Raw genomic sequence first — 60,462 nt, 5'->3', positions numbered from 1 at the left:
TCAGTATGTTTCAGGATAACACTTAAATTAATCTAAATATTTTATTCTAATTTTGTTGGAGTTCATTTTTCGGTATATAACACTTACTTTATTTTTTATTAGTATTTTTAAAAGTTGTAATAATATGATTTGTTTTCCTACTGGCTAATTTAAACTTCACTAATAAGAAAACATAGTTAAGTAATGAGCTAGTCTCAGAAAAAATAATTTTATGCACGATTAGCTCAATTTTTTTAAAAGGACATATTTTAATGTGAACATGTTTTTACTCATCCGCTTCAACATTAATGATGTGTTTCTTCTATTATTTATGAAAAAAAGGGTTTTCTTCATATAAGAGAAAAATTAAAAATGATACTCTAGAAAGAAAAAAATCATAACTCAACTATGTAATATGCCATTATGAAAATCTTTACAATACATATTTTTCAGAAAAACTAAGTGATTTGAAGTCACGTAAATATTGAACATATAAATATAACACCTAAGTATTATATCTGGTTAACATTTAAATATAATTTTACTATATTTATCTGAATATTGTTTATAAAATATTTAAATTGTTTAATAACAATAGTTATCATTACATTTTATATAAAATTAAAAATTTATGTGTTTTCAGAGTCAAGTTCTTTATTGAGTAATTGATGTGGATTATTTTATTTATTTAAAAAATTCAAATTGAAGTATATGTGAATTTTTTCAAAAATAATATTTGAAATATAAAATTATTACATATAAATATAGATTAAAAAAAATCTGAAATACATATAAATTTTATGTGGAATTTTTTAACAACAAATCCTCCTACTTCATGTACGTATACTGTATATATAATAAAATAACATTACTAAAATTTTTAAAAAAATTAAAAAAAAATTAGGAGGCCCAAAGGTGGCTCCGTATCACTTGCTGAACTAATTTGATTATTCATGTTTATATTGATTAATTTGTTTGTTAATTAAGCTTTAAATAATAAAATATTTAGATTTGTTAATGTTCCATCAAAAATCGTAAAAAAAAATACGTAAGGTTAATTATATATATAAAAAAGAAGAATCTTCTGTTATTACGAGAATATTATAAAATCAAATTTCAAAATTTCAATATATCTTTTCCTTAATTATTGCTAAGGCTAGTTATGTAAACTGCTAATTGCATTAATTATCGATTTTTTAATTAGATTATAAATTGACAAATTTACCCCAATTATGTATATACATATTATGTAAATTTATCACTACTCTATTCCAAAATAGTGACAACATTTGAGATGAAAACTTGAACTATAGTTTGGTAATTGGTATATACGCAACGCAACCACAGATGACGTCCCAATCATCTGATGAATTATTTAACTTTTTTTATTATTAGAGTAGACACGAGTTCGCACCACTTGGTGTATCTTTGAGGACAATAAATTACTCCCTCCGTCCACCAAAGATATGCCATAATTTCCTTTTTCGTCTGTTCACAAAAAATATGCTACATCCATTTTTAGTAGTAAGATCCACACCATTCCACTCACATTTAAAGTGAGACCCTTACTCTACTACCAACTTCACTCACATTTTATTAAAATATGTGCCGAAAGTAAAGTGACATATCTTTGGTGGACGGAGGGAGTATTTAACTTTATATACGTATAAAATTGACCCCTCAAAAAAAACTTTATATACGTATAAAACACACAATAAACATTACATAAATAATTGCTTAAATTCTCATTAAAATCGTTTGTCAAACACAGTCTGTTTTGCAGAGGTATAAATTAACAGATTCCGCCTGAGAAGAAAACAGTCGGCGGAGAGATCGGATAAGGAAAGAAAATTCAGCTCAAAATCCGGCGAGAAACCCATGAGTTGGCCGATTAAACTCGCCAACAACTAAGAATTTCTCTTCAAAAATGTCGATGGACAGGCACGGTTCTTCCTTCGTTGCATCTCCCGAAGAAACCAACCTGTACGTTTTCTGAATTGTGTTTCTGAATTTTTAATAACGTGATTTTCCTTTTTTTTAATTATCATCTGTTGTTGTTGGAGTGGAGGTGACGAATTCTACCTAAGTTGCAACTTGAATTGCTAAATGATCATTGTGTGTTTCCGAATATAAGTATTTATCTCATCACGGACTGGTACTTTTGTTGGAGTGAGTGAAAGTATAGACTGGAATTAGTTCGAATTTTATCAGTGTGTTTAATGCCTAATTCAATTATCGTTAAACATATAAAATCTCGACGATTTAAGTCCAATATGAGACAAAATCCGAAGTTCGTGTTTATCTTTCTCGTTCTTCTGCGTACGATGTGCATTGCTTCTTTTTGGCGGTGGTCTGTCGACAGTAACATTTTTGGTTCATGAATTGTCATATTTAGAGTGAAAATGAAAAGGAGTTACAATCCAATATTGGCTTGAGAACATGGCCATAAGAAACCATCTATTGAGCTCCTTTGGGTTTCTAGTGTGGAACTTTTTTTATGGAAACATTTTATTACATGATGTGCAGGTTCCTTGACATACTGCAAGAAGCTCCCTTATGTGGTCACCGGAAGCGAACGAGGATACTTGGAAGTATCTTTTATTGTATTTTATTGGCAAGTTTTTATCTACTGTAACCATGATCATTGAATATCAACATAAGTTGGTGGAAATCTGATTTTCGTTCCATTCTAGGCAGGTTATGCAATTTTTGCTGTGGGAGTTACCTGGATTCTTCAGTCTTTGGAAGAATTAATTGTCTCACTACTCTGTAGCTGCAATGTCATTCTTTTGGCCGTTACAGGTCATTCACGAATGTCTAATCACTTCTATGTTTATATAAGCATGTCATCTCTGAAGTTTTCTGATCAACTCTCATGAATTTGCTTCTCATTGTTGTTTTATTTAATAATAAATGGTTTTATTGTTTTGGAGATGTTTTCATGAATGCTATATAGGACCTACTTCTTGAGAACAGGTGTAGTGAATTCTTTATTGAACTGTTTTATTTGCTAAACATAGCTTCCCAACTTGTACAGGCATTTTTCAACAATATTTGGTTTACCAAGTTCAGAAGATACGCCTACAGGTATTTACTTATCCTTTTCTTGATGAATTAATGCCATCATCCTCATAGCTCTTACAATCAACAAGATACACCTATAGCCCAAAGTTAGATTTTGAAATATGCATTGAATTGCTTTAATCATTCTAAAGCACCAAACTAGAAAGTGAGTTCTGATATGCATCCGTGAAAATAGCAAGCACAGCAGAAAAAGTCTAGCTTAATTATGAATCTTCATGTTTGGGGCTTATTTAGGAATCACAGCAGTACTGGATTTGTGTGTGGCTGTGCTGTGGATGCATAAACTGGTGCATTGGGTGATTTATACTGTTGGCGACAGGAGTTGGAAGTTCTCTTAATTGGAATGTCGAGAAAGTGTTGAAGACTTTGACACATATAATAGATTAAGCAAAATTATTCAAAAAAATGAGTACGAATATATGAAACACAGCATCAATGATGGATGCACAGCAGTAGACAAAGGGTTGTGTTGGAATTATGAGCTTCTGTTTTCATTTGAGTTAGGTTAATGTTTCAACTAACATAAGAAATCCCTATCTCAGCTGTTGATGGTGTTAATGTAAAATAAAATTAAAAATCTTGTTGATTTTGACTTGACCATTTAATGCATTGCTTGGTCTTAAACCATGAAGCCCTGGAGTTACATTTCCACAGCTTTAAATCTTTTTATTTTTTATGTTATTATATTGTTGGATAACATGATATACACTTAACTTTGTAGGGTTATTATGGTTTCAGCCAAAAGTTGAAGCATATAATTCGCCTACCATTTGCTACTATTGCATATGGTATGCATGTTATTTCCTGCTCGTTCTTTCTGTCATTGAGTTCATAATCTGATGCAATCCTCCTGTGGCTGATACATTAGTTATCCAACTGACATAATTTTTTTCTATCTAAATGTTCTTGAAATCCCGATTATATATAATTTCTTTTCCTGATAACGTATAACTTTATCGCTTGTGTGTATAAAAATAGGATATCAGCCACTTATGTGTAAAAGAACTTAATTCAATCCTTTTTGTGTTGGACTCATCGTTTGATAAAATCTCCTACATAAGCAAAACTTGAAGTTCCTTGTCTGCCCTTGCCAGGCTCACCTTCTGGTAATCGCTATCGTTTTTCTATAAGACAGTATCAGAGCCGCACTAGTATCTCTTTGATTCCATGTGTTTATTTCATTTTAGAAAAATTACATCAGGGCTAAAAAAATTGAAACTTTGTGACTTTTTACAAATTATTGTAGAAATTGGACAGTATGGAGTTGCTTTCTTAATTTGTGAAGTTGCTTTATGTTAACTTTCATACACTTCAGTTGATAAGTTAGTTTCCTGTAACTTGCCCATAATAGCAAGTATTTCGGATGCTGTCTGTTTCCTCTTGTATTTCTATATTGCTTTCTCTATTACCCCTCCTTTGGTCATTGCCCCAAGTGGCTATCAACTAACAACTGCATGTCAAAATTATAAGTTATTTATTTCAGAAGAGTTAAGATCTTCTTGATACCGTAAAGGCATTTGATAAGATTGAGATTCTAGAAGTCTCTGAAATCGATCTTAAGGACTCAAGATTTTCTTACTTAAAATGTAGAATGACCATGATCTCAGTGATGAACCATCAATACTCATCCAATATTTTCTACATCATAATTGCTTGGTGTTTGGGAATGAGAGTAAAGTTGATATATGATCACATAATTTATAAATTAAGATTACAAAATAAAAATATAAAGTGACATTTGAAGGAAACTTACTGTTTCACTTTTCTTATTCACTGGACAAATCTTTGAGGGGATTTAGAATACAGAAAAAGCTTGTGTACTGTAGCTAAATGTCATCTGATATTGGATAGAGATATGAAGTTGTTCCTTTTGGTTAAATAGCCCAATTGAATAAATTGACAGTCTCTTAATCTAAATTAAGTAACAACTCTAGACAACCATCAACTAGTTTCTCCATGTTCCACATTTTCTGAATATAGAGTATGGCTCTTGTTTAGAGCCTCTAGCAACTTGTGTTTTGTCTTTGTTGAGGTGCTCAAGCTTCTGTTGAAACTGTAAATGAATTTGAACTCAATCACTATCATGGAGCTATTTTGTGTTGGCTAACTTGTCGAATCATTTGTACCTCTACTCTAAGCTGGCATTTTCTAATAACCTCCTTAATCTTGTGGCAATTCATTAATTATGATTTTCAGCCTAAGATGTAACTCGGCTTTGGTTATACATTCTTTCATTCTGGCATTTCAAAAATATCTATTGACTTAAGAACTAGGGCTGCTTTACTGTTTGTTTGATTTCCCTCATCAAATAATTTTCAGAGCTGAAAATATGGGGCTCTGGTTTTCAATTTGTTTATCCTCATCACAGATTATAATTTTATTCATCCAATTTGCTATGTTTTGAATTCAATAGTACAATGAATAGTAGAAGTTTGACTTTGAAGTCTCAAGTGGTCTCTTGCTAATTCCCTTCTTAATATTTATGCGTATGACTCTGGAGGCACAATAATGAAAAGAAGCAATTAAAACTTCATGGATTTTATTTATCTGATCTCGCAGGAACTGCTGCGATGCTGCTTGTCATGGCCTGGAAGCACCATATAAGTTTTCTATCAATTTCGATGCTACTCAGGTCAAAATACTAAAATACAATACGTGCTCTAGTGATCTAGTTTTGAGAACCCCATATATCACTTTCTATGCTACTCAGTTACTTGCTGAAATAGAACATTAAGTATCATTTCTGTAGAGTTGTTCGCAACCCTAGGCCCTGCATCCAATAAGTGCTCAAGTTCATGTGTTTTGTTATAACATCATTTTTTGGCATCTGCCATTCTACTCGCATTTCTCTTTAAAGGTAAATTATCAAAATGGACGCAGTTTGCAGCTGATTACTGCGTATTTTTTGAATGAGCCATCTTTGACATATTTTAAGCACTGTAAAACATTCCTAAGTATATTGCATATGTAACTTCAGAAATCCTGTGCCGATTTACATCATTTTTTCATGTTCTCTGATATTGGTGATTGTAATAAATCTTAGGCAACTATAGCAAAGCACTGGATGAAGTATGCAAAACAGAGGGAATCAAAACTACTTTTAGTTCATTTTCTTAAAGGAGATGCTGCAGTACTATTTACAGTTGTCTTGGGCCTTGGACTGCACTTATAACAAGCCATTATAGCATTGTTTTCTGTTAAATCAGAGCTATGTTTACATCTATTAGAGCTTGCTTCCTTGTTTGATCTTTTCTTGTGAGATGAGTACAAGGAATAGATGTAGTTCCCCATTTCATGTTTGAAACTGCTTAATCATTTCCTGAGGTGGCTCTTGATTCTTATAACTTTATTCTTTGCCTGTTAACCTCTGCAGGATTATTATGCTGGTTGAAGCAGTATGTGCAGGTTTTTTCATGAGCATTTACATCGGTGAGTTGGTGCCAAATTATGTTATGGAACTTAGCACTACAAATTCTTAGAAAATAGCTCAGAAGGCAAAATACATGAGAGAATATAAACATTATGCTGTGATTTCTTGCATGTGGATTATAATAAGGTTACCTGACAGAATTTAATCATTATATTAAGCGGTAAGCTATTGCTTAAGAGCATTCTGGAAACTGCAGGTTATGTGCACCAGTACAATTCATTGGATTCCCAACCTGATGTTTTGAACTCATTGTACTCTCCACTGCAACAATCAAGTCCTTTAGAAGGATTGAGGTAGTGATATAATCTGCTATATACATCTAATAAATTCTTTTAGCCAGCTAAACTCGACAAAATTTCTTAAACTTTGGTGTGTCATGGTGATGTAGAAGGAGTTAACTAAGTTCAACTTTTTACACCTTCCCCACCCACTACCTTTTGAAAAAGAAAAGTTAAAATAACAATAATTAAGTCCACTTATTTTTCAGACTTTCAAGAGATAACAACATTCTCCTTATTATTATTCCTCTCTGATAGCATGCTTGGGATTCCATTGTGAACAATTCTTCTTTGCCCTATACTTATTTTCCTAGTAAAATATATTTGGAATTTGTGCAAAATGATTATGGACGAGCCTTCACCTATCTGTTCCCCTATAGCTTTTAAAAAATGTGTTCATCTCTTAACTGATCTTATCGTCATTTTAGTGTTCTCTAACCTTCCCAATATACTAGTCTCCATGTATTCCATTTGTTCAAGGTTTCTTTATGAAGGTGTCAACATTTACTTCTTTGATTATCACATGCTCAACACCAAATTATAGGTTGTTCCAGAGTTTTCTTTGGGTATCACATCTTTGAGTGTTTGTCACTCTGTTCTGTTACACTTATACTGTGTCAAAATGATGGTAGTTTGAGAATTTCTTGATACTGGTTTTAAAGCATGTCCTACTTCAAGTAACCATGACTGATGCCACAACTATCTCGCAGGATAATTGATCATCAGTCAATTGCGTTAAGAGAATAAGTTGAGTCACTATCAGTTGGAAGCAAAAAATAGACTCCAGTTCTAGCAGATTTAATATTATGATCAGTAACTTTAGTATGGTCATGTCGATGTATATTATGACATTTTCTTTTGTGATAGGTACCATGATGGGGGGCGGCTGTCAGATCAGCAGATGGCATTGCTGCAGTATCAGAGAGAAAACCTTCACTTTCTCAGCGAGGAGGTAAGTTGTATCAAAAACCGCATCACAAATTCTGCTCCTACTTTCATTTCTGTGGTGTAGAATATATCATGAATTTTGATGGAAAGTTGGCGGTTCATGTTGGCTAGGATGTAAAGTAGGTCTTAATTATATTAATGAAGTAAGGTTTCATGCAAGTCAACACTGCCCAAGTTCATCTATTAATTTCTTCTTGATTGGAGCTTGAAAATGGTGGCATGTTGGCATATACATATTGGGATGTTGTGCGATGTATGATCTTCTTAATTTTTTTTATAGATTCTTAGACTGCAAGAATGTTTGAGCAAATATGAGAGAACTGATGATGGGAGCACACCTCAGGTAATCATAATCCTTCATATGTAGTTCTGCAACTATGGCACATATTATATTCTTTCTGGCTCGAATATTAGAGAATACAGATGCTGATTCTGCTATTCTTTCTGGCCCGAATACATTAGCATCTCATTCTCTTTAGTTATTCCAATGATACATCTCGTAACTGCCAATGATGTTTCTGTATTAATGTGCATCTTAGTGCTGCGCCATTTGATCAAGAACTTCTTCGAGATATAAAACTTATGATAAATTTTGTTGGTCCTTGTAGGTTGATCTGGCGCATTTGTTAGCAACTCGTGATCAAGAACTACGGACACTTTCGGCAGAGGTAATAAAACAACTCTTCTTCATGGCAGGTCTAAGTAGTAGATGAACAATTTTTTTCCTATGGAGTCAGCAATTTTGTTTGACCTGGTTGTAGTAATGCTCTTACCAGTGACTTTTAGTCGGCCGTGTGATAGCCATATATGCAGAAGTAGGATCAAATTATTATGCAGCTTATAAATGAGCTAATTCTGTTTGTGGGCTTTTAGATATAATCTCTATGGAAGTCCGAGCAATAGTTTAAGATCTTATCTTTCTATGTTTTTAGACCTGTAAAAAGATAGGTCTGTACATCACATCTTAATGGCATTGAAATATTACCATGGTGAGCATGATCAGAATGTGTGGTGAGTTAATTATCATAAACAAGTATAATTTATATAGATGAAAGATATAAAATATAGTCCTTATTTGATGGAGTATGAACGTACATTGAGTGATATATGTTCTAAAACAAAGATATAAATAATATTCTAACTAATATTATAGTTTCCATTTCAGATGCAATTCTGGTTTTTGCTAATTATTCATCATTTTAATACATAATTACAGATTATGCTTACTGTTAGGGTTAGTGTCAAAGTGAATTGAATTGAAAGAATTCAGTCTTTAGAGCTTTATTATCCTTCATGTGGATTCTTGTTTCTAGTAACCTAAATTTCTTCCCTTTACATATTCTCAAGGGTCGATATTCATTTATAGAAGCCTGTGACCGCGAATCTTTGTATAAGTCTCTCCTTTCTGTGAATCTTGACAATGGGAGTTCTAGACTTCAGTTTCTCCATATATTATAAGGAGTTTCCTTCCTTGCAGATGAACCAGTTGCAGTCTGAACTTCGACTTGCTCGCTCTCTGATAGCTGAGAGAGACTCAGAGATTCAAGGTGTTCGCAATACTAACAATCAGGTAGATACTGGCCGCAACTTTTTCTGTTTCATAACCGTCAGTACCTAAACCCGGATGGGAAGGAAAATGCCAGGTGTCAAAAGAGTCTTGAAAATGCGTTAAACGATACAACTGATGGGAACATCAAACATGCTATTTTCTAGTCTCCACTTATTAAAAGGTCATCTCAAAATTCCAGCCTATACCCTCCACTCACCTAGTGGCCTTACTGCTCTGAGCCCCTTTTTCTTTTGGCCAACATTATCATCCTCATCGATTGGGCTGCATCAACCTATTCAATTATGCTCCTCCCACTTGTCCATCTAGTGGGAAATATGAACTACTTCACTAAAAAAATCAAATATCTAGAAAGAATTAGATACATAATAATAGTGATTTGCCAGTATAGATAATTCTGATTTCATGTGTCCAGTCATATACGCCATATTCAAAGTCCTTTTGAAATATGCATGTCTCCGAAGTTGTTGTATTAACTTTTGATGCATTATCGATCATGGAACAGTATATCGAGGAGAATGAAAGGCTTAGAGCTATACTGGGGGAGTGGAGCACGAGAGCAGCTAAGGTAGTAACCTTCCTCATGTTTTTGGAAAATACATGTCTCTGTGTTTTGTCGAGTTTCTGATTTTGTGTGGATGAACAAAAGCTGGAGCGTGCGTTGGAGGCTGCAAACCTGTCCAACTTGGAATTGCAGAAGAAACTTTCATCCAAGACTCAGACTACACCCGATCAAGCAGATCAGTGAGTCCACTAATCATACTCTCTCATTGTATCTCGTTTCCCCGTTTGTCGGGTGCATTCACTTGACTCTAGAGTCTTCTAGACTTCCATTCTTTTCTTTTCTTTTCCCCTTGTATAGGAGAGTGTAGACAGAAGATTAAGTTTACTGATTGGGAGTTTGCTCAAAAGAAAGTGTATAGGAATTTGAATTTTAGCAAGCCCTTATTTTGAGTTTACTGAACTTGAGCAAGATGATTTCTGATTCTTTTTATTTTTTAACTTTTGTTTTTGGTTTATTTTTAATCCTTTTTCAATTAAGGACAGTAATGTCTACTTATCCAAAGAAGTGCGTATATTTTTATCTTGTGTAATAATAACAATAAAAGAAATAGGAAATTCTCGTGTCTCAATTATTTTCTTTTCCAATGGAATGAATATATATTGCATCCAAGTCCCGTTAAAACGGTTCTGCCTGATAATTTAGCACCAACAGAATTCTAAATAAAATTTGCAAAACCGTATGAAACAATACCAAAAGCAAAGAGAACCATATAACTGAATCACACAAGCAAATATCCAATACAGTAGAATTACAATGGGGATACATGATTGGTCTCATTAAGGAAGAGACAACCAAACACAAAGTTGTAGAAGTCACTTCCTTTCACTACGCCTCCGTCCCCAAATATGGTTTCAGTATCATATGTGCACGCGCGAGTACAGTCAGGGCAATACGTTACCTTGCAAACCAAGACATTCTTAAGCATGAGCAGACTAATTCAACTATGTCAGCATCCACTCCAGTTATACGGAAAAACACACATCAACACACACACAGAGGAGAAGCAGTTCTAGAAAGTGGTAATGCAGGGAGTCGGAGACCTCAGGGATTTGATTGTTTTGGATAGAACTAACAAAGTTATTGCTAGTGAAAACATGCTAACACCAGAGACTATGAAGATGAATTCTCGTCTTGTGTAGACATTCTACATCTACACAAGTCAAGATGGACCACGTGCTTCACTTTTCAACAGATGAACGCAGGAGTTCCATGATTTCATGTTTTCATATTTCTCTTTTTATTCAATTAAAATATGTCATATTCTTTTCCATAAGTAAAGAAAGTAGGAGCTTATCATACCTCCAGTAATTTAGGCTGATAGTGGCAGTCGAGCATGACATCTACCCCATACATCGCTCTAGATGTTGGACTATGCATTTCTGGATGCACTGCAGCAGCAGCCTCGAAAACAGATCTTATCATCTGTTTAACTCTTAGATGGATATCCAACCATTTTACTGCAAAACATTAATGATAAGCACCATGTGAATGAAGACTCTATCAACCCACTGACAAATAGTACCAACTGAAACATATGGAAATACAGTACCAGTATGTTCTTGTTCAAATTCTTTAACAAACTCCGGTGTGTTCATGTGATTCAATCTTCCCCTGTAATTCTAATGATCGCACAAATTGCAAACATACGATGAGCACATAATTTGCTTCAATTTTCTACATCAAAGAGCAAGTACTACTCAACCAATGATGCACTCTATTTGAATACTGATATCCTTCACAAACTAGGTGATGACATCAAATTACTTGTAAGACATGTTCAGAGATTGCGGAGGCACTATTTAACCCAGGAGGTAAATGGTAGATATAATTACCATAACAGTGAAATGTGTCTCGTATTCAAAGAAACTGTGCTTCTCCAAAGAGTATGTGTTATTTGCCAACCTAACCTGGAAAAAGAGAGAGACATTTTCAAAAACTATAAATTATATATATGTAACAAACCATGATATTCAACACCTTATAGTATCACCTCAACAAAAAAAAAAACAAGAAATGAACATACCCAAAAGACCTCTGAAAGGAATATCTCCAAAGGGTTGACACTGCGCACCAAGACAATGTAACGCAGATCAAACTTTTTCCCTTTGAATAAGGCAGGGTGCTCGATGTACTTCTGACATATTTTTGGGCCAGTCTCCATGAGACGGATAATCGCAGATAAATTATGAGTGACAGTCGTATCAATAGTTCTTGCCATGTTCCATGGTTTTAGGATCCACAAATTGTCAACTCCATCCCTTTCACGTGTATAACAGTCTCCTATAAGTTGAGTAAGGTGTGTTTCAAGATTATATGTTGGCTGGAGCCAGTGAGGAGCACCATGAGCCTATCAAAAGTGGGGGGAGGGGGGTGTTATGCAATTTATTAATTGATTAATGCTTGAAGTTGGAGAATATAGAACCTTCTGAACAGTTTCAGCCAGATGATGTTTCATAACAAGGCAAGCCTCAAAAGGAAATTGATTCATATATTGCTGATCATTCAGTCCAACAGCCTTCTTCATCTCCTCATCAACTTGCAAACTGGTCCATATAATATCTGCGTCCTTTGGTTCACTTACTGTGGAAGGAACAATTGGAAAGAAAATGAGAGTTATAGAAGAAAGAAAGTCAAGTATATATGCAATGAACAGGGAGCAAGTATAGATTATATGACCCAAGTGACTTAAAGTAAGAAAAGATGACGGAGATCATATTTGCATCATGGTTGCAAGAAAACTCTCTCCTAGCATCTCTTGCTCAAACAATTGCCTTGAGCTTAATATAGGAATCCAAAATTTCCAGTGGCAGTTAGCTCAAGGACATACTGATCACAAATTCTGGACGTGTCAGAAATTCCTCCACTTGATGTAAATCAGTGTAAACCTTCAACACACTTCGATCACCATGAAGCAGACTGTTGGTTGCAGATGCCTTTGCTAGCACCGGAGAAAATGTTCTCGAGTTCAATTCTGTGTTGAATTTTTCATACTCCTAGAGAAACAACATTAAATTTTTGAATGAACATTTGCAATTTTGGATGGACCAGACTATAAAACATCACAACCAGAAATCATACTCTAATAAAATAGTTTTGAGGGGTATGGAACCAGGCAGTAAGCCTTGCAGAACGTTGCCGCTCCTCCCCAATGCCAAACAGGTAATCACGAGTGCATTCATCACCTCGTTGTATGATTTTTGTAGGCCAAAGAACTGAGTAACTGAGAATTTTCACTCGATATTAGTAACCTTTCAATGAAATATAGGAGTAAGATTAGGATCCCAAGGGAGAAAACTAATACAGCAGACTATGAAGATGCTCCCAACATAAATAGGGGAATATAAGAAATGGTTTGAAGAAAGAACCTGACAGCTGACTCCAGTTTACCATTGGGCATGTACAGAAAAGGTGAAACTCTGAAATTGGCTTCATCACTGTGCCGCAAAGCTGAACCGAGCTCATCCATCACATACCTGAGAATGATGTCAAATAAAAGCTATGATAAAGCACAACTAAAGACCATAACATTCACAGTTGTGTCCACAAGATTACAAAATTTTCGTAGTTGTTCTGTTTCTCAATAACTATTTCAGTACATCTTTTTTATAAAATAGTTCATTGAATATCACATGGCAGAAAGAGACTAGGATGACTCAACATTAATGGATGTGGATTCCATTTCTACCCAACAATGAACATTTTCAGTTATCGTTGTTTGGCAAAGAGCATGGTTGAGTGAAAGGAAACCATGCCTTTTCCAATCCAAGCAGAATCGCCTTTTCTAACATATAATGGTAGGGGACCTTTTCAGTCATTGTCCAACTTGAAGACAAGAATAAAGTAGCTTCGACAGCTAAAGACATTTTCTAGTTAGGAGGAACTCCACCGATGAAACAAGTTATTATGTTCCAGGCTTCCAGCGCCATAAGGTCCCTCATCAATTTAGTAGTTCTTTGATTATCAATACATGATTGATGTCCTAAATGATCATAACTACATTCTATGGTCTTTCTCCTGAATAGAAGTGAAAGATCCACATTGATTTTAAATGGCTATAATTCTCTTCTAATGGACCAACTAGCATCTCAGCCAATCTGGCAATCAAACTAACATAATAAAGGGATATAGGACATACTTGCTAGTACATAAATGGAATATCTCAATAGCCCCCATATGAAACTCAATAAAGGATTTAAACAATAAGAATCAAGTGAATACCAAACAGAAGTTTCATCAATCTTTTCTTCATCAGCTAGCCGATATGTCATTAGGTACAACCACATAGCACTGATGACACGATCAGTGAGAGATTCTTCAGCATTGAACTCAGGGAGGCGGGGTTTTAACATTGAATCAGCAACGCTCTTCTCAGATTCTAAGATCTTGGAAGTACTAAGACCATTCAACTCAGAGAGAGTGGGGAGAGCTTCAATAATATCAACAGCACTCTCCCCAAGAGGGCCGGGAATATCCACCTATTGTAATGCTTCGGTCAACGTGATTGGCAGTTTGGAACAATTTAAATAGTTTTCATTCAACAAAGTTACCTCCAAAGCAGTTAGCTTGGTAAATCCTCTAAGATGGTTTAGTAGTATGCTGCTTAAGTTCTCATAGAATGTATTTCCACGAAGATTCAAGTATGATAGCATAGGCATTTCAGTTGGAGAAAAGGCCTAAAGAAAAAGACAGTCAGGACAAATTGAACATCAAGTTAGATCAAGAAATAGCTGAAGAAAATAAGGGGGAAGCAGGAAGCTAAAAGTTGAGGAGAGTCATTTGGAGTAAGAAGAATACTATACCTTAGTGATAAGATTTTGGATGCCCCTATTTGAAAGGTCAAGAGATGTAACTCTTTCCAACTGATGATCACTCTCATCAGAACCTCCAGGATTGTCTTTCTCGTATAGTCCTCCACAGAATCCTAAGGCCCACTTGCCATACTTAGGAGTGAACTGGGAATTATAAATTTCCAGCTCACAGCAGCTTCCTAGAATATGAGCTTCCAAGTCATTTGCACTGAAAAAGAAAGTAACTTAGCATCTTCCACGTAGTTTACACTGGGAAGGAAAAGTTTTCACAAAAACCTTCTACGCCTAAGAAAATTCAAGCATATTAGACCTAAATTGATCCTAATCAAGAACATAAAGACTCACCCAGTTTCCAGTGCAGGATTATAGTTCATCCACAGAGCTCTGAGAGATTTAAATTGAGACACCACTTCAAACAAAATCTCAGGATTCTCGAGCTTGTTGCCACGGAGGCTTAGTGCAAGCAAATGCTGGAAACATCAACCAATAGCAAAAATACGATAAAGTCATAAACCAAAGAATCCTCTCAGTTTGGTTTAAGTGCAAGTTATGTCAACTAGTTGAACAACCACCATTGCCATAAACACTACACAGAAACGCAAACAAAAGAATCTGAACCATTCATAAGTAGATAAAAGGAGCAGCGAAAATGGAAAATTTGATATAGTTTCGGCAAGAGTGACTGAGTGTGAATCGTGTTTTTGTTAGATGCCCCCCTTAACTTCTTAGTTACTACTTCTTAAAGGTTGTCACCTCCAGTGTCAGTTAGCCTTAGCCAAAGAGGAGACATACAGGGAATTTAGCCGGTAAATCAAGGGAAACTAGCGTAGCATCGTCCATTTCAAGATCTTCGAGCTCCAACCACCTAACAGAATGAGCGCCTTCTTCTTTAACTCTACAAAACTCTCTCTCAACTACTTCTGCAGCACTCATTTTAGCATCATCTTCATCACCCGTCTCCTCAGCCTCCGAATTCAAATCCAAGTCAACACACATCAACGACGCCATCCTCTCCACCAATCCAGGAACCTCCTGCAACTGCACCATCATAACTCATAAAATCAGAAAAAATAACTTGAGATAAGATTAATCAATAACAACAGAAATCATCCATTGAAACAGCGGTATGTGCCTGTTCAACACATTTCAATAAATTAAACAGATAATAAGATGTGTAACGATTGAGTTCGTAAATACCTGCTTATAAGCATCGGAGAGGCGAAAAGTCCAGGCGTGATCAACCAGAAATACATCGGAATGTTGCCCGACATAGTTCGCCGTCAACACAAGCCTCCTCTGCCTGTCGCCCTCAACGGGCTCCACCTGAAAATAGTTCCCGCCATCGAAAGTCTCCGCCGTGAGCTTCTGGTAGAGTTTCCGGTGCAGAGGCTGCGGGAGACCCGACGCCGCGAGAAGGACACCGTGGACCTTAACGAAATCCTCGTAGCTGAAAATTCCGGTGAGGGCGGGCGACATGTTTGTAGTTGCGCGGTGGCGAGCAGCTCAGGGTTTTTGAGTGAAGAGTGGAGAGGTTTTACGAGCTTTTGTTTGGGAATTAGTAATATTAAAATTTAAAAACGTGCCCCAAAAACATGTCATAATTTATCATTTTTATCTTTCCACAAAAAATTGTCATAATCTATTTTTAACAATAATATGTGAATTTCTTTCTCCACTCACTAAAACATCGTTTGGTTTGATGAATGAAATTGATGAGATTGATAGGATTGTCCACCCAACTTTGGAATGATAAACAATAACTCATTTAGGTGATTATATGCGGGCCGAGTTATTAATCACAAGCTCAATCATACAAACCAAACACTTGATTAATGTGAATTATCTTATCACTCAAATTAAACGCCCCCTAACTTCATTAATTTTTTTCAATTTTTTTAATTTGTGGACCCCTTTCAACACTAATAAATAAACAATACTATAATTTTTCTTTAATTTGTGGACCCGAATGGTTTGAATCGAAAATAGTGCGAGCCCGGTAGGATTGGCCCGAAAATCGAAAGGGTTGGCCAGATTAACCGAACACTTTCTTAATAATATATTTTTTAATTTTAATACTTTACTTTTTAATTCGATAATAACATTTCGATGCTTGTAAAATGTGTTTTGATTTTTTCCAACGACTAATAACAAACATTTATAACATAAAAGTCAAAAAAAAATAGTCATTTATATTAAATGTATATCGAATTCTTATCGGAAATTAAATTAACATTATATATTATATAAACTTACATTAAAATAATACTAATTTTTGTATCTTAAACAAGGCGAAATATCTTTATTTAAAAAACACGATATATTTTTTTATTATAAGAATATGATTATCTATAAAAATATTAAATAAAAAAAATCGTAAACTTGCGGGCCTGAACGAGTTAGCCCGAAACCGAGTGGGTTAGGGTTATGGTCGAAAAATTTTAGCCCGAAAAATAAAAAAACTGATTAGCCCAAGCCGAATGGACTAACCCGAAATCGAGTGGGCTGGCCTTATTGACGTCCCTATCCATTAATTCTATATTTCTTAATTTATGTGCCAAAAAATAATTGAACATTTGTAATGAGACGGAGAAAATAGGAATGTACAAAATTTACTTTACAAACTTTAATATACAACATTTCCAAAAGCAACATTGGCAAGTAAATATACGTACAAACTTTTAGTTAATTTATAAATTGCACAAATTTTAATTTTTATATAATAATATAGCAATTTTTAATTTATTACTATGATTTTACCCCAAAGTTAAAATCATAAATTTTGTATGTTTCAGAAGATTGTTATATTTTTTTTCCCATAATTTTGCCCATATTTTGTGATTGTTTCCTATTTTAATTTATGATTTTAACTTTGTGGTAAAATCATAGTAATAAATTAAAAGTTCATATATTATTATAGTAAAATATCATGGACAGAGGAGGGAGTAATAAATATGGAATGAAATATTTTTGTGTAAAATAATCATATATGTTTATTAAATGTAAATAAAATTATTAATAAAATTTATGATTATACATGAATTTTTAACATATTTATTTATTTATTTATTTATTATTTCTTGAATATTTAACCATATTGCATGAAACTACTGAATATTTCAGATTAATCAAAACACTATAATTGTGTATCAATTATAATTTTGTTTAAATTAATTATGATATAATCATAGTACTATAATTATTGTAGCAATAAAAAAATATTGTATACTATAATTTCTCACTCTTTGTAAACTACAACCATTACTTGATAAAATTATACTTGCGCCATAATTCAATTTCCACTCAATTTTTCTTTTTAAATACTTATTATCATCATGCATCCAATGTGGTTCATGATCCAAAATTTATAACCAAATAATATTTGATCAAGGATAGAAATAGGCTTATGCATGCTTACGATTGCGAACACTAATAATATTTCAACAATGAGTTTGTTTTTCATGATCGTGAGGTAAAATTCTAAATTCATTTTTTCCATTTTTAAACTACATAGTTATATATTTTCATATTTTGTTTGATTATGTGTTTTTTAATTCTTTTAGTTATTTGTTGTTTTTAACATAGGGGAGCGCATCCATGCGATAATTGATCAAATGTTGATCCTTAAGTTGAAGCCTATTTTAAAGCAAGATTATGCTTATATCTTTGTTAAAAAGTATAAGTCTTGACTATAAAGTTGTAATTTCTATTAAAAAAGAGCATACTTTAAAGTTTTGGTTAAAAACATTAATCCTGGCTCCTCATCATGGAGAAAATGCTCATCTGCGATGTGTTATTGCGTCTGTCAATTGACAATAAAGACACGTGACAGAAGGTGAAGCCGATGAAAAAAGATCTTGGGTTTGACGACATTTTCGCATATAGGGTGGGCGAATAATGTCAAGCAATAATAAAAAATAAAAAAAGTTGAATATCTTATTATATACTATCTCCGTCCTAATATTCATGGCTTATTTCTTTTGAGCACGGGTATTTAGGAGAATAAAATTAAACTAAAAAGTTGTGTGGTTCACATGTTTAGTGCTATTTTTAATTGATCTTAAAGTATTGTTAATTAAGAAAGCCTTTTTTCCTCAAAATTTTTGCTGCCGCCATCCGTGTATCCTCTCCCTCCACCCTTTACACACCCTCGCCGCCCCAGCCAAATTCGATGAATTGAAGCCGTCGGGCTCAGTGAAGAAGAGTAACTCAAATCGATTAAAAGAGACCCAGTAACTCAAATCTTTCAAATAAAATCTCAAACCCTCATGCGCCAACAACCAAATTCATTCTAACACTACAAGAAAAATGATAATAGATGACAGGCGAAACCTATCATCTATTAGCAAATCGTCTGTCATAAATGAATGTGTAGTCTATTTAGGAGCGCTGGTAGACCACGGACTGCCGTCTGTCGTCTATTCGAGAATAGACGACGGACGACCGTGTGTCGTCGAAAAGCAGAAAATCGTCGTCTATTACCTATACGACAAGCGAAAAATCGTCGTCTATTAGCTAATAGACGACACGCGATGTCCGTCGTCTATTCGTTGACTGTTTCAATTTTGTATTTTTATTTTGGAATTATATTTAAATGGGAAAAGGTGCAGATACACCTTCCTAGGTGTAGCCCTTATAGCGTATACCTCCCCTTACTCTATGTGAGTGCAACTAAACCCCCAAACTCAAAAAAACGGAGCAAATAAGCCCCTCACCCTAGACGCCGTCTTCTCACCGTCAGTCAACCTATTTTTTTTAATTTGCTGTGGGGCCCACCCATTTCCTCCCCACAAGCTTCCACTTCCTCCCCACCGATCAAATCACTTTCCAATTCGAACTTCTCAACCCCCAGAACGCCACAACAGTTGGGCAGAGAAATCCACCCAAACCCCACTATGATTCTGTTGATATCCGAGTTGAATTCAAACAAATGGCCGAGATTTTCTACAATGGCTCTGCAGAATGAGTAAAACGCCGTGCAGGCAGTCCGAGAGTCGAGAGAGAAGCGGCGCGAGACGGCGGAGAACGACGCCGAATGAGATAATCGGAAGAGGGTTGCAGCGAGGGCGGCATTTGGGAGCAGGGGGTGGAGAGATGAGGTCAGAGAGGGGGTGAGGAGGCGGAGGAGCAGAGTAAAGGAAGGCTTGGAGAGGTTGAAGAATTGAACCCACCGGGGATCGTAATCGGGAGAGGTGGCCATGAAGCGGTCGAACCAGTTCTGCTGAGGTGGCGGGGATAGGGGCGGGGTGCGGGGATGGAGATGAAAGAAAGGAGGTGGAAGAGAGAGCGAGAGGTGGAGGAGAGAAGTGATTCTAGGGCTAGGGTTTGGGAGGGCAAGAGGTGGAGGTCGTGGCGGAGGAGGAAGGAGCGGGTGGCGGAGGTGGCGGAGATGAGCGTGGAGATCGCTGTGGAGATGTGTTTGTGGTGGCTGGATTCAAATTCTTGAGAGACGGCGATGGCTCTGACAAGTTGACCCAATTGGGCCTAAAAAAAAACTCCAGGATTCTCGCCGGCAAGTGACTTCAGATGGTGGGCCCCACAGAAAATTAAAAATAAAAAATAGGTTGACTAACGGTGAGAAAACGGAGGTTAGGGCGAGGGGGGTATTTTCACCCTTTTTCTTGAGTTGGGGGGTTTAGTTGCACGCACAGTGAGAATGGGGAGGTATACGCTATAAGGGTTACACCTAGGAGGGCTTATCTGCACCTTTTCCCTATTTAAATTTCCTATTTTTTTCAAATAAATATTTTATTAAATCTAAAAATTCATAATAAATCTATCTGATCTGAAAATTCATATTTTGAAAATTCAGTCCCTCTATCTGATCTGATGCTGATGATGTCCATTTGCTTTTCAACGCTCAGTCTCTTCATCAGCTTTGGTAATTCCTTCAGTGTCTCACTTTTTCTATACAGAAAAATAACCCAAGTATATCATGAGTAATCATCTACAACTACTTGGGTGTATTTTCTACCGTGATAGCTTCTGGGAGACACTGGACCAAATAGATCCATGTGAAGTAGTTGCAGTATTCACTTTGAGGAGTGTCCTGTCTTTGACTTGAATGAAGCTCTAGTCTTCTTTCCTCGTTGGCATGCATCACATTCTTGCTTTTTCTGGAAGACTATAGAAGGCAATCCTTCTACCAGTTGATGCTTGGCAAGCTTGTTGATCATTTTGAAGTTGAGGTGGTTGAGTCTTCAGTGCCATAGCCAGTTGAGTTCTGAGTTGCTCTTGCTGATGAGGCAGGTTTCAGGTGGACTATCTTCCGATGATACGACGTAGAGATTTCCTTGCCTGATTTCTCTCAGCACCACATTCTTCTTGTTGTTCTTCACAGTGAATTCATCTTTCTTGATCTTCACTGAGAATTTGTTGTCACAAAATTGACTCACAGACAAAAAATTATGTTTTAGTCCTGAAACATAGCTAACATTGTTGATACTGGCGTTATCCATATTGGCCACCAAGTTTCGGATGTAGTTCAACATGGTTTTCGTGCTGCAATAGCCATCAAGTTTCGGATGCACTTGTTAGGTCCAGAGGGTCTCGAATAGGTGTATGGGGGGAATACACCTATGGGCTATTTTTCAAATCCTCAATCAGAGGGATCTCAGTCAGAGATCAAAACGAAACTTTGCATGCAAACAAAGACTCCTGTTTTACTGAAAACAGTTTTGACCAAACAGGGTTGACGACTGATACTGAAAGCTCTTCAGTAAAGAGTTATCAGTTAAGTTGTTGGAACTTAACTGATGCACGTAAGGGCTTCAGTCGTGTTTGCTAAGACAGAGATGATAACACTCTTCCTGACTATCAAAAGATAGATCAGTCAGACTGATATCATACGCAGCGGAAATTAAACTTAGTTTCGCAATAGCCTTGGTGGAGCACGTTGTTGGTTGTTAGGTTACTCTTTGCAGTTAATCAGTGTTCAGTTTATCAATTGAAATAACACAAGTAAGAATGTAAAACTGAAAGCTGTAAACAACACAAAGATTTTTACGTGGTTCGGAAAAACCCTTTCCTACATCCACGGTCGGTTGATCAGACCAACAATCCACTCCGCAAGTGCTTAACAGATGCACTACAAACCAAACCGTGTGCTTGCCGGGTGCATACAACCGTACCACTAAAGAAAACCCTTCTTCAGGACCCACGCTTCACTCGCGTCGGATTTATCTGCTCAGCACAACCCGTGCTAAGACTTCTCACTCAGAGTCAGAGTACCTTCCTGAACTCCGAATCACTCAAACACTCTTTTGGGGGGAGGTTTGAACGAGTGCCAACTTCACTACAAAGAACAAGTTCTTTGATGCAAGTTTGACCTTTGGCTTCTGGGTAAACAGAGGTTTGCCTAAGGTCTAAGAGAATGTGTGTAATCAGCAGTGACTGATTTTGGCTTTGGAATTCTCTTTTTCGATTCAAGCTTTGGGGAGATTAAGCTTTAGGCCGAGTAGCAATTTCGGCAGAGCTTCAGCTTATGTCGTTGAATCGGTGAAGGTTGAAGTGATCCTCGAGCGCTATTTGTAGGAGAACTCTTGAATAGATCCGTTGGCGTAGAACGTCATCAAGATTTTTTCCGTTGGAGAGCAATTCGAATTTGGGCTGAGGCTTCAATCTTCGAGGTTCCTTGTCTGGGTGGAAACGGTTCTTTTGATGGACATGAGATGTGACGTCTCTGAAAAGTAACCACCAGATAGGAATGACCTTTGCAGAGATAAGGATATCCTGAGATCTCTGCATTTAATGCGGCTGTACTTTGTGAGTACGTGGCTTCCTCTGAACGTTGGAAGATCAGTCCTAAGAGGAATGTTCAACTGATACTTGACTTTAGTATCAGTCTATTGCGCGCATTAAGTAATCAGTCTTCAACTGATACTTCAGTTGGTATCTGCAGTCTTCAGTCTTCGGTCCTTCGTTCTTCAGTCTTCAGTCTTCAGTCTTCGACACCGCAAACTAAGCTAGAACCGAACTCTAACACTTGAGTTCAAAGCAATTCTAGTCTATTACAATTAAGTCCTATGAATTTTGGTATCATCAAAACAAGGGTTAGGATATTCCACAAGGTTCCCAACAGCACTTCAACATAGTTTTTGCGCTGCAATGGCCACCAAGTTTCAAATGCAATTCAACATGGTTTTTGCGCTATAATAGCCACCAAGTTGAGATGCACTTCAACATGGTTTTTGCGCTGCAATGGCCATCAAATTTTGGATGCACTTCAATATGGTTTTCGCGCTGCAATAGCCACCAAGTTTCGGATACACTTCAACATGGTTTTCGCGCTGCAATGGCCACCATATTGACTAACATAATTCGACATGCTCTGCAATTTAAGATAGAACAAAATTTGAAAGAGTACAACGGAATGTACCGCTTGAAAGAAATCAGGCTCTATGTGGACAGAAACGAAATATTTATTGACGCCCCCGACCTTTATTTGGCTTGAAACAGAAGTTTTCTACAAAAACTTATGTATTCATGTAAAAAATGTATTTTGCTTTTTTAGTATTCCTACTATTAGTCCATGTATAACACCTTTGTTGCGCAATAGCTAGAGCTGTCAAAATAAGGCCGAAATGGGCCCATTTTGGCCCATTTTGACAGCTCTACTTGAGATCAACCTCTCATTCCTTCAAGCACTCAAAATTCTTCCGTTGGGAAAGTTTGTGAAGGACTTCATAGCTGGTAAGTCCAAGGCACCTAGAAAGAAGGGCGGGTTAACCGCGAAGAAACGCCGCACTGAAGAGGCGACGAGCTCCACAGTTGCGGACACTCCGGCCGTCGATCTCGCCTCCACTCTACACCTAGCCCCTACTCTACAGCCGCACCGCACCACCTAGATACGGCCGAAAACGATCGCTGCCAGACCGAGCACTGCTCAGGCCCAGCCATAGAGCTCCGACGACTCAGGAACCCCTGACCTCGACTATGAGTTGAAGACGAGTTTTGATTCTGCCATCGAGTCGTTCGCCGACTCGACAGCCTCCTCAGCACAATCGGGAGATGATGTTGCTCCTCACAACATCCCTGTGGAATTTTCCGATCCTATCGAAGTAGAGGAGCTCCTCAATTTTTCAAACGACGTGCTGCGCAAAGCTGTGAAAACAAGGCGATAGAAAAACTTCCTCACAGGTAAACCTTTACACCTTGCATCCATTGAGCGTTTGGGCATTAAAGATCGCTTTGTAGATTGCTTTGAGCGTATAGGCTGGTCTTGGTTGTTGTGCGAGTCATATTACCCTGTTCATCAAGAAGTAGCCCTTGAGTTTTTTTCCACTTTCAAGTTTGTTGACACATGTGATCTTGATGTGAAGTGTATTTTTTTTTCGCTTGTTTAATATGAATCATGAACTGTCGTTGCTTGAGTGGTCTGTTAAATTGGGCATTTGTTCGGTGGAAGACACTGTTAAGCATGAGTTTCGATCTGCTTTATGTGGGTTGGGGTCAATCGAGTCAGATTTAGCAAATGTTGGACAGTCGTGGTCTTTACTTGCTCGACCGGGAGCAAAGCCGTTTGATGTTTCCCGGTCATCTGTGTATGAGGTCAAGGACCCGGTGTTGAGAATATGCCACATTTATCTTTGCTATAACTTGATTGGTCGATCGACCAATTTTTCTAAAGTGAGTGGTGCGGACTTGTTTTTTCTAAGATGTATGCATGAGGGAGTACATGTCAATTTGGGATATTGGATAGCGTCTAGCATGCATCACATCAGCACACACCCAGCCCGCCATATTACACTTTGCCATTTTATCGGGGCCTTCATTGCACGGAACTTTGATTTTACGGCTCATTCATGCATGACCTGTGTAAGAAACCCACCTCATTTGATCTTAACATTATGGCTGCCGCTCGAGTCTTCTACTTTAACTCGGATGGTGAGCTTCGTTTTTATGAGCCAGGGGAAACCCCCTGAACATTGGTGTCTCTACAAATCCGGTCTCTCTAGAGGCATTGGCATCGGATGTACAGGGCCTGCGGGATAAGTTCATGCAGTTTCGGACAGAGGTGACACAACAGTTGACCCGGATCGACGGGAACGTGGCTGCCCTACAGGAGAGTATCGCGAATTTGAGCGCCACGATTCGACAGGAGCTGCGGCGCGGTGTACACGGTGACTTTTTTCGTTGTTTTGTTTCGTGTGTTTTTGTGTTGTCTTTCTCTTTATCTTTTAGTTGTGTGTCTCGTTTGCTCCTTTGCTTATGCTTTGTTTTGTTTGCTTGAGGGCAAGCAAAATCTAAGTGTGAGGAGGGCATCTTTGAGTTTGTCTTCTGTTAAAGTCCGTTTTTATGTCGTTTTGTGTGTCTTGAGCTTTGTGATTGTTGGAGTATTAGTGATAAGCATGTTGCCCGATTGAGTTGTGTGATGAACTTGAGATTTGATACTTGAGATTTGGGATTTGGTGATTGAAAATTTTGTGTTTTGATTGAATGAAATTTGGGATGACAAATAAAAGCATCATTTGAGAAAGAAAACCACATGTATGTGAGAATTGAGCTTACTAGAGTAGAGCACTCTCTACTATCTTATTCTTGTTGAGTGGTTTTGTTGTTCAATCTACCACATTGTAGGATTTTTCATTCATGGGGGCTGGTGGCGCGGTAAGAAAGAAAAACTTCACAAACGAGATAAAACAAATCGTTATTTTAAGTGCTCTCATTTGCCAAAAGACTTTGAAACTATACTTGGTCGTTTTTGGCCAAACATGCTGGTGACAAAAGAAGGGGACTACAAATCTAACTTCAGTTTCTGGAATAGTGAGTGGAAAAATCATGGTGTTTATTTTAAGATTCCACCCCAGGATTAGTTTTGTTCAATTGTGAAACTGTTTCAACAAATCCCTGAATATAGTGGTATGCTGAAATTGGGGCGACGCCGGTGGTCGTATGCTGAAATTGGGGCGACGCCGGCAGTCGTATGTTGAAATTAGGGAGGCGAAGGCAAGTTTATTTTCAGAACAGGGAGGAGGCGCGCGAGTAGATTTCTGTGAGATGGGCTAGGGTTTCGGGTGAGAAAAGATGAGGCTAGCCAGCGACGGTGAAGAAGGCGTCGACGCTGCGGTGTCCGACGAATTTTTGCTGAGATATGGGCGGCGTCTAGGTTTTCTGTGAGATGTCGCGAGAAGAGAGTTTTGAGAAGGAAATAATAGAATAGAGTTTTGAGATGGCACGAGAAGGGAAAAATTAGTATTTAAAAAGAATGACATTTTTAGCTATTTTTAAAATGATTATATTACTAAATGAGTTGACATTCTTTTTAAAAATGGCATTTATAAACAATTGACAATTTTTAAAAAATGCTATTTTTTTCGTCAAATAGTTTTTTAATAAAAAAAAATTAGCATTTAAAAAAATGTCAGTTTGAACTTTTTAATAATTTTTTTATATATATAATTGCCTTTATTTTAGTTTTTTAATAAAAAAATTTGGTGTCTCTGAAAAACATGACGGTTTTATATTAACATACATGACGATATGCATAAGTGTGAGTTTAAAATTATTTAAGGCCATTATCTTAGGGCGGTTTGCAAAACTAGGCCACTATTTTTCGGACTTGCAAAAATAGGCCAATTATTTTAATTTTTGGTATTTTTAGACCACATTTGAGCTCGATTCAGCATTTATAGGCCACTTTTCGGGGTCAAAATGTGGCCCAAAATAGCTTGATTGGGTACATATGTGGCCTAAGAATACCAAAAATTAAAATAATTGGCCTATTTTTGCAAGTTCGAGAAATAGTGGCCTATTTTTGCAAATCGCCCTAAGATAATGGCCTTAAATAATTTTGAACTCGCATAAGTGTCATGTATAGCAATTAATTTAACGCACATACATGACGTTGTTTTAAATATACTTGACATTTTATATAAAATGTCAAGAAAACGAAAATTAATGACAGTTTATTCAACAACACACATGACAATTTGATTAACTGTCATGTATTGCATTTAAATTAACGCACACACATGACGCTTTGTAATGAATGTCATCTATAATATGAATAAACGACGCTCATACATGACGCTTTTTCTAAAAGTGTCAGCACAACGTCATGTATAGAATACACGACACTGAATACATGACGTTTTTTTAAAAAACGTCAAGTATTCAAAAATGGCGCTCATACATGATGCTTTTTACTAAAAAGCGTCATGTATGCAGTGTCATGTATACTCAATTTTCTTGTAGTGTAAGTAGCTCTTTATTTTTATTTTTTTATAATTATATTGAATTAAAATAAATTATTTCTTCTATATTGTAGGTATGGAGCTTGAATTAGACACTGAAATGGAGGCAGACGATATATTCAACAAAATCAAGAAGAATTTTTATGCTCCCAAAATTGTAGGAAAGGAAATTGAGGGAAAGATATATCTCAAAGAGCTTCAATTCAAGGTGACTCAAGATTTGAAGTTTGTTAACTGTGCTGCTGCTGAGACATTTTCATCCGCCGAGAATGAGAATCCAATAAAGACTAATAGGGACCTGGTGTGCATTCCAGATAATAAAAATTTGTCTCAATATTAAAATATTAAAATTTGTCTCAACCAAGTGTATAAAAAAAAAAACTATGCTTCGTTGTTCTAATTTTTTTTATGCTTTTATGTGATACTCTGATTTTCATCTGATGTGGGTAGATATTTATATTGGTAACCCATTGTGGGTCCCCATTGTAGGACAATCCATATATCGCTGTCCAGTGGACTAATAACGAAATTAGCGAAAAAGGTGCAGTTTTCATCTTCATTGCTCATTTCGTTTGGCAAAGTTAACTGATATCAAACACCCAATCAACATCAAGTGCGAATAACCAAACCAAAACACAATAAACTTAATAGGCCAAATTATATTTAAAGAGCAAATGCAATACTAATTAATAGGCCATCCAAGATGTTCATGTTTTTCAAGCATATATAATGTTCATGAAGTTGTGATATGTTGTGAGTCATTGGTGATGCATGATAGAAGGCACTAGGGTAGCCATTTGGCCTGCTTTTGAATTCCTACCTGAACATTAACCCCTAGTGAGCCGTGTTTGAAGCCTTGAACCTTTCTTGTTCTTAATAGTCCCTAAATAATAAGCCAAGGCCTGTTTTGGACTGTTTCTCTTGACCATGTGTTGCATGTTTTCTCTTGGATCTCATTCCATCATTTATTAGAGAGAGTGGAGTTTGTTGATTTTGCCCAACTGCAGTGTTGCGAATCGTGTTGAGAATCTAATTCGTTTGGCCAAACAAAGGCCACGGTCAGATAGTTTAGACGCAGTATTGGGGGATAGAGTTATGTAGAATGTTATATCTGGTGATCATTTGCTGGAAGTGAAAATAAAAAACGGGTGTTCCTGTATGCTGTTATTAAAAAAAAAAAAAATAAGTGCAGCACCAAAATTTTGAAACATGTTAGAGTTTTCGATGAGTTTTTCCCTGTAGCTCTGTAGTGTTTTCCATCTCTCTATAGTCTTGATTGTAGGGATGATGGTCCGGATTGAACATGCACACTTTGAGTTTCAATGCTTAAAGCCTAAGACCCATATGATCTTGCCAAAAATCATGAATGGTCCTTCAGCCCCATTACACCAAATGAGAAAAGACCTTTTTGAATTACTATGTGACCATGACATATCACGACTAAGTGAATTTTTCTTCTCATGTGTGAAATTTCCAAATAAATTATTGAGAGAAGAGTGAACCTTGAGAGAGGCTCATTGTTGCTTGATTTGGACTGAATTAACAATGAAAACACATGTTTGACATTTCTTTTTTCTTGATTCGAGAGTTGAGAGTTGATTGTGAATTGCATGGTTCGACTTGGCAGTATGTTCTGTTACTGGTGTTTTGATGATTACTTGGTTGTTGTTTTGTTCTAGTCTGTTGAGTTTGTTAGTGTCTTGTTTAATGTATTTGTTCTGTTTCCTTTTCGTTTACTTGTTAGTTTGTTTCCTTTTATTTTATTTTGGAGTATTTAGTGTCGTGTCGAGGAGGGAAGTTGTCTTTAGTGACTGATTTTCACCATTAAATTATTCTTTCACGTTATACTTGAGGACAAGTATGATCTAAGTGTGAGGGGATTTGATGTGTGCATTTTAGTTACTTAGTTTAGTGTGTGTTTTGCCATGATTTTATATGATTTTACATGATTTGTGACATGTTGGATATAGGAATTGAGCGGAAAATTAAGAAGAACTCGTGTGGATGAAGAAAATGGAATTGATCGAGTTTTGCATGGAATTGATCGAGTTTGCGTGGATTTTGATGAAAGTGATGGACTATGAAGAAGAAGTTTGGATATTGGGCTTGAAATTAATTGTCTAGAATTTAATTAGTCCAAATCTCTTGATTTTAATTATTTCCTATGCTTTATTTTTGTTAAGGGCCAAAATTTACCCAAACTTGTTGGGCCAAGGGTTGGTCACTTTTGTGGGATTAAAATCCCTTAGCTTATTTCCTTTTTCCTAGCCACCACTTATATATATATATATATATATATATATATATATATATATATATAGGGGAAGGCTAAAATAAAAATCAAAGTTAGACTATAAAATAGGAACCATTTTCAGCCCTTAGATCATCAAGATCTACGGTTAATTCATCACCTTGTTGGAATAATTCATGGTCCTGAGTTCGAATCTCATAGGTAGCAAAAATTTAATTTTCATAATTCATACGTTTACACAGCGGATTCATGGGTGTTCTACATATAATTCATACATTTTAATTAGTTTATAGTTTATAGTCTAAGAGGAGTTTTCTGAATAGCCCTCTCCTATATATATATATATATATATATATATTAGGAGATATGTTTTAATTCTTGAACACCAACCACTACACGTTTTATTCCCTAGTATTAGAATTACCTTCTTTTTTTGTTGACTTTTGCTTTGGAACCTTGCGGCTAGTTTGGAGATCAAGTGGCAGAAGACTTTGTTTTCAATTGTGGTTACAATTTAATTCAATTGCTTAGTTTAATTTTCGTTAGTTCTTTAACTGTAGTTTATTCCTTTATTTTGTGTTTGATTATTTTATGTTTGCTTTTAATTATTTGGTTGTTTGTAGTTTAATTATGAGTAGCTAAATTTTTAATTCGGCAATAATAATGAAACACTGATTTATTAATCCGTGAGACCTAATTGGTTTTAAAATTGGTTCCTATTGATTCCGATTAATTCATTGGGTTTAAAGATAATCTGATTTTATTTAAGACTGGCCAACTTAGGTTTAATTGAATTACAGTCAATTAGCACCTCCAATTCGTAATTGTTGTAATATGGCTGATTAGTGATAAAACTACCGTGTTCGTAGTAGGAATAAATTGGTAGATTAATTATTACTAGCGTATCTAGGATAATTGGTCTAAACTGGGTTCCTTCATCCTAATGCTATTAGAATATTAAATCTATGACTGTCGTATCCAGCTAGGTTATATTTTAATAAGGGAAATAGGCAGGACTGACGTATCCAGCCGTCTATCGACACAGTAAGTAGGAATTGGGGTATGTCAGTGCGTATCACGATATCTTATAACTAGTTGATTGATATGGATTAATTAATCTTTGCGTCGATGATCAGAGCTTTGAATTAGTGTGGATTTATTTGAGCCGAGTTACCTTTTATTGATTAAATTCTAGATTGTTATTTGAGTTATTTGATTTTTTAGTTATAATTAATTTTCTCAAAATTAAGGCGTGGTGGCACCACCAAAATTATAGATTTTAAGGAATTAAATGAGTTTACCTACTATCTGTGGAATCGACCCTACTTGCCATTATACTAATTAGTTCTAGATAATTCCGTAGGAATTATTTGGTGGTGTACAACGTCTACCACAGATCAAAAATGAAACTTGGTCTTGCTTCATGGGACGGAGGGAGTATTTTCAATGTATTACAATTATACACGTACTAGTTTTAATAAAAAAAATTGGTAAACCATAATTAATGATTATCAAATTTAATTGGGATGGATGTAGATAATTTTTGCTTATTATGCGATGGAATTTTGTCGGCCCTCTAAGACTTGGAAAATTACATTCGTAGACACGAATTTCTGGGTCTTTCAATATTGAAATTATTTGTGAAATGAACCCCACTAACCTTTGTCCAACGCTCGAAGAAGAATATTCCTATTTATCCTTACAACACCAAACTCACACAATAAAAAAGAATATCCACTGCATCATTATCCGACACGTTTCAATCCCCTCCATCCAACGGCTGAGAACCCGCCGCATATCTTGTTACGGTACGCCTTCCAACACCCAAACACGCCCTCCTATTTAAGATTAGGAAATGGAAAAAGATAATATTGTTTATTTATCCAATTTGGAAATTGTGCTGCTTTTGTCTTTGGATAAAGATAAGCCCTTTCACGATCAATATCTTCTCTCTCGTTTAGTTTACTCTTCCCTCTCTCTCTTACAGTTTCTCTCTCCACCAATACATACGCGGTACATGTATCTATAGAAAAACCTTCTCGACAACAGTGTAGGGGAGATGTCGATAGCCTTGCAGAGGAACAACTCAGGCGGCGGCCACCCGATCGAAGGGCCAGGATTCGTTCACTGCGAGATGGCTTATGTTTCGTCGCCTTATGACCCGCCGGAGCTATCAGCGGCCGATCGGCTGTCTCCGGAGGCGGAGGATGCAAGCGGTTCGTTGTCATCTTCATCCAGTTCTTCAATTGGAAAGAACAGTGACGAGCATCCCGGCGGCGGCAGCGGCAGTGATGAAGAGGAAGTGCAGAGTCAATATAAAGGAGGACCATTGGACAACTTGGATTCTCTGGAGGAAGTTCTTCCTGTAAAGTACGTGATTTTGTTTATTTTTGTGTTATTTTTTGGAGAATCTTGTGAATTGGTAGAATGATCTTAGCTTGCACTGATGTTCTGTGGTTTAGGGGGAAAAAGGGTAATAGTATTTTCTACATACGATTTATGTTAAGGCCATAATGGACAATCGATCACTTTTCTAATCAAGCTATATGACGATTTTGTGTTGGAAAAAAGAAAGTTGAAATTCAAGTTATTAAGAGAGAAATGTGTACATTCCATATTGAGCTCTTTCTTTTGGTAAGAAATACAAACATCTCTTTTTGAGGTTTGTTTATATCCATATCCATTCTTCTATTTTGGCTCTGCAGTGTTGTCTCTCGTGAGAATTGCCAGCTTCTTTGTTCTGCTAGTACTGGATCTGCATTGTAAGTGAAGTGGAGTATACAGTGCTAAGTAATTTGTTTAGTAAACATCTGCTAGTATTGATTTGTTTAGTACTGGAATCTCTTTTGCTAAGAAGCTAATGTCCTCTAAAATCCTGTTTCGGATCGTGTATCTGACAAATTTCTGGTTAATAGAGACTCTTGATGTCTTGTTCTTCTAATGATGCATGGAGCAAAAGTTTTATGATTATCTCCCTTCATAAAGCAACCTTATAAGTTCTAACTAGACTTGTGTTTGGAGAAGGTTCTAATTTTATTAGTGAACCCATTAGTTAAAATCTTTCTACTTCACATAGAGGAGGTTTTTTTTGGGATCATTATACATCTGTAGTGAGTTTATAATGCCATTGTGGCACTTGAATTATAAATGAAAGATGACTATCATAAAAATGTTTTGTCAGGATACTGATACAGTGATACTGATTAGATGTAGCCATTATGGCACATGAGTATCTTGTGCTGGCTGTGCTGCTGCGTGCGTCTTTTCTTCCATCTGTGTTTCAAACTTTCTGTGTCGGCAGAAGATCATCTTTCTCCTCTTTTTTACGTTCTGTTGGATATAGACCTGTGCTAAGTAAAGTAAGTCTTTAAGAATCACTACAAGAGTGTTGGTAGCTCTGGAATCAACCGCAAAACAGAAGTTAGGGAAAAAAGACCCCCAATATCTGGTTTTGTTTCTCCAATCAAGGGACAGGTGCAAAGAGTAGTGTTTGCTGCTTCTTATTGCAATCATCCACTGTTATGAAGTTGTCATCCAAATTCTGACTGTTTTATCCGTCTTGAGTGAATCTCTTAGGACTATATTTTTTTGGCATTTGTTGTTTAATTTCACTCGATGCTTAGACTGTGCTCTTTAATTTGTTCCATGTTCATGTGGTGATCGTTTCATGGTGTCTGGAATTTTATAGGAAGAGCATATCAAAGTTCTACTCTGGTAAATCCAAATCATTTACCAGCTTATCTGATGCTGCATCAATCCCCTCGATTAAAGAAATCACGAAACCAGAAAATGCTTATACAAGGAAACGTAAGAACTTGCTGGTCTTCAATAACTTATGGGACAAGAATCAGAATAGCATTATAAAGAATCGCATCGGCGGAATATCAAAAAGACCAACCAATTCTAGAAGTATGCTGTCTCTTGCAGCTAACATGAACTGCTCTGAAAGCAATAGTGGGGAAACCTCCAATTCAAATTCATCACCACCTGGTTGCAGTCTTCCTCCTTTACCACCACATGTCAGAAGAAGTATGAAAAGTGAGCTGTCATCATCACCTCCTGTTGATAAGTTTCCTTCATGGCGGTCTTTCTCCTTATCTGATCTGCAAGGTGCTGCTGTGGCTGAAGCTGCTACTCCCAGCGCTGGTGGCTTATGGAGCAATAACACAGAGAATTACAGCCATATATAAATTGTGTTTTCATTTTATATCACCCTATGAATCTAAATTATGATAGATGTTCATGGAGGTGGAGATGTTTGTACCATCTTCTTGCTTGTGCTCATGCTTCTGCTCCTCGTAGTTGTTGTTTAGGCATCACCTGTTCCCTTACATCTTTAGAATGTAAACACTGAAAGATATAATTAGAGTTTGCATCTGACTTTGTCTTGTTATATATCTGAATAAAATTCACATAGTCCTAGTGTCAAACTATATGTTCGTCTGGCTGTGTCAATGCCCTTGAGATGTTCCTTAGCAAGGCATATGAAAAGGCAGACTTATTCTAGTTCAGGAATTCCTGCAAACCGCCTCAATTTGTATATTTGCTTGCAGTTGGTGTCGAGATCAATTCTTGGGCTGAAGGGCGCCGGGATCTATTTTTGTTCTGTTCTTGGAGTTGGTGTCCATCAGCTTGTGTAGTCCACTTGCTCAGATTGAAGTTCTGCTGCTTAACAAAATTACTAAATTTTCTCACATATTGGTTTATTGAGAATCTTTCCTTTTGTTTTTCTCCCCTTCTTCCTTTTGGCTTAAGATTTATACTGGTTGCTACCAGATGACTAACTTGTAGGAATGCCAATCCGTGCAAGAGAAAATAAAGGATTCCACTATTGAAGTTGTCGGATGGAGTGGTTTAGTCGCAACCGCGGATTGGCAGATGACATCCTCAAAGGTACACTCTTGCACAGCTAGATCTTAAAAAACTGCTCCACCTAGCAAAAATTAGCTTATCTAATCATTTTAAGTTTTTAAATACCTTAGCATTTTGATTTACTCTCAACTTGATAGCCCTACTTCAGACTCATGCTGTACATAAATGTCTTTCCACCACTAAGTTGGTGCACTGCAAAATTTGCATTTGTGAATGCATAGATTGTTTGATAGTTGTGGAACTATGGTGGGGTTGGCATATATAGTAAGAACCTTGAAGTCATAATCCTTTAGTAGTCTATATGCTACACCAAACACATTGTATCAATATTTGGTCTTCAATGTTGTGGAAATGTTACGTCCTATATAATGTATCTATATATAATATTACATATAAACAAAAACAAAGTGAAGGTAGAAAGGGAAGAGGTTTTTTGCCAAAATGACTTTCTATAATAGTAAGTATTCAGTTATAAAATATAATTCATTTTCTCAATATAAAATAATATAAAGGAGAATAATAGCATGTGGCAAATTATATACATAGTATACATATATATATGTGAAAATAGTATTTATTGTGTAATTTAATTAATGAAAATAGTTTTCAAGGTATATGAATAGTAGTTTAATGAATTTTTACACTTTAAAAAAAGCAAGTTCGTACTTCTGTTGAGCATTGATACTTTCTAACTATATACATCATATAATTTACGTCTAATGAGTATTATAATCATACACACACACACACACATATATATATGTATATATATACAGATTATGTATGTATACATTAAATGTGTTTGATGTAGTAAATAAATCTATATATGAACTTAACTTTGCATATTTGTCTTGATAAATAGAACATTAACTATAAATTGTCCGCATGCAGCAAATGCATATACATATCCTTTTGGATTTAATTGGTTGAGTTTTATCCCACTTTTGTTATAGGTGCATATGTTTTTGTTTGATTCCGATTTTGATAAGTCATCCTAGATACAATGATGGTCTAATAATTTTAGTCGGTTATGTAAAATAGTAAAATACATCCTTAATTATTTCCATTTCATGTTATTTGTTTATATGATTAAGTTAGAAGTTATATTATTCATTTTTATATATTATAGACACAAAAAAGCATATGCAATATTAGGAGGTTTAGAATTAGTATTATTAAATTAAATACACCAGCCAAAAGTACATGCATCACATGTAAAATATATGACTTCATCAAATAACCTTTTGTGTATATTTTATATTTCATTTGGAATGAAGAATTCTAATGGTACAATATTATTAGGATAGTTTAAAAAAAATTAAATGCGAATCCCAATGATTTTCAAAAATTCTAATGCATATAATACTCCCTCCGTCCCTGAAATAGCTTCCTCTTTGGGGACGGCACGGGTTTTAAAAAAAAGTTGTAAAGTGTATTGATAGTGGAAAAAAGTGTTATAATTATTATTAGAAGTTGTGAAAATGTGTTATAATTAGTATTGAGAGTGGTGAAAAGTGAAAAGTAAGAATAAATAAAGTATTTTTAGTGATGGGGTAGTTGTCCAAAAATGGAAAGATAGAAAGGGGAAGTTATTTGGCGCACATCCCAAAAAGGAAAAAGAGGAAGTTATTTCAGGGACGAAAGGAATAATTATTATTGGAAGTTGTGAAAATGTGTTATAATTAGTATTGAGAGTGGTGAAAAGTGAAAAGTAAGAATAAATAAAGTACTATTAGTGGTGGGGTAGTTGTCCAAAAATGGAAAGAAAGAAAGAGGAAGTTATTTGGGGATGTCCCAAAAAGGAAAAAGAGGAAGTTATTTCAGGGACGGAGGAAGCATGTAATATTGCCCTTGAATTAGGTATCTAAATAGATAAAATAGGCAAAGCCACTTTTATGAGATATCAGATTCTTTCTTAATAGAAATAGATATGCAATATTACTCTCTTGAAAGAAAAAGAAAGAAAATAGTGGCATTCTACATTGTTATATTATTATCATAAGTTTTTGTTTTTCCAATAATTTAAATTACAGTATATTATTAGTAATAACATATCCGAGCATCACACGGCGGAGCAAACTTGTTGCATCATATTGAAATAGTTGTCCCACTTTCCGCTATGCATTAATGTATGGGAGTCCTGCTAATCTATGTTTTGTCGTTTTGTCTAAATCATTTGTTGAGCCTTAAACGACAAACATTATAATGGCAGATCGAATCTACCAATGACGTATATAAGAACCTCGTTGAATTGAAAGCGACAAAAATGTAGATATACCGTTGCGCTGAACAATCAGATATTCGTTCTTACGTAATCAACCAAAATTTTGTGTCGTTAGCAATAATTGCTAATTTATGTAATCAACCAATAGTTTGAGTGCTTAGCAATAATTACTATTATATGAGACTTAGCTGCTTAATTAATCCATTTGGGAAAATTTTCCCCGCACATTATCAATCTATGATCTTCATAAATAATTAATGACTCAAAGCTGCATTTTAAACCATAATCATGAGGCGACTATATCTTGGTTTCTATAGTTTAACTAAATTAATGATGAGATAATGCATCTTCAACATTATTCTTGGATTAAGGTGTTCACTTGTTGGGTTTTATGACCACTTAGTTATCAGACTAGGTGAGATCTTGGACCCAAGTGGTTTCTTGAAACTATAATATTCCCTTTTGCTTTATGGTGACATGTATATTATATCCTTAGGGATAATAGTTGTCATCTTTATTTGAAACGTCATTGATTGTTCTTGGCCTTTATTTTTCCTTGTTGTCATATGTGGAAAATCTACTTACCCTTGAGGGGATGTATTGTGTGAAACTGGAGAATATGATTACAATATTTAGCAATGCCTTACATTGATGGAATTTCTTTTTGTAATCTCAATGAAAAATTTTACAAAATTACTTAGCAATGCCTTACATTGATGGAATTTCTTTTTGTAATCTCATAGATAAGTTCTACAAATTTTAACTTATTATCAGAGCATGGTTTCTGTAATCCCTTGAATCATTTAGGTAAGTCGATTTAGGTCTTTGGTATCAACGACGTTCTTTGCGTATGAGTGTCTACTGATTCCTAGGCAGGCTGAAAAAATCATGCATATTTTCAGGATGCGTTGCTGTAATCCCAATTGTGATATTAATTACTACCTACCAAATATGATTTCTCTTTTGAGGTGATTCCACCTAATAATAATTATTGCCCTTGTATTTTATGTAACTATGATAAGAAGAACTTCATGGCCTCATCCTGCATTTAGGGTACATTGCTTGCCTCAACAACTTATATAAATTGGGGTTGCATTGTAGACTTTGCTCGAGCATCTGCCTTTCACCCCTGTTTAGTCTCCTTGAGATTTTCTTTTTTCACTCGGTATGTTGAACTTCTAAGCATCTTACTTTTAGGCACAGACTTGTAACTGTTGGTATTACTTTCCTGTTTTTTGATAATTTTTTCTCTAATAAAGACAATGTTATGTGCGAAGTCGCGGGTGCTAGTTGGAACCAAATTCATGACAGGATATGATTTCAATCAGCAATTTGAGTTTCCTTTCTGATCTCTTTTGTTTATTTCTTGTTTATTTGGTTCTATTTTCTGGTATGACTCTAGAGCACCTTCATCTGGTGATTCCACTTTCTTTGTGTGATTTGAGTATAAATTTTGAGCTTTACCAGATACAACTGCTGTTTTCTTACTGGTTCATGTACTTGTACTGGCTTCTCAACTATATATCCCATTTTCTCCATTAACTCCCTCTGTCATTGTACTTTCTAAATATATTTTGTGCTCTCAGGATTTAATATCTGCCAGCTGTGCTTGTCTCATGGATGGTGCACGATATACAGTGACACTGGACGAATTCAAGCTTTTTCATGGGATTGACAGATCATTGTATGTTATTCTCATCAGGGATCTGGTGCGTGATCCCCTGGAGTGCCTGTACATTATGGGTTTGTGGCTATGGTTGGAACGCGCTGGTTTCTATCATTTCATAAGTAAGATCTTATCTCTTCCTCCATTTCTGATCAACGAGCTTGCTGATGAAGCTGTAACATGCATCAAGTGCACAAACACACAGTTCCCTTTCTCGTCCGAATCAACTGAAATCCCATTAACCCACAGTCTTGTGAAAAAGGATATATCTCTGCAGTTTTTCCATGAAAACCATCTCACCGCTTTCTGTGAGATTGAAGGTTTGGTAAGAGGAGTCTGCATACCATCACTGTCTGATATACTGGAGAAGGATCGCTATGGTGGTTATCTCAAAACTCCTATGAAAGGTCCGATGATGGCCCCGAGTCACGCTGCATCAACTTCATCTTCGAGCTCTGTGCGGGAACCATCTTCTATTGACAACCTGTTGATGCAAAGCTTTACTAGCTTGGGAATTGTTGTTGGTGGAGATTCCCCCACTTCTCGTGGCAAGGCTCGTACTACTGAGGTGTCGCGGAATGAGAGGACCATGTTTGTCACCTTCTCCAAAGGCTACCCCGTAAGTGAAACTGAGGTGAGGCAGTTCTTCAGCAGGCTCTTTGGAAACTGCATTGAGTCGTTCCACATGCAAGAGGTAAAGCCCGAAGAGCAATCTCTTTATGCTAAAATCGTGTTCTTCAGGCCATCGTTCATCCGTTCTATTCTTAACGGCGTGAGCAAGGCCAAATTCACCATCAACGGTAAGCATGTCTGGATGAGGAAGTTTGTGCCCAAGAGCAGCAGACACCCACCTTGCGGATGCCCGTCCATCGGAGCTTGTACCTGCTGTTTCTTCTGATGTACACTCAATATGAAATGTTGTCTTATCTTTAGATGTCCCATTTTCGTGTTTCTTGTCTGTCTAGTCTTAGAATTTCTGAGGTCTAAGTAGTGTTGGAGTCGTGTGAATAGTCTGACTGACTACCTAAGTCCACTTCATGGACATTGTATCAAAGCTCTTCTTAGTTTATGGCATCTCTTTGCTTTACTCTGATTTTGAATGTGCAATAGTTTGCAAACTGCACGAGATGAGTAAATTGGTTTAATGGAAAGATAATGTCTTGTTCAAAAATTGGTGAACGATTCGGATGAAGGGATGCACTAAAGAGTTAATTATTTGACTCGACATGGAATGCATAGCATATTTTGTAACCAACTTTACGCAAATTAAGAAAATTGTATTTAATGTTTTATTCATTCATTAGAAAAGAAGTGTTAATTGTTTAAGACAAAAAAAGGGGTGTATCGAATTTTTTTCTCTAACTAAAACACATTTAATGTAAAGAGTGAAGTATAATTTTTGGAAATGAAAAATGAAATAGGGGACTATCAATTTACCAACAATTTCCTACATTCAAAAATCAAATATAGAGACGTAACGTATAATTTGACGAACAATTTCCTTAATTTCTGTAGGAAGTTTGTTTTTATATTTGGATGGACTGTGGAACAGAAAATTTTAAAAGAAGCTGACAGGTGAGAATCATAGTTGGATTTGACTATATTGAAGTCATCAAGTGTGGAAAATAAAAAAATACGTATAAAACAATTCGTAAGGTATCTTTTTCTATCTGCAACGCAAATGCTATGCTATGACAACACCTTTTCAACTCTTGTTCTTGAATGCTTTCTCTCTCTCCACCCCATAGTTTTTGACTTTGTTTTCTCTTTCGGTATGTAACGTGCCATCCCACGTGATGACCTTCTTCATCTTCTATCTCTCTACTCGCTTCCCATCTTTTCTTCCCTCCTATTTTGCCATTAATTCGGCTGCATCTATTTATCTCTAACCTTTCTACTCCATTTGCATTATGTTTGCTATACAAAATATCAATTTTCTATTTCAAACATTTCACTCTATAATTAAAGCCAAGGTGGCCGCATGGTGCGACTCTATCTCTAAAATTAGTATCCAATGTTTCTTTTGAGAGGTACTATCTGTATCTCGACTCAAGTTTATTCCTACATAATTCGGTAAAGACAAATATTTTATAGTATGTTCACAAAAAATAGTCTTAGTGAGAGACGAAAGTTTTAATAAAAATATTGTATTATGAGTGGAGAAAGAGACGACACGAGTTTTAATAAAAATACGCCAATTCTTGGGTGCAACCATCGCACAGGTGTGCGACGGGTCGACCCGGCTCCAAACCCGCCCTCCTGACCCGGAACCCTGACCCGCGTGGGTTTGACCCATACTCCTAATTATTACATTTGTTTATAATAATTGTTACTTTTAATAAACATAATATATACATGTGTTCATATAAATGTATATTGATATGTATAATATTTTATATTGAATGAAGGTAAATATTTATATTAATATAATTATATATTTGTGCGACCAAATGTATATCTTATGCTTATTAAAAGTAAATATTCCTATTAGGGTTTAGTGTTCAGGCTTAGGGTTTAGTTTACAGAGTTTAGGGTTTAGTGTTCAGGCTTAGGGTTTAGTTTACAGGGTTTAGGGTTTAGTTTATAGAATTTAGGGTTTAGAAAATATAATACTTTATATTAAATGAAGGTAAATATCTATATTTATATAAGTATACATTTATGCGAACAAATGTATATTTCATGCTTATTAAAAGTAATAATTATTATAAACAAATGTAATAATTTAGGATTCAGGATTTCGGATCTGGGCACGGGTCGGGTCGGGCGCGGGTCGGGGCGGACCCGTCGCACTGGAGTGCGACCGCCGCATGCAAGACTGGCCTATAAAAATATTATATTATGAGTGGAGAAAGAATCTATACTTAAAAGATAGTGTTTATAATAAAAATTAATTGGTGACTATCTCTAAAATAAGAGTGTGTTTGCTTTTTATCCTTCTAATTGGAGGGATAATATAATGAGGTATAAAATTATCACTTAAAGTGGAGACCACATTTTTTACATTTTGTTTTATTTGAATGATAATATATTTAGTCACTCCTCACAAGGTGGTGGTATAAAATTATACCATACTCTTTTAGGTATAAAATTATCCTTTCCCAAGAAAAAATGTGTTGTCAAAAATTTATACCATATCTTCGAATTTTTTATTATGTCAAAGCAAACGAGGTATAAGGTGGTAAATGAAGTTTATCTCTTTCTTATACCTCAAAGCAAATACACCTAAGTGTCATTATATTTTCATATTTGTTTTGTCTCTTTTTAAATGTCATATTGTGAAATTTTAAAGTAAATTGTGCTATATTGTCAATTCTACTCTTATATTAAAGTTAGAAAAATAATAGTAAAAATTTGAAAATTGAAGGATAATATCTTAAAATTAAGAAAAGTTAATTAATGGTACAAATGTAAAATTATTCTCTTTTTTAGTATGTGTTTTTGTGTCATCTACAAAAAAAAAATTATTATAATTATTAGTGATATGAAGTTTGATAGCTAATATTCGTGTCATAAAAATTAGTGGTGTTTGAAAGTATAACTATTAGTGACTAGCTACATCATCAAATATCACTAATTTTTATGACACACATAATAGTTATCAAACTTCATGTCATTAGTAGAATTTTATCATAAAAAATTAAATTGAAGGTTTATTTGTAATTTATATTCTATCTATTTAATCGAGATTATTATTTTATCATTCTGATTTAACTAAACTTCAATACAACCCTAATAATCAAATACTTAATTAGTATGGCCGCAGTGCACCAGCCACGCAGGAGCGCGGCTCCCGACCAAATTATGAATTTTTAGAAAGAACATCCATCCATATATTTGAATTTGGCAACGGGTAACAATCATGATCCATTTAAAATCTGAACGATAAAATCACAGACTGAGTATTTTTACTATTTTTTTTAAAATGTCAAAAGCTTATATAAGACCGAAAAATGAAAAAAGAAAAGAAAACAAAAAAGGAAACTATAGGTTTTCAGTCATGAACACTTGTCACGAAAATTAAGAATTCAACAAAGGAAATATGATAATTTTCCAGCATAATTAATTACATGTAACTTCAATATACCAATCTCTTATCAACTTAACAATAAAAATTTACTTAATCATGTGAAATAACATAGTTTGTAAAGTGAATGATTCATGACTTTGGATCACTAATTGAAAATCACTGACGCCTTCTCACTTGAAATGCCACGTTATGCACACCAACGCGTTAGTGGTTGCTAATGTAAAAGAAGTAAAAAGCTAATGCTCCATCCGTCTCACTGCACGTTTCTTGTTAGGACGTTCCATACAAATTATTTTTCTCATAAAAAGTAAGTTTTGTTAATTTCCTTGTTCAAAAGAAGTGGGTTTATTAGAATGGAACGAAGAAAAGTAATAATTTTACATTTTAAATTATTAGTATCACAAATTTTACGATAAATTTAAATTCGTTGTCATTGCTTATTACACACTTTGCAAATTATTTTTAATAATTCCTTTTGTTATAACGATTTCGTAATTGTCAAAATTATATGCTTGCTTTATACCATCATTGTCATTAAACACAAATTTACAAATCGTCGTTTGAATAAAATAAAATTTCATTATCCCTAGTGCATGTATGCATTCTCTCAGTCCTTTAGTTTCATCTTCCAAATATTGTAATTCTATTCATTTTTTTTATGATACTCTCCCCGTTCCATGAAGCATGATCCAGTTCTTTTCGGCATGAAAATTAAGAAATTGATATTTTATGTGTTAAGTGTGGTAGGTGAAAAAGTAAAAAGGTGAATAAAATGTAAATTTTTTACCATTTTTAAAAACAAGTCAAATTTCATGGAACAATCCAAAAATAAAATTGGGTCATACTTTGTGGGAAGAGGGAGTAATTTATTCGATCGATTCGCGAATAATGTCACTATCTCCTCCACTATATATCTGCACATATTTTAGCATTGTCTTACTCTCTCGAGAATTTATGCGCATTGGATCACAAAGCACCTTAATTTCATTTTTTCCTTCATAATTAGCGATATGGACATTAATCTTAAGTTAAAACCACACAACATATAACATTGATTAGTTATTACACGATACAATTTAAATCTGCCACATCACAAAGCTGCACCTGTGCATTGCTCGACGCCTCGAATATGTTGGAAATATGGTTTTATGCCAAATCTGAAAATTATTATTTAATTAAATATTTATTATTTAATTAAAATAATAATTGGATGTTAATCTACATCTCGAGTAGATCAACGTGATATACTTGAAGTCTCAAAACCGATTTCCGGTGAGTGAGATATTGTATGTCAAAGTTTGGATGTTGAAGAGGGAAAATCAGTTTCAACTTCTGCGTTCAACGATTGCGGCCACCTACCGCAGCCGCCGGAATTGACTGTTTCAACTTCTGCGTTCAACGATTGCGGCCACCTACCGCAGCCGCCGGAGTTGACTGCCGATCCGTTCACACTCGGTTTAACACCTATAAATATGGGTGTGTGGTGAGCTTTAGAATTCACTCTGAAAACTCACAACTCACAACTCACAAAATAGTCTGCATTCTGCATTCCACCTCTAGCTCAGTTTTCGATCCTTATTCAGTTCGCCGGAGCTCGCCGGATTGTGGTGCTACATCCGCCGAGACGAAGTCGTTTTACCTTTGGGGAAGATACGCCAAACCGAAGAGCACTACCGGGGCGATAATCTTCTTGCGGGAAGAGATTTATCTCGACTCGACTTAGTCTATACGTATAATTTATTTATACAGTATATTTCACTTGTACAAAATTATTTGAGTTGTAATTTCTAAAATTATTTTCTTTGTAATATTTTCAATTATTTTGAGTTGTAATATCTCAAAATATTTATTTTGTAATATCTCGATCGTGTACCCGGTTCTAACAATCGCAAGAAGATTAATTTCTCTGCCGTTGATACACGTTCGAGAAATGGCTCACACCGACGTCAATATGGATGGCTCCACCACCTCTGCAACCATCGGTTCAACCACGTCGTCAATATTTTCCTCGTTTGCATCAACGGGGGCTTCATCGTCAACATCTAGAACTATTGGTCTTGCCGAGAAACCATCAACGTTCTCAGGCAAGAACTTCAAATATTGGCAAGAGAAGATGCTATTCTACCTCACAACCGTGGGGTTTGCCGGATTCTTAATGGAGGATAAACCTCCAACCCCGAGTGAAGGGGAAGGGGAGACAAGCCAAGAAATTCGTGCCGGATATTTGAACTGGTGCCGCGGCGACTACTTGTGCCGTAACACCGTTCTCATGTCTCTGGACGAACGGCTCTATCGTGTTTTCAAGGTTCATGAAACCGCGAAACAATTGTGGGAGGCCCTTGATCTAAAGTATCAAGTGGACAAGGCGAATACTACCAAGTATGTCGTTGCCAAATGGTTGGAATATAAAATGGTTGACTCCCGACCATTGATGGACCAAGTGGAAGAGTTCCAAAATCTTTCACATGAGGTTCAAGCCGAAGGGATGCCCTTGGCGGATGCATTGCTCGTTGCAATCATCATAGAGAAATTACCTCCTAGTTGGAGGAAATTTCAAAACCTTTTGAAGCATGAGCGCTCGGAGATGTCCGTGCCGATATTGTTATCCAAGCTTCAAATGGAGGATCACGTGAGAAGTCGTGATCAAAAGGGAAAAGCTCCGATGGAGGCAAAGGCCAATCTCGCCGAGAAAGGCGGTCCCTACAACAAACGTGGTCGCCCTAACCCTAATAATAAGGGTAAAGGGAAGCAAGGCGGACATCAACCATCAAAGTTTGATGGTGTATGTTATAATTGTGACAAACAAGGTCACATGGCTAAGGATTGCCGCAAGCCAAAGCGGAAGAAGGCAAAGAGCAACGTGAACAACGTCGAGAAGGACTTCGACGATTGGAACCACGATGACTTTGCTGCCATGATCTCCGAGGTGAATCATGTAGACAACCCGAACGCTTGGTTCGTGGATACCGGCGCTACCGTCCATATATGCATAAATCGTGAGTTGTTCCACAACTACAAAGAAGTGGAAAACAAAACGATAATGGAGGCTAGCGAACGGACATCCCAAGTCCTTGGCATGGGAGATGTGATTCTTCAACTCACGTCGGGCGTGGAGATCACATTGAAAGACGTATTACACGTTCCAACTGTCCGAAAGAATTTAATTTCGGGCTTTAGGCTTACGAATAAGGATTTTGAATTGTTTTTCAAATCTGACTATGTTGTAATACGCAAGTGGGGAAAGTTCCTAGGGAAAGGCTATGCCTCCGAAGGACTTTTCAAACTTGGTGTAAGAGCTTGTAAGCCTGCCAAGGCTAAAATCAATAAAGATGCATCAACTTCTTCTGCTTACTTGATTGAGTGTTCTGATTTATGGCATTGTAGACTTGGACATGTTAATCTAAATGCTATAAAGAGATTAGTAAAAATGAATTTACTAAAAGTTGATGAATACAACTCACAAGAAAAATGTGAAGTTTGTGTTGAAGCCAAGATGGCTAAGTTACCGTTTAAATCGGTAAAAAGGAGCACTCAACCTTTGGAACTTATTCACACCGATGTTTGTGATTTAAAGTTCGTGCAAACTAGAGGTGGCAAGAAGTACTTTATCACCTTTATAGACGATTGCACAAAGTATTGTTACCTTTACTTATTGAAAAGTAAAGATGAGGCTATTGAAGCTTTTAGAAACTTCAAAAATGAAGCCGAGAATCAACTTGGATGTCGAATTAAGATGGTTCGAAGTGATAGAGGTGGAGAATACGTAGCTCCGTTTGCTGAATTATGCAACGAAAGTGGTATAATACATCAAACGACGGCTCCTTATTCACCACAATCTAACGGCGTTGCTGAACGCAAGAATCGAACTCTTAAGGAGATGATGAATGCATTGTTGATTAGTTCAGGATTACCCCAGAACATGTGGGGGGAAGCTGTCTTAACGGCCAACTATATCTTGAACAAGATTCCACTCAAAGGGAAAGATGTAACTCCCTATGAACTATGGAAAGGAAGGAAACCTTCGTATAAATACCTCAAAGTGTGGGGGTGTTTAGCCAAGGTAGAAGTGCCTTTACCAAAGCAAGTTACAATAGGACCTAAAACGGTGGATTGTATCTTCATTGGTCATGCACTTAATAGCAGTGCCTATCGTTTTATAGTGCACAGATCGGAGATACCTGATATACATGTTGGGACAACGATAGAATCAAGGAATGCTATATTCTTTGAAAATATCTATCCTAACAAGGATAAAGGTACATCGAACTCTAATGATGGAGTTGATGGTGATGCTACAGGTTCTAAACCTATGGAAATAGCTAGTAATTCTACTCAAGTAGATGATGCCACGGGTTCTAATCATGTACCACCTAATAGGAAAAGACCAAGGTCTAAACCTATGGATGTAGAACCGAGACGTGGGGAACGAGTTAGAAAAGCTAATGTCTATGGACCGGATTATGTTGTCTTGATGCTAGATGGCGAACCGGTGACGATTAAAGAAGCTATGTCTGGCTCAGATGCAGCTCTCTGGAAAGAAGCCATCGATATTGAGATTGATTCCATTATGCAGAATCATACTTGGGTGTTAGTGGATCTACCACCTGGAAGTAAAGCTTTAGGATGCAAATGGATCCTAAAGAAGAAGTACAAATCTGATGGTACTATAGATAAGTACAAAGCCCGACTTGTCGTTCAAGGTTTCAGGCAGAAAGAAGGGTACGATTTCTTCGATACCTATTCACCTGTGACCAGACTAACATCTATTCGGATGCTTCTCGCTATTGCTGCCTTGCACAATCTCGAGATTCACCAAATGGATGTGAAAACTGCGTTCTTATATGGCGAGTTGGAAGATGAAATATATATGAAGCAACCTGAAGGGTTTGTAGTACCTGGGCAAGAGCACAAAGTATGCAAACTTCAAAGGTCTTTATATGGGTTGAAGCAAGCACCGCTTCAATGGCATTTAAAATTTGACAGTGTAATGTTGTCAAATGGATTCAGAATCAATGAGTGCGATAAATGTATCTACATTAAGAATTCTAATAACGGATATGTTATTGTTTGTCTTTATGTAGATGACATGCTCATCATGGGAAGTAATTCCCGAGTGATTCAAGAAACCAAAGGCATGCTAAGTAAAAATTTTAGTATGAAAGATATGGGCTTAGCTGATGTTATCCTTGGAATTAAAATTCTAAGAAGACCTGATGGTATTGCTATAACACAATCTCACTACGTTGAGAAAGTGTTAAAGAAATTCAACGCTTTTGACAAGCCAATAGCTAAGACACCATGGGAACCTAATGTGCATTTGAGTGTACACAAGGGAGAACCTGTTGACGCGATAGAATATGCGAAGATTATTGGGAGCTTGTTGTATCTAACAAATTGCACTCGTCCCGATATAGCATGCTCGGTCAACAAGTTGGGCAGCTTTACAGCTAACCCTAGTAATGAACATTGGAAAGCTCTTGAAAGGGTTTTGAGATATTTGAAATATACTCAAAACTATGCGATTCATTATACTAGGGAACCCTCTGTACTTGAAGGGTACTGTGATGCAAATTGGATATCTGATGCCAAAGACTCGTTTTCAACGAGCGGTTATGTATTCACTGTGGGGGGTGGTGCTGTGTCTTGGAAATCCAAGAAGCAAACATGTATTGCAAGATCGACCATGGAATCAGAATTCATAGCTTTGGATAAAGCTGGTGAAGAAGCCGAGTGGCTTAGAAATTTCCTCGAGGATATTCCATGTTGGTCAAAACCTGTGTCGTCCGTGATAATTCATTGTGATAGTCAAGCTGCTATCGGACGAGCACAAAACCATTTGTATAACGGTAAGTCGAGACATATTCGTCGACGTCATAATACCGTGAGACATTTGATCACTAGTGGAGTTATCTCAATTGATTATATAAGATCAATTGATAACATAGCGGATCCTTTGACAAAAAGTATCCATCGAGATCAAATGTATAAACTGTTAGGGGGAATGGGTTTGAAGTCCACAAATTAAGGATAATCATAGTGGCAACCCAACCATGATGACTGGAGGATCCCAAGAACTTGGTTCAATGGGACAACTAAGTTATGAAAATCCGTGTGTTGAACACTCGAATTGCCTATTCCTTGTAGAACAGTGAGTGTTCGGAAACCTGCACGTGGTGAGGTTAAGTCTTTGACTTTTAATGACTCTAGAACTCCTCGAAGAGGACAAGTATAGCAGGATACTTGAGTTAAGAGTCACCTATGTAAGTGTGAAGTGGGGCCGCTTCGATTGAAACACTTATGAATCCAAAGAGGTGTTCCAAGGCCTGTAATGGACACAAACGTGAGAACGAATAAGGATTGAAGCAATATTGTGTCAATATTGTTGACTAAGTATACACCGAGGAGGACTAGTTCAAGGAACACAATCCACTAGGCCGCCGGTATACTCGATAACATTGACTATGGTAGGTTCAAAGCCACAAGCTACCTTTCCAAAAGCAATGTTGTTTCTTAAGAAGACTGAGCTAAATGTCTGCATACATACGCATACTGATTTCTCACTCATGTGGGGGATTGTTGGAAATATGGTTTTATGCCAAATCTGAAAATTATTATTTAATTAAATATTTATTATTTAATTAAAATAATAATTGGATGTTAATCTACATCTCGAGTAGATCAACGTGATATACTTGAAGTCTCAAAACCGATTTCCGGTGAGTGAGATATTGTATGTCAAAGTTTGGATGTTGAAGAGGGAAAATCAGTTTCAACTTCTGCGTTCAACGATTGCGGCCACCTACCGCAGCCGCCGGAATTGACTGTTTCAACTTCTGCGTTCAACGATTGCGGCCACCTACCGCAGCCGCCGGAGTTGACTGCCGATCCGTTCACACTCGGTTTAACACCTATAAATATGGGTGTGTGGTGAGCTTTAGAATTCACTCTGAAAACTCACAACTCACAACTCACAAAATAGTCTGCATTCTGCATTCCACCTCTAGCTCAGTTTTCGATCCTTATTCAGTTCGACGGAGCTCGCCGGATTGTGGTGCTACATCCGCCGAGACGAAGTCGTTTTACCTTTGGGGAAGATACGCCAAACCGAAGAGCACTACCGGGGCGATAATCTTCTTGCGGGAAGAGATTTATCTCGACTCGACTTAGTCTATACGTATAATTTATTTATACAGTATATTTCACTTGTACAAAATTATTTGAGTTGTAATTTCTAAAATTATTTTCTTTGTAATATTTTCAATTATTTTGAGTTGTAATATCTCAAAATATTTATTTTGTAATATCTCGATCGTGTACCCGGTTCTAACAGAATATTGATTAATTCAAAATATAATTTAATATCATTCTTTTTTTTTTAGGGTAATTTAATATCACTCTCGTAATTATAAATATCACACGTATGATGTATATATAAAGGGTTATTAGCATGTAAATACACAAACTTTTCACATTTTCTGAAATTTAACATGATTTTTATTTTCTATCCATAAATACATGAATATAAAAATAAATAAAAGATCAAACATTTTGGTGGGCCACTAGGCCCACGAACGAGCCCACACAATTTAAACCCAAAAAAGAAGCCGAAGGCAACATTCTTAAAAGCACCGCTTGGCGCTTGCTTAAACATGTAGCCGTTGCAATTGCGAAATCAATCCTATTTCAAACGGCCTAAATTCTTCACTATATAAATTCAAAATCCCCTCTTCCATCTTCTTCCAAAATCACACGAAACAAACTCTCAAAACAACACACAGAGATTGAGACTTCTCTTAGAAAACATTACCGATTCGACGTCGTCGCAATGGCATCATCGAGGCGCAGAAGCTCCTGCTCATTCCTCACTCTCCTCCTCTCATTCTTCAATTTCATCCTCTTCATCCTCTCCGCCGCCTCCCTAGCGCCGACGATCGCCCTCAGAATGCCGCCGACCTCCCTCGGCTGGGCGTTCCTGATGATCTCCGGCGTCTCGCTGCTGTCGTCGTTCGTCGGATTCTACTCCCACCTCGCTCGCTTCTGCTTCATCACGCACGTCTCGCTCCTCCTCGCCTCGTCGGCCGGGCAACTGCTGGGGATCCTGGTCCTATTCACGAAGGAGAAGTCGAGCCTCGAGATGCTGAGATCGGCGAGGGATCCGCGAGAGGCGAAGGTGCTGGTGAGGCTGGAGTGCGGGGTTCTGATGGCGATGTTTGTGATGCAATTGGGGGTTTTGGTGGTGAGCTGCGTGGTGCAGAGCTGCTGGGTGAGGGAGTACGAGGGGCTGGAGGCAGAGAGGGAGGCCACGGCGAGGAAGAGGCGGCAGAAGATCGCGAGGGTACAGGAGGAGTCGGTGGCCAATGCGGCGACGGCGGTGGAAATGAAAAATAAGGATTTTGATGAGAAGATGATCAATAAGTACGGCAAGTGGACGGAGAATGATATCTAACTTATTTATTTTTTTATTTATTTTTATGTGTGTAAAATTGTTCATTGATTGATGGAGATTTATGATTTTTTATTTGTTTAACTACACGCTTGCTACACTAAATTTATGTTGCCAACATGCTATGGCTCCACTTGTATAATTCAATTAGTATTTTGAAATATTCATTGTATGATCATATGATTCAAAAAAAATTCAATACCTAATCTCAATTGAAACGATATATATTATTACTTATAAAAAGATTATTTAAATTATTAGTTTTCTATAACAATATATTTTATGAAAAAAAAGAAGTTAAAGTTTGTATATTTTTTGACAAGTCTAATAGTTAGTTGAAAAATCAAAATGAATCAAAATTTGTGTATTTTTTGACAACTTTCAAAGTTTGTGGGAAAATCAAAATGGATACAAAATTTGTGTATTTAAGCTCCAATAATAATCTTTAAATGAAATAACATTTTACACAATTATCCTTGTGCGATAATTAAGCAAGAGATTAATATATTTAATTACAATTCAAAATTCAAGTTTTAAATTCCATATTTTTTTCTTAATAACAACAGATTTTTTTTCCATAACTAATTCGCCGTTTATATTTATAATGTAAATCGTGCATATCTTTTTAGGATGTAGATTGTGTATAATTATAAACATACATTACGTATGTATGTGTGTAAATTTTATATATCTCATATATATATATATATATATATATAATTAATTTTAAAATTTTAAACAGTCATAATTTGTTCATTTTGAATCCATTTTTTATATATCAAATATTAAATTAAATATTTCATCGCGACTTTTAATTCGAGATGTGTTTTGCATGTGTTTTTATAAAATAGCACCATTTGAGAAAGTATAAAATTATATGAAAAAAAAGAAGAAATAAAAATTGATATATAACTCTTAATCTTATATAATAATTTTTAATTTTATTTTTTGATAAATTACACAATTAAATAAATAAAAATTTAAAGATCACACACGGTGGATCGAACCCAGAACCTCAAGCCCTGAGTATTATTAACCACCTACCGTTAAGCCAACTCACACACACTTATACAATGATTTGCATGCACGCGGGTGCTAGGTGTTGGGTGTCGGGCGTGGGCTGAACCTTGTCGGGTACCAGGTGTTCGGCGTTGGATGCTAAAATTCACTAATTGTACAATATGATAAATATGTGACATTTTTCAAAATTATAGTCATCAATTCTCTAATTCGTAAATATATTTCACCAATATCTTAATTTTTAATAATGTAGCATACTTTTATGAAATAATCGAATAATGTGGCCAAGGTACATGTAACATTATATAGTTAGTTCATTAAATTTTTTAATTTGTAATTTCAATTTCACTTATATCTTATAGATTCTTATACTATTATGTAGTTTTATGTAATAATCGATTAATGTGGCTAATGTATGATATTATTTTCATAATTATTGTGAGTTGCATAGTTATATTGTATAATATTATGATTATTGTTCTAAAACAAACTAACTTATAAGAGCATCCGCATCGGTTACACGATAGCGGCCTACTCGTGTAAGGCTGCTATCGTGTAATCGATGCAGCCCACTCTTACACGAGGGCTACACGTTATATCGTGTAGCCCTTTCGACCGTTGGTGATTGGCGCGTGTTTTACACGCGCCATTTTTAAGAAAAAATGGAAAATTCGAAATTTGACTGCCTCGTTTTTCGTGTTTTGTTGACCGATTTTTTTTTTCCTCTTCTTTTTCTTCTCTTTTTCTTCTTCTTCCCTCACTTTCTTTCTTCCACCATTTTCTTCATCTTCCTCACTTCTTTTTTCATCATCTCTCTACACCTTCCATGGATCCACACAACCCAGCTTACTATGACCTAAATTGGTGTCCCGATCTATTCGACGACTATCATCCCAATTTGTCGGGATGTAACTTAGGGGATGCTCCTCCATCCGGCGAGGAGATGCCTTCGGCAGCCCATAGTGCCGCCAAACCGAAGAAAGGCAGCCGGAGGAAAGAAGTCGCCCACAAGATCCGGCACGACAGGCAGGCGCCGATGGCGGAGGAGGAGGAGGCGGAGGATGACGGAGGAAAGACTGTCCGTCATACCTACACCCCTGAGGAGACGGACATCATCGTAAAAAATTTGGATGGAGGAGACAAACGACGCCATCCGTGGGACAAATCAAAAGGGGTACGATTACTGGAAGAGGATTGTCGCCCGTGTCAAACCCATCATCGGCGCCAACCTCAAGCACCGCCAGATTCAAGGGCACTGGACCCGAGTGGCCCAAGAGGTGTGGCTGTGGGAGAGTATTTGGATGGAGACGAGCAGCCAGTGGCCTTCCGGCCATTCTGATGATATGCTTCGGGACAAGGCCCAAACTCTTTTCAAAAGTCAGAGCGCAACTAACGCCTCCTTCAACTACTGGAACACGTGAAAAATTCTCCGGCACAATCACAAGTTCAAGTCGATGTACCTCGAGGGAGACGTGCATTCCTCCAAGAGTACAAAGACTACAGAGGAAGGCGGCGTCGGGCGAGGAGATCTCGTCTGCCCGGCCGATTGGGAACAAGGCGGCGGCGAGGGCGGCGAAAGCGAAGGGGAAGGCGGCAAGCTCCGAGCAATCATCGGAGTACAAAGAGGCATTGGAGCGGTCCGACCACAACTTGAAAAAAATCACCGCCGAGTATGCCAAAAAGAACGAGCTCAAGAAGAGGGAGCTCGATATGCAACTCCTCAGTCTGGATACGACGCATATGAGCGATGCACAAAGGATGACCCACGAGCACATGGTCCAAGAGATGCTCAAGCGTCGTGGACTTATCTAGACTAGGATTTTAATTTATGTAATTTTAATTATGTTTTAATTTTTTTTAATGTAATTTTTAGGTTTTTTATTTTAATGAAATTTTAATTATTAATAAAATGTGTTATTTAAATTTGAGCAGTTAAATTTAAGTAAAAAGCATAAAAATCAAAACTAAAACTATCATGTAGGCTATCATGTAACACCAATGCAGCCTCTTTACACCATGTGGTCCCCCCCTCATAAAGTAAGCTATCATGTAGGCTATCATGTAACCCCAATGCGGATGCTCTAACATTAGTATAATTTATTATATAATACATATGAATATACAAGTATGAGAAGTATAACCGAACGATACTAAATAAATATATAATTTTATTCCATAAATCAAAGTTAAATAATTACTACATCCGTCACTCACACCATATGTGAGGCAATTCTTTTGGGCACGAGATTTAAGAAGTTGTTATATAGTGATGAGTATGTAATTATATATGTAATTGAAGATTTAAAAAAATCAATTCAAAAATAATTTCAAAAATAAGGGATGAGTATTAATTAAGCTGATTAAGAAAAATAAAGGTGTAATTAGTTTTACTAATAGTCTTAAATTTTTTTAAATTTTACCAAAAAAGAAAACGGCTCACTTTTGTTGAGACAAACTAAAAAGAAATACGATTCACTTTCGGTGGGACATAGAAAGTAATATTTTAAGAATATATCTAAAGTTAGAAAGCTTGTTTGGACTTGACTGAGCCCGTAAACATAAAAGTATTCGGTACTTAAAGTTCAATAATCGAATTGATATGAAATGAACCAAGGTTAAGCTTTTATAATTTGTATTATAAATTTCCTACTATCCTATAAATAGTTTTTAAAATGTGAATGGTGATTTTTAAAATATATATATATATATATATATATATATATATATATATATATATATATATATATATACCATGTATACATAATACATGTCAACATCTACTTTTATTGAATTAAAAAATATATATATTTTGCAATATATATAAATTTTAATAAAATTATATTACATTGTTTTATGAACATTATTGATGGAGGACGGGGCCGAGCTCCATGTGTAATTGTAGGGCTATACACGAATCAAATTGAATATTACGATACCGATTTATATTCGTGAAATTATCAAACTATTCAATTTGGTACTTGTTCGTTATTCGAATTCCAGTTATACGATTTAATATTCAATTTGATTCATTTATCAATTATTTGTGAGTATTTCTCATTTTAATTCATTTTTGGTGAAATAATAATCGATTCTATTCACTTGAGTATTTTTTTAAAATTGTCTCTTTCTTTATCCTAATTCGTAGAACCTTTTTAAAATTACTTAATAGGTTAATAGACAAATTTATATTACAAATTAAAATTTTATACTTAATAAATATAAATAAAAGTTTAACCTTGGTTCGTTTCATATTGATTTGATCCTCGAACTTTAGGTACCGAATACTTTCATGTACACTGACTCAATCAAGTCCAAACAAGCTTTCTAAATTTAGATATATGTATATATATATTATATAATAAACTACACCCTATATATATAAGAGCATGATATTTCTTATGTTGAATAAAAAGGAAAAAAGAACATGATTATTAGAATAATGATAAACACACATAATATGTGCACACCTAATTGGATATTTACGTCATTTTATATATTTTTATGAATTATAGAATTAATTCTATTTTAGTTGAATTTACAATTTACGTAATCATCCCCAACAATAATTAAGGAATGAATTGCATATAATCTTTGCACAATAATAAAATATTGTTTCCTTCAATTAAGCGAACCAATTCCACTCATAAAATCATTATTGTGATTTGTGACGCTCCGCGCTCGATTATATTTAGCAAATCATCTACCTTTCCTTTGCACTACATACAGATACATGGCTGTTAGTCAAATTGTACTCGTGACGAACACCGATTAGGTGGATGCCAAATAATTGGATAGTTAATTTAATTGTATCTTTTTGAATGATAATAAGTAATAGAAAATTGAAGGAATAATAATAATAATAATAATAATAATAATAATAATAATAATAATAATAATAATAATAATAATAAGGAATATTGTGACATTTTATAAAGGAAATTTTAAAAAAAATTGTAGTATTACCTTATCCATGAATTTCATTCTTTAAAAAAATATATCAATACATAAGATTGTGAAGACTGAAATTTGTATTTTAAATAAAAAATAATAATAAAATCGTTTCATATAATTTCTAAAATAAAGTGGTCATATTTAAGTAGATAGGATTTTGATTAGTGGACATCAATATTTTGTTTCCAAAAATTGTTGTAGTGAAAAAAGGAAAAAAATCTTTAGAAATTTTCCCATATAAATAAAGGGTGATCTAGTAATAATCATAATTCAAATTAGGTAATAAATTTTCAAGGGCATTATGTACGCACATATTATCGTACACATATTATGTGTGTTTAGCAGTACTCATTTTCTTATGTGTATCTATTTCTTAATAAAGGATGCAATGCAGTGACGCCAATTTGTCAGATGTTTTTAAGATTCTCAAAGAATAATTTATTTCCTAAATTTACAATGTATAAATGGAATAGAATCAATATGCAAATTAATCATTATAATTTTTTTGAGAGACACTAAATTATATAATAAATTATAATAGTATATTCATATTACGTAAGTTTATCTTTTTTTCATAATTTAAATAATCTAATTCTAGTTTAATTAGGTTATCCACAAAACTAATAATCCAAGATATACATACTAGACGTGGTCTATTAGAATTAGAATTAGGAATCCATAATCTATATATACAACCTAAAGAATGAATCGGAAAACAGGAGCATCGTGATTAACATTAACAAGAAGCGGCGATTCAACAATGGCTGTAATCAACAAGAAGCGGCAATTCAGCGGTGGTGAAGAAAACGTGATGTTCGGCATGAGCAAGAAGCGCAGATTTTCCCCCTCTGAAGAAAGGGGCATCGACGAGTTGGAGTTGTTAAACAAAATCGGGCAAGGCGCTTACGGCGTCGTATACAGAGCCCAACACAAGAAGACGGGAGAAGTCGTGGCGGTGAAGAAGGTCAAGTCCGACGAGGACGCGGAGGCGAAGATTCTGGCCGGTCTGAAGCGCCACCGTTCAATCGTGGAGCTAATGTGGAGCGGCGGCGGCTACTTGGTGATGGAGTACGCGGAGAACGACATGAGATCGCTGCTGGAGACGATGAGGCAGCCGCTGAGCCAGAGCGAGGTCAAGTGCTTGATGCAGCAGCTGCTGCAGGGCGTGGACCACCTACACCGCAATCAGGTACTTCATCGAGATCTAAAAACTTCGAATCTCTTATTGAATAACCGCGGCGAGTTGAAGATATGCGACTTCGGTCTAGCGTGTAGGTTTAACAACAATAACATGATACGACACACAGAGACAGTGGTGACGCTTTGGTACAGGGCGCCGGAGCTGCTCTTGGGAGCCAAGGAGTATTCCACGGCCGTCGATATGTGGAGCGTCGGCTGCATCATGGCAGAGTTTCTGTTGCGGCGGCCGTTGTTCGATGGCACGGTGGAGACCGATCAATTACACAAGATCGTCAAGAACGACAGGAATTTATTGAGGCAGAGGTTTCCGGCTGTGTCATTCACAGGGTCGACGCCGGTGTTGTCGAATGCTGGATTTGATTTGCTGAGCAGGCTTTTAACGTATGATCCGCGGAAGAGGATGAGTGCAGAAGAAGCTCTGGATCATTCATGGTTTCGTGAAGTTCCTCTTCCGAAATCTAGGGATTTCATGCCCACTTTCCCTCCAAATTTTGCTGCGCAGATGAGGACACAATCGGCTACTGGTTCCGGTCTTTTCGGCTTATAAGATAGATAGATATGTTTATACATTCTACCAAGTTATACAACTAATCCTAGTGAAGAGAAAAGTGGAAGTTGTGAATAGAATTACTCATTTTAGACACTCCATAATTAGGCCCAATTTATTGCGTTTGTGATTATCTGTAAATAACCCTTTGACTCTTGTTTGTTTCTCATCATCGCTAATGTAGAGCAGAATAAACGTTGCTGGGGCAGCTCACGTGTACAGCTTTGGGGTGAAGCTATGCAAATGCAACGTCAACTGCAATGGTTTAAGGTAATTAATTTCAAAATATATATACCAAGTTTTGCTAAGATACTTTTAAGATTATTTGCAATATTTTAGTATCCAACCTATATGAGATCATTAACAATTTGTCTCAACCGATGAAATTTAACAGTAAAGGCCCAACTTTAACATATTTATTTTGCAATTGAGATCTGTCCAATTTATTAGCGTGAGATTGGAGTGGGGACTTAAACATTCTTGTGACAATGAAATTCAAAATTGATTTTTGGTTCTTTTAAACAACATTGTCTAGTCGGTCCTCTCGTGTCGTCAATTGCATGGTCTGATGTTTTACGATTGACGAATTGAGTTAGGATTTTGGGCGATTAAATTAAGACTTTATGACTACATGAATTGTAATATCGGATGTTCAACGATAAAATTGACGAAACAAGATATATGCTAGTCCAAACAATCGGCTTTAAAAATGCCCAATTTTTAGATTTGGAACTAGATGGACGTCTAAATTAATCTTGAATTCTCTCAACATTTTTTTATAGGTTTCAGATCCAAGTCTCACCATAGACTTTGTACCAATAATCAACTCTTTGAAACCCAACACATCATAATGTCAACATACTACTTTCCTCAACTCACGCCACAACCCATGCTTGTCTCTCGGCCTTTCATCCATCAAAATTCACACTCGTTTCTTATTTTTCCTTCTGCTTTTCCACCGAATCTACTCATATTCAAGTGCCGCAAAATTATGTAAATTTGATTAAAATTTGTGTAAATTTTTAAGTTCGACTACTTTATGGCAAAAAATAAAAAATATTTGGATGAGTTGAACTAGTTTGCTAGTATTATTCTCCGGTGAAATCATTAATTGTATATTTTAATTTAATACAAAGATCGCACCAGTTGATTCAACTTTCCTACGTCGATACTCGAACTCGAACTCGAGCTCGAACTCGATCCCTCATATTTTATGAAATGGACGTGATGATTGGCCAAAGATGTGGAATTATATAAATAGAGTTTGATGAATTAATTCCAGTGGGGTCCATTTAACGCATGATTAGCGTGGAAGCACATGACATTCTCATAGAATTGCAACACGCTTGTTCCAATTGCCGGCATAACTTTTCACACTAAACCATTCATTCATAAAATAATTACAAAATCTGGAAACCAATATTTCGAACTTATAGATAATTCAAATAATTGAAACTCGTTGTGTATCACTGCTACACAAAAAAAAAAAAAAAAAAAACTGATCTCTCAATAAACAAAAAATTCTCTAGACATGACTTTCATGATTATGTCCAACATTAAACTTTATTATATCACTTAAGTCCTCATAAAGCTATGCACATTTTACTTTTTATATTTAAGTCCATTGGAATTTTTGCGACACTTATTTGCTCCCAAATAGATAGATAAAAACAGTTTTTATCTCAAAAAGGAGCAAGAAAAAAAGTCAAGTGTCCTTTTATCAAAGAAAGAAAATAAAAAAATAAAAAAATTGCCAATGATATTTCAAGAAGTATGCCAAAATCTGTGTGAAGGTAAGAGGTAAGGTAAGTATATATGTACTACTACAATATAGATGAGAGTAATCAACATATGACTAAATATCATTTAACTAAGAAAACACACTTAACCACAAAATGCAAGGATTATGTAAGCAGCACTAGTTGTTGGATCTGATAACAATGACAACATTTATATTGCAAAAACGTCGCTGTAATAAAGACTATCTATCTTCTAACTTGGGCTAATTTCTAAAATAATTAATACTTTGTGTTGTCGATAGTTTTATATGATGCCCATGAATTGACTTCACCAAACATATTTTTGGTCGAATGGTAAATTAATAAAACAGTTATTTTGCATCAAATTAATCATGGTCCCTCCAAAAACAATACTTTTTACACTCCAATATGATATTTTGAAATCATTTGCATTTATATATATGTAAATATGGTCCTCACTTTTGCCATTTGTGTCAGTGCGAATTCTAGGTGCCAAATACATGACATAAATGCTAAAGCCAAGTTTATAAGCCTATAATTTAATCCTTTGTGCAAATTAACATTGCAGTCATCTCTGGCGCAAAATTATACTCGTAATTATATATAGTAAACCCAAATTTGAATACCGTGCCTCCAGCCAGGCCTTCCGCGATTTCGCCGTAGATCTCGTCGGTTTTAACCAAAAGAAGTCCAGCGAGACGCGATCCAGAACTGCCACAGCTGCTCTCCACTCCGGCGAGACCACGCATCCAGATCCACCGCAGCCCCCCAGTTCGGCGAGACCGCGTATCCAGCCAGGCCTTCCGCGATCGTCGTAGATCTCGTCGGTTTTAACCAAAAGAAGACCAGCGAGACGCGATCCAGAACTGAAACAGCTGCTCTCCAGTCCGGCGAGACCACAACTCCAGGGCCACCGCAGCTATACAGTCCGGCGAGACCGCGCCTCCAGACAGGTCTTCTGCGACATCGTTGTAGATCTCGTCGTGATCGTTCTCACCGCCGTCGAAAATTGATCTACTGTAGCAGAGGGGGATTCCGATCCCATCAGTTCGATCCGCTTTCAGCAGACCATTTTGGAGCAGCATGTCACCACTTTTTCTCTAGGTCTCTTCAGCGAACCTCGGATCTCCAGATCGGGCATCTCCGGAGTCGCAGTGGATACGGTTCTCCAGTCGGACGTGTTCGGGGGGGCCGGATTTTAGGTCTCAGGCAGTCTAGCGGCGGGGAGATGCGGCGGAGGTGCGGCTTTCATCTGCGGCGGGCTGCATTTTGAATAGTTCCATTTTAAGAGATGGGAGAGGAGATCTGGAGGGAGGTGAGGAGACGAGGGGAAGTGAGGAACGGAGCCGATGGGATGGTGAAGAAGCAGCTGAACCAAAAGACTCAAAGGTTTTCGAAACTTTGGAAAGCAAGAGACGAGAATGAAGCACAAAAAGTTACATTCTTTTTCAACAACATTCCAGAAGAATGTAGCTTTGATTTTTTGAGGAGAAAGTTCGGTTCCGTGCGAGAACCGACAGACATCTTTTGTCCAAGAAAGAGAGACAAAAAAGGGAAGCCTTTCGGTTTTGTTCGCTTCGAAGACGTTGAAGATATGGACGGTTTGCTGGAACAACTTAATAAGTTGTGGATTGGGAGCTATAAAATT

The 60,462-nt window shown here is 36.2% G+C and overlaps 6 protein-coding genes and 1 pseudogene across 8 annotated transcripts; 5 read left to right on the top strand and 2 right to left on the bottom strand.

The window, feature by feature from the left end:
- The first annotated feature begins 1,658 nt into the window (after positions 1-1,658).
- On the top strand, positions 1,659-10,288 carry LOC130987600 (protein FIP1-like). 2 transcript variants are annotated; one of them, XM_057911191.1, is made up of 14 exons: positions 1,659-1,962; positions 2,506-2,597; positions 2,677-2,781; positions 3,017-3,066; positions 3,785-3,851; positions 5,623-5,695; positions 6,437-6,492; positions 6,690-6,786; positions 7,639-7,723; positions 8,000-8,062; positions 8,328-8,387; positions 9,197-9,289; positions 9,792-9,854; positions 9,936-10,288. In XM_057911191.1, exons 1-14 carry the CDS (start codon positions 1,907-1,909, stop codon positions 10,032-10,034), a joined length of 1,059 nt encoding a protein of 352 aa, XP_057767174.1. In that variant the 5' UTR covers positions 1,659-1,906; the 3' UTR covers positions 10,035-10,288. The 2 variants fall into 2 exon arrangements, with proteins under 2 accessions (XP_057767174.1, XP_057767180.1); XM_057911197.1 differs by lacking the exon at positions 1,659-1,962 and having other exon boundaries at positions 2,506-2,593.
- A 242-nt stretch (positions 10,289-10,530) lies between these two features.
- On the bottom strand, positions 10,531-16,212 carry LOC130987590 (uncharacterized). Its single transcript, XM_057911180.1, has 15 exons — positions 15,857-16,212; positions 15,452-15,697; positions 15,005-15,129; positions 14,651-14,867; positions 14,399-14,524; positions 14,070-14,326; positions 13,217-13,324; positions 12,930-13,071; positions 12,679-12,844; positions 12,274-12,431; positions 11,875-12,198; positions 11,684-11,758; positions 11,401-11,470; positions 11,151-11,308; positions 10,531-10,749 (listed from the first exon to the last, which is right to left on the bottom strand). The coding sequence occupies exons 1-15, from the start codon at positions 16,133-16,135 to the stop codon at positions 10,600-10,602; spliced, it is 2,601 nt and encodes an 866-aa protein (XP_057767163.1). The 5' UTR covers positions 16,136-16,212; the 3' UTR covers positions 10,531-10,599.
- Positions 16,213-19,397: 3,185 nt separating this feature from the next.
- LOC131008974 (uncharacterized) lies at positions 19,398-20,756 on the bottom strand (annotated as a pseudogene).
- Positions 20,757-30,976: 10,220 nt separating this feature from the next.
- LOC130987579 (protein OXIDATIVE STRESS 3 LIKE 2-like) lies at positions 30,977-33,531 on the top strand. Of its 2 annotated transcripts, XM_057911163.1 has the most exons (3): positions 31,008-31,471; positions 31,807-31,863; positions 32,790-33,531. In XM_057911163.1, the coding sequence occupies exons 1-3, from the start codon at positions 31,161-31,163 to the stop codon at positions 33,289-33,291; spliced, it is 870 nt and encodes a 289-aa protein (XP_057767146.1). In that variant the 5' UTR covers positions 31,008-31,160; the 3' UTR covers positions 33,292-33,531. The 2 variants fall into 2 exon arrangements, with proteins under 2 accessions (XP_057767153.1, XP_057767146.1); XM_057911170.1 differs by lacking the exon at positions 31,807-31,863 and having other exon boundaries at positions 30,977-31,471.
- A 269-nt stretch (positions 33,532-33,800) lies between these two features.
- Positions 33,801-38,932, top strand: LOC130987569 (uncharacterized). The gene is made up of 2 exons (XM_057911152.1): positions 33,801-33,994; positions 37,784-38,932. Exons 1-2 carry the CDS (start codon positions 33,980-33,982, stop codon positions 38,759-38,761), a joined length of 993 nt encoding a protein of 330 aa, XP_057767135.1. The 5' UTR covers positions 33,801-33,979; the 3' UTR covers positions 38,762-38,932.
- Positions 38,933-49,369: 10,437 nt separating this feature from the next.
- LOC130987560 (uncharacterized) lies at positions 49,370-50,420 on the top strand. Its single transcript, XM_057911140.1, has one exon. It carries the CDS (start codon positions 49,719-49,721, stop codon positions 50,337-50,339), a length of 621 nt encoding a protein of 206 aa, XP_057767123.1. The 5' UTR covers positions 49,370-49,718; the 3' UTR covers positions 50,340-50,420.
- A 5,488-nt stretch (positions 50,421-55,908) lies between these two features.
- On the top strand, positions 55,909-57,189 carry LOC130987552 (cyclin-dependent kinase G-2-like). Its single transcript, XM_057911128.1, has one exon. The coding sequence runs from the start codon at positions 56,068-56,070 to the stop codon at positions 57,052-57,054; it is 987 nt and encodes a 328-aa protein (XP_057767111.1). The 5' UTR covers positions 55,909-56,067; the 3' UTR covers positions 57,055-57,189.
- Positions 57,190-60,462: the final 3,273 nt, after the last annotated feature.

This window comes from Salvia miltiorrhiza, chromosome 1 (assembly GCF_028751815.1).
Source record: "Salvia miltiorrhiza cultivar Shanhuang (shh) chromosome 1, IMPLAD_Smil_shh, whole genome shotgun sequence".
Lineage (NCBI taxonomy): Eukaryota > Viridiplantae > Streptophyta > Magnoliopsida > Lamiales > Lamiaceae > Salvia > Salvia miltiorrhiza.
The sequence above is the reverse complement of the archived record's forward strand: the minus strand, read 5'-3'. Positions and strand labels throughout refer to the sequence as shown.

Excerpts from the sequence above, each read along its gene's own strand:
- LOC130987600 (XM_057911191.1), top strand. The coding sequence starts at position 1,907 with ATGTCGATGGACAGGCACGGTTCTTCCTTCGTTGCATCTCCCGAAGAA. Across the intron at positions 2,782-3,016 it reads CATTCTTTTGGCCGTTACAG|GCATTTTTCAACAATATTTG; the intron begins GTCATTCACGAA and ends CAACTTGTACAG. Across the intron at positions 6,787-7,638 it reads AGTCCTTTAGAAGGATTGAG|GTACCATGATGGGGGGCGGC; the intron begins GTAGTGATATAA and ends CTTTTGTGATAG.
- LOC130987590 (XM_057911180.1), bottom strand. The coding sequence starts at position 16,135 with ATGTCGCCCGCCCTCACCGGAATTTTCAGCTACGAGGATTTCGTTAAG. Across the intron at positions 13,072-13,216 it reads AAACTGGAGTCAGCTGTCAG|TTACTCAGTTCTTTGGCCTA; the intron begins GTTCTTTCTTCA and ends GAAAATTCTCAG. Across the intron at positions 10,750-11,150 it reads ATCAGCCTAAATTACTGGAG|GTAACGTATTGCCCTGACTG; the intron begins GTATGATAAGCT and ends TTGGTTTGCAAG.
- LOC130987579 (XM_057911163.1), top strand. The coding sequence starts at position 31,161 with ATGTCGATAGCCTTGCAGAGGAACAACTCAGGCGGCGGCCACCCGATC. Across the intron at positions 31,472-31,806 it reads GAGGAAGTTCTTCCTGTAAA|TGTTGTCTCTCGTGAGAATT; the intron begins GTACGTGATTTT and ends TTGGCTCTGCAG. Across the intron at positions 31,864-32,789 it reads GCTAGTACTGGATCTGCATT|GAAGAGCATATCAAAGTTCT; the intron begins GTAAGTGAAGTG and ends GGAATTTTATAG.
- LOC130987560 (XM_057911140.1), top strand. The coding sequence starts at position 49,719 with ATGGCATCATCGAGGCGCAGAAGCTCCTGCTCATTCCTCACTCTCCTC.
- LOC130987552 (XM_057911128.1), top strand. The coding sequence starts at position 56,068 with ATGGCTGTAATCAACAAGAAGCGGCAATTCAGCGGTGGTGAAGAAAAC.